The 54,025-nt window shown below is 35.2% G+C and overlaps 1 protein-coding gene and 3 non-coding genes across 5 annotated transcripts; 2 read left to right on the plus strand and 2 right to left on the minus strand.

Moving 5' to 3' along the window:
• The first annotated feature begins 16,184 nt into the window (after positions 1-16,184).
• On the plus strand, positions 16,185-16,257 carry TRNAK-CUU (transfer RNA lysine (anticodon CUU)). The gene has a single exon. It is a non-coding gene; the product is annotated as a tRNA-Lys (tRNA).
• Positions 16,258-17,815: 1,558 nt separating this feature from the next.
• On the minus strand, positions 17,816-17,888 carry TRNAK-CUU (transfer RNA lysine (anticodon CUU)). Its single transcript has one exon. It is a non-coding gene; the product is annotated as a tRNA-Lys (tRNA).
• Positions 17,889-21,791: 3,903 nt separating this feature from the next.
• TRNAK-CUU (transfer RNA lysine (anticodon CUU)) lies at positions 21,792-21,864 on the minus strand. The gene has a single exon. It is a non-coding gene; the product is annotated as a tRNA-Lys (tRNA).
• Positions 21,865-24,809: 2,945 nt separating this feature from the next.
• Positions 24,810-53,729, plus strand: LOC101896973 (tetraspanin-13). 2 transcript variants are annotated; one of them, XR_009343866.1, is made up of 5 exons: positions 24,810-25,247; positions 31,391-31,558; positions 40,975-41,316; positions 44,522-45,702; positions 49,477-53,729. XR_009343866.1 is itself a non-coding variant. In XM_005176617.4 (4 exons), exons 1-4 carry the CDS (start codon positions 25,188-25,190, stop codon positions 49,570-49,572), a joined length of 666 nt encoding a protein of 221 aa, XP_005176674.1. In that variant the 5' UTR covers positions 24,811-25,187; the 3' UTR covers positions 49,573-53,729. The 2 variants fall into 2 exon arrangements, 1 of the variants encoding a protein (XP_005176674.1); XM_005176617.4 differs by lacking the exon at positions 44,522-45,702 and having other exon boundaries at positions 24,811-25,247.
• The last annotated feature ends 296 nt before the right edge of the window (positions 53,730-54,025 follow it).

Here is a 54,025-nt window from a genome sequence, read left to right on the forward strand (position 1 = left end):
GCTAGAGACTTTCTACAGGTCTTTTGTATAGAGAAGACTTGCTACAGGTCCTTCTGTGTAGGGAAGGGTTTCTACAAACCTTTTTTAATTGAAGTCTTACTATAGGTCTTCTGTGGTTAGAAGACCCTCCAAAGGTTTTCTGTAGATAGAAGTCCTGTGGTAAGAATGCCTCCGAGATTTTCTCTGTGAATAGAAGACCTTCTTCCGGTCTTTTTCCGTGCTTACATGCCAAAGAGATCAGCTGAAAACGTGCACCTTCGGTTGGAAACGAGAACTCAAGCACCGGCCATGGTGATGGTGTGGCCGCCACAACAGCCGATGGTCGCCCTTCGCTCGTGTTAATCAATCGTGGCATCAGAATAAATGCCGATTATTATTGCGAAAATATTCTGGAGGGTGTATTAAAGCCTTGGGCACGCAAACTTTTTGTCCGCAGACCTTGGACATTCCAACAGGACTCAGCACCATCGCACGCAGCACGCGCCACCCAATAATGCTTACAAAATGAGGTTCCTCGCTTCCACCAACACCAAATCTCCGGATACCAATCCGTTGAACTATTGTGTCTGGAGTATTTTGAAAAGCAAGGTTGGGACTAAAAAATACTAAAGTGTCGAATACCTCAAGCAAGCGTTTCGCCGGGAATGGGCCAAAATATGGTAGAGCAACATTTGAGCAGCGCGGGACGGTTTTATTGGCCATTTGAAGGTCATAATTCGTGTCAAAGGTGACCAATTCGAACAAATCTAAACTTATTCTAAAATTTGATGCTATTTCCGACATTTTTTGCTTTCATTCAATGAAATTAAAAAACATGTAAAAATTATGGCGTTAGACTTTGTTGCAGTTTTTTTTATCTTACCCTGTAGAAGAACTTGCACTGGTAGATAGGATACCTTCCACAGGTCTTCTGTAAATTGAAGACCTTCTACAGTTCTTATTTGGATAGAAGACCTTCCACAGATTTTCTGTATAGGGAAGACCTTCTACAAGTTAAGGCACTTTAATGGATCTTTTATATAAATAATTATTTTTTTTTTTAAATTCAATTCTCCCCACTGTACCCAGCTTGGCTTAACTATATAACAAATTTATATATGTATCTACTATGTATAGATATATAGAATACTTACTTGCAAAAAAATACTTATCTGAAAACATTTGCACTGCTGATCTTAATCGATCGATCTGTCGGTCGGTCAGTCGATCGATCGAACGTCGTTTCTGTGTTCAATTAAAATTGTTTGCTGTTGTCATAGCTTTGTTTTAGTGGAAATTGTTTCATGTTTTTTGAAGAGGTTTTTTTTATAACTTAAATAAAAGTTGTATTTTGTTAAAAACCACTCGCGCACAATTTAAACATCCACATCTCTATATGTAATTGAGTGTGTGCGTGTACATGTGTTTGTTTGTACAGTGGCACCGAGAACGGGAGCATACATGGATATACAACAATAAAATAAACAAAACCGAAATAACCGGAAGTTCTGTTAAAAATAAAAAAACGGTGACGATGATGTCGATGGTGATGATGATGATGATGACAAATGCCGACGTTTTTAAGTTTGAACGGTGATAGGGGAGGCGGTGACGAACGATGATGATGATGAGATATTTGCCGGATCAATGAAGCGCAAAGTGTCTCAAAATAAAATAAAGATGTATTCAATTGTTTCTTTTGATGTGTGTTAATACACATTTACATACATGTGCGATCATGTGTGTAATGCAGCAACAACAAATGGAATGAATATTTTACACATCATTCCCCTTAATAATAGTCTGCCACAACCACTTTGATTGCCACATTAATTACGGCACGTCTTTAGAGATAATAAACTATAATTTTTAGTATTACATATTAAATTTAGTTATATTTCTCTTCATTTTTAAACAGTGATTAACTATTTTTAGATTTACTAAACAAATGTAAGAACCCGACTCGGTAATGAATAAACTGCTCATTTTGAATAGCTGTAGAGACATTTCGACCAACACTGATGTGCCAAAACGTGGAATAAGAAGTCAAAACGTGGAATAAGAAGTCGGTTTTGCCGACAAATGTATACCCTAATACAGATGGTATGGTACAGATAGAAGAAAATCGAACTCTTATATCCCATTTTATGCGAAATCATAAATTCCATATTCATCGCAGGTTTCTGGTTGAGAGAAATATATAGTTGTAAAGAATCGCTGCTTGGTTTCACAAGTTTTGATAGATAAAATTATTGAAAATTGTGAGCCTTTTTGGGTGAGATACCAGAAGTGGATATGCAGATATATATCATCTTCGCAACAGATCATATGTTAGGAAAAATTTTTGTATTTGTATTTTTTTTTTATTTCGATTCTTTTTCAAATCTTGAATACTATGTGGAGGAGATACCAGAAGAAATGGTCCGATCTTTATAACAGATCTGGTGTTGATCGAATTTTTGAGATGTACCAAGTCTGAATGGAATCGAATGTTAATTTGGCGGTTTATGAGCTTCGTGGATATTCAAAATGTTGACCCTTTGTGAGGTACCAGAAGGAGTGGATCGATATATCCCATTTGCACAGCAGATTTGGTGTTAGTATATATAAAGGAATGTGTGAAATATGAAGAGAACCGGATGTTTATTTCGGATTTTATAATTCTATTCTAATTCTAAACTTTGACCCTTAATAGGATAGGTACCAGAAGGAGTGGATCCATCTTCACACCAGACCTGGGGTTAATAAGAATATTGTGATGTGTGTAATTTGAAGACAATCTGAATCTCATATCGCATTTTTTTATAATTATTCAAAATCTTGACCACTTGTGGGGGAGGTACTAGATGAAGAGGACCGATATTGTCCATTTTCTCACCTGATGAAAATATTAGAATTTGCAAAGTTGGTGCAAAGTCGGATTATCCATTCTCTTTATGTGCAATAAAATATTTTTTTTTTTTGAAAATTTTGACTTTTTGTGGGAGAGGTGCCAGAAGGAGTGGACTGATATTGCCCATCTCCGAACTCCATCTAAGTTTGATAATGATATTACGATGTACCAAGTTTGGAACAAATTATATACTCCCCTCAAGAGTTATCGTGCACACTAAACAGCAGACAGACAGACGGACGGATATCGCTAAATCGACTCCAAATGTCCTGAAACGAAGTTGGTCCAAAAAGACCTAGGGTCTAAAACCGTTATTTCGATGAGGTACGTTTTGACCCTCTGTAGCCATTTGGCTGAGGGTATAAAAATTACCATATTTTCCAAGAAAGAAAGCTCATTGGATCCACATAAGCTATTCCGTATTCGGAGGGCATAGCTGATTGGAAACGAAAGCATTTAAAGATACAGAAAGATAGTAATTAAATAAAAAAATTATAAAACATCTATAAAAAGGTGTAAATACTCCACCCTGAAAATAACTCCTCTAAAGTCCACAGTATAAGGAAGAGTTGAAAGGTCTCTGGAAGTACTTTCCAAATATATGGGGCGAGCGAATAGGGCTTAGGATTTTAGTAGATTTTGTGCATATTAATCGCTCAATTTTGAGCAATAACTCGCTCAAATTAAGACAAATGAAGCGAGATTTGAGAATGTATTCAAATGAAAGGTTTTGGGGAGTACTATCCGAGTATATGGGAATTCACGTTTGATAGTGTGAATTCTTTATATTTGGCTATCATTAGAATACTCCAGCATTTAAATGTAAATAAATTTTCGCTCGTTACCGTGATACTGGGAGGGTCACAACGTCTAAGAAGTGGGCGAAAGAAAACAGCAACATCAGCTGAAATGGTTCGAAAAATAAAGAAGCGACTTGATCGAAACCCGCGTCGCAGTGGCCGAAAAATGGCTCAAGAGCTGAACATATTGCAATATTCCATTCACTAAATATTGAGAAGTGAGCTCGGGGTAAGGACATTGAAATTCCAAAAATTGCATGAACTTGCACCGCAACAGAAAGAAAATAGACTCAAATGAGCTGAAGAGTTTCTTCGCTTGGCCGAAAGTGGTGAACTGCCGAATTTGGTTTTCTCCGATGAGAAAACATTCGTTGTCCAGCAGTTTGTGAAGAAACAAAATGATGGTGTTTACTTGCCAAAGAGGTCAGCTGAAAATGTGCACCTTTGGTTGGCCACCAGAACTCAAGCGCCGGCCATGGTGATGGTGTAGGCCGCCATAACAGCCGATGGTCGCTCCCCGCTCGTATTAATCGACCGTGGCATCAGAATAAATGCCGAATATTATCGCGAAAATATTCTTGAGGGTGTATTAAAGCCTTGGGCACGCAAACATTTTAGCCCCAGACGTTGGACATGCCAAAAGGACTCAGCACGCGCCACCAAAGAATGGTTACACAATGAGGTTGCTCGCTTTCCAGCGAACAATGGCCACAAAAATCTCCGGATACCAATCCGTTGGACTATTGTGCCTGGAGTATTTTGGAAAGCGAGGTTGGCACTAAAAAATACCCAAGAGTCGATAACCTTAAGCAAGCGCTTCGCCGGGAATGGGCCAAAATAATTCAGAGCAACATTCGGCTAGCGTGTGACAGTTTCATTGGCCGTTTAAAGGCCATAATTCGCGACAAAGGTGATCAATTCGAACAAATCTAAACTTTTTCTAAAATTTGAAGCTATCTCCGAAATTTTTGTCTTTCATTAAATAAAAAAATTTAAAAAATATGGCGTTTAACTTTGTTGCAGTTTTTTTTATCTCACCCTCTATATATGGAAGCTATAGCTATATTTGAACCGATTTTCACCAAATTTGTTGTACTTGCTTCTGAATTCGGTCGGATGGGTCTATCTCACTTTCTTTCTCCATGTTATAAACAAATTCAGAAAGACATAATACCCTTATCACTATGTGGTATATCATATCTCGGCCATCAGCATCACTGCAATGGTCAGGAGTGGCCTTTTAATGTATTTGTAGTTTGGCCGGGATTAAATTTATTCGCGGTTTAGTGGAAATTGGCGTTTTTTTACAAAAAAAAGTTATGATTTATTTTACTCGCTAAATATTGTGCGATTGGTAGGCTTCAGCCCAGCCCTAAACTCTAACTCCATTCAAAATTTCCTTCTGATTGAAATAGAGATCAGGAAATATTTATATTTTTGGTCCATCATTTCAACTCCTAAATATGTTGCGATCATCTCCAAAAACAATAGGCTTCTATTGACCTTAACCCCACCTTTATTTTTGATTTCGTGAGGATCAGCCATAATTGCGACCTGTAGAGTGATTACAAATTAACATGAAAAGACGGACGGCCGGACATACATAGCTAGATCAATTCAGGTTGGGAAGATAGGAAAATCCTTATATAGTTTTATATGTCGGGGACCACAGTGTTACATTATTTTCAATTCATTCTCCCTTTCTGAAAGAAACTTGATTTGTTTTTGAAATTTTTATATTTTGTGCGAAATTCTGAGGAAAGAGTTCCCCATTTTAAGAGTTAATTCTAGATTCATAAAAAATGGTGCGATGCGCCAAGTTTGAAACAAATCGCTTACTAATTTTGAAAGTAATCATACGCACCAGCCAGGCTGACCTTCAAAGGTGAAACAATGTTATTTCTCTGCTTGAAGATTCCAGAAAATAGTTTTGGCATAATTTGCCAAATTTTGTATTGTATCGAACAATTAACAACATTTTATAAGAAAAAAACTTATTTATTTTAAAAAGATTCTTTATATGACACCATTATAACAAAGAGCTTTTATATTTGTTGTTTGCTTTTTTCGTTGTCATTTCTTTGTTAATTGTTTTGTTTACTTTATTTTGTTGGCTTTCAAATATTGTAATTCACGTTTTTTATGATTTATTTATATTTTGTTTTGTTTTCACTAATACTTTTTTATTTACTTTTTTTGCAATACAAATTTTTCACACCGTCATCAATTTTTGACATTTAAATATTTTTGGGGAGATATTCATTTTTTATTTTGGTTTTCTATTTTTTTTTTCGTTGCTTTTATTTCATTTTTTAGTTATTTTAGTTTTTTTTTTTTTTCTGTAAATAAAAATTACGTCTTTATTCGTTTAAACACCGGAACCTAATAACAGTTCATTATTTTGTAGTTAAGTTTGTACAAGTTTTATGTTTTTTTTTTATTTTTTTGTTTTGTTTTTCTTTTCAAACAAACAACTGCACAACACTGCGTTTTTTGCAACTTTTTTAGAAACCGAGAATAACTGCTGACCGTTTGGAAAAACTGTATTAATGCAGTAGAGCCGAGAACAGTAGGTCAATTCCGAAGTAGTTTCAATATATTATAAAAAATAATTAAAAAAATGATAATTGAATCAAAAAACAAGATATCAGTCGTTTTGCCGCTTTTATGAGCGTTTTGTTTTTTACAACTTGAGCGCTTTGTGGGAGAGGTACCAGAAGAAATGGTCAGATCCCTCCCATCTTTACAACATATCTTGTGTTGATGGAAATATTGAGATGTACCACGTCGCAATGGAATCGAATGTCGATTTCGCGTTTTATGAGCTTCACGGGTATTCAAAACTTTGACCCTTTGTGGGGGAGGACCAGAGAGAAAGGAACAATATATTCCATCTTCCCAGAAGATCTTGTGTAAGTAGAAATAATGGGATGTGCGAAATATAAAGAGAAGCAGATGCTTATTCCGGATTTAGGTAACATAAAGAGTGGACCGATACATTCCATACTCACACCAGACCTTGGGTTAATAAAAATATTGTGATATGTCTTATTTGAGAAGAGAACTGGATCCTTTTTTCGGATTTTATGATCGTTTTGTTTTTTAAAAACTTTCACTATTCGTGTGGGAGGTACCAGAAGGAGTATTCCGATCTCTACCGTTTTTATAACAGATCCTGTGTTGACAGAAATATAATATAATAATAATATTGTCACGTATATAATGTGTAGTCAATCGGAGTTATAATTACTCAAAATTTTGACACTTTGTGAGGAAGGTACTTGCACTGATGCAAATATTAGGATTTGCAAAGTTTAATCGGATTATGGCTTCTCTTTCTGAACAGTAATTATTTTTTATTTATTTATTTATTTATTTTTTTTTTTTGAAAATGTCGACCTTCTTTGGAGAAGGTGCCAGAAGGAGTGGACCGATATTGCCCATCTCCGAACTCGATCTAAGTTTGGTAATAATATTACGATGTACCAAGTTTGGAATCGGTGCTCTCTTGGACAGTTATCTTGCGCACCAACCTGGCAGACAGACGATCGGACGGGCATAGCAAGATCGACTTCAAATGAAACGCATTTGGTCCTAAGAGACCAAGTATCAAACGCCATCATTTTTACTTTTTTTAAATTTTATTGAATTAATGCAACAAACGTCGGAAATAGCATCAAATTTTAGATAAAGTTTAGATTTGTTCGAATTGGTCACCTTTGGCACGAATTATGGCCTCAAACGGCCAATGAAACCGTCACACACTGCACGAATATATCTGCGGTATTTTGACCCATTCCCGGCAAAGCGTTTGCCTGAAGTGATCGACACTTTTGCATTTTTAGTTTGCTTTCCAAAATACTCCAGACACAATAGTCCAACGAATTGGTATCCGGAGATTTTGGTGGAAATTGTGCGCTGGAAATTAAGCGAGAAACCTCATTTTGTAACCATTCTTGGGTGGCGCATGCTGAGTCCTGTTGGAATGTCCAAGGTCTGCGGCCAAAATGTTTGCGTGCCAAGGCTTTAGTACACCTTCCAGAATATTTTCGCGATAATATTCGGTATTTATTCTGATGCCACATTCGATTAATACGAGTGGAGGGCGACCATCGGCTCTTATAGTGGCCCACATCATCACCATGGCCGGCACTTGAGTTCTGGTGGCCAACCGAAGATGCACAATTTCAGCTGACCTCTTTGGCAAGTAAACACGACCATTTAGTGTGTTTACAAACTTCTGAACAACGAATGTTTTCTCATCGGAGAAAACCAAGTTCGGCAGTTCACTACTTTCGGCCAAGCGAAGCAACTCTTTAGCTCTTTCGAGTCTATTTTCTTTCTGTTGCGGTATAAGTTCTTGCACTTTTTGGAATTTCAATGGCTTTACCCCAAGCTCTTTTTTCAATATTTGCCGAATGGAATATTGCGATATGTTTAGCTTTATTTTTCGGTCACTGCGACACGGGTTTTGATCAAGTCGCTTCTTTACTTTTCGAACCATTCCTGCTGATGTTGCTGTTTTCTTAAGTCCACTTCCTTGACGTCGGACTACACAACCAGTATCACGGTAACGAGCGATGATACGAAACACAAAAGATTTATTCACATTTAAATGCTGAAGTGCTCTAACGATAGTTTAGGGTTTTCAGCCAAATATAAAGACATCACACTATCACGCTTGAATTACATCACGAATAACTTTTTTCTGGAAAATTCTCACCAAAATGCATTTATACGCTTGTAAACCATACAATAATCTGTCACTCGAATAATTTTAACAGCTGTCGGACGAGTGGCTTGGAAATGACAGCAGTCTGAAGTTGGTTGCAGTTTTTTCATCTCACCCTGTATACTTTAAAAATGTAAACAAGTAAATAGTTTGTGGAAAAATCAGTTTTGTAAAAATGTTCCCTATTTGTAACATTTAAATAATTTTTTCTACCTCCTGAACACACCCATTAAATAATTCGTCGCCCAAAAAGCACGCACAGATCCACATGCGCCAAAGCCAAACGTTTTGTAGAAGTCTTGCTAGCCATTACTAAGTGTAGATATCAGCGAGTGGTAGTGAGGAGGGAAATATTTAACAATGTGCAATTTAAAAGACCACAAACACAAATCAATAAATTTAAAAAAAAAATATATATATATTTTCTACAAATATGACAGACATTTATTCGTGCATTTTCAAAGAATTTTTTCTATTTGTTTAGTAATTCGTCAGACAAATTTAACTATTTTACAATTCGTACGTGAATTTTCGAATGATTTGTAAATTTGCAATGAAGGTATTCGAAACAAAATAAACATTATGGATTCTTAAAATGATGAATTACTTGTTGTGATATTTTAATAAATGAGTCTGACGTTAAACGCTAAAATTGATTGATTATTGCAATGGAGAAAAGTATTGATTCTCCTGTGGGACACACTATTCAATAATATTTCTAATATACCCCTCATATAAAGGCAAGATTTGTTGCAGCCAGAAGACGACTCATCGAAATTTCAGGCACCTTTTCTCTTTGGATGAAACCCGTTTCGGGACTGTTGGTTTTGGTCTGGCCATGTTCTTCTTTCCGGTCGACTGTCTCTCTGATGAACACAATAACTATGAACTATCCAATTTGACCCAAAATTGGTAGGTTCTTCAGAAATTTTTATCAAAATTATATTAAGATTGGTAATATACAGGGTGAGATGAAAAAACTGTTACCAACTGAAAAAATTAAGCAACTCGTCCCAAAACTTGTAAAATTATTCCAGTGACAGCTCATTATATTGTTTACAGGCGTACAAAAGCATTTTTGTGTGAATTTTCCGGAAAAAAAGTTCTTTGTGATGGAATTCAAGGGGGATTGCGTAATTTCACTGGAACAAAAAGAAAATGGACTCAAAAGAGCATCAGAATAAATGCCGAATATTAATGCGAAAATATTCTGGCAGACCTTGGACATCCCAACAAGACTCAACACCATCGCACTCAGCACGCGTCACCCAAGAATGGTTACAAAGGTTACGAAGGCCATAAATCGTTCAAAGGTAACCAATTCGAACAAATCTAAACTTATTTCAAAATTGGATGCTATTTCCGACCTTTTTTGCTTTCGTTCAATAAAATTAAAAAAAAACGTATAAAGTAGGGCGTATGACTTTGTTACATTTTTTTTATCTCACCCAAAACGTGTCTCATCAAAATAACGTTTTCGGACCCTAGGTCTCTTAGGACCAAATCCGTTTCAGGACATTTGGAGTCGATCTAGCGATGTCCGTCCGTCCGTCTGCCTGTTTGGCTGGTGCGCACGATAACTCTGGAAGGGAGTATCCTATTTAGTTCAAACTTAGTATGTCGTAATATTATTATTAAACTTAGATCGAAGATGGGCAATATCTGCCCACTCCTTCTGGTACCTCCCCACAAAAGGCCGACATTTTCAAAGAAAATATTTTGTTTCGCAGAAAGAGAAAGTATGATTTTGTTCCAACTTTCGAATCCTAATATTTGCATCAGTAAATGGACGATATCGGTCCACTCCATCAAGTACCTCCAACATAAAGGGTAACAATCTATATATATAAATGTAAGTTGTGTTAGTTACTACGCTTATAACTTAAGAACCGCTGGACTGATTTTAACGATTCACACAAATTCGGAATTGTCTCCTGTCCGAAAAGGATAATATCCAAAAAAAAGCGTAAAAATGTGATATATTAACATTTTCATTTTGACTTTTGAAATGTACAATAGTAATGTTTTATTTTGCATGATTTTTTTCCATTTTGACTTACTTTTTTCTAATGTACATTTGTAGTGTTTTTTTATATTTTATTTTTGAATTCGAATATTAATACCAATTTATTTAATTGACTTGATTTCTTGAGAACTGAAATTGATGGCGGGTTACATGGAAGTGTAGTACCGAAACGGAATAGATGACATCGAAATAATTTAACGCCATCACACCAAAGTTAAAAGATAATTACTTTTTCAAAATCGCTAAAAAATCACGAAAAAGAGATCTCATTGAAAAATTCTCAAATCGGGAAAATATCGAAAAAAAAATTCAATGGAATTGAATTTTAAAAAAAAGTACATTTTATTGACAAACTTTGTAAGGATCTTTAAATAGTTGCTGTAAAAAAATCAGCGAACAAGTGGAAGATTTTTTCAATTTGTTATTTTTCTTTTGCCAATTTTTTGTTTAATTTGTATTATCATATTGAATTCAGAGGATTTTTTGTGAACAAAATAAAGAACATTTTTTCACTATATACAATTTTTCACCAAAAAAATGAAATAAGTGCGAAACACGATGTTAACTGACATTTACCTTTCAACTCCAGGGCCTACATCGTGGTTCAGCTGGAAAATGCGAACACATTTAAACAAACAAAAATAACCGAAAAAGCCAAATGGGGGTCATTTCAAAGCGTGGACCTACTTCTTTCATGTGACAATAATCCGTCCAATGAGAGCTCAAAATGCAAAATTTTTTGGGAGTAAAATCAGTAAAATACCAAATATAGAGTGTGCAAAATAGTAGAGCGAATGGGACTTTTAGTAAGAAAAGGATTTCTATCCTTCCAGAAATTCTTCCCGAATATTCAAGATACCTTAAATCGGTTTTGAAGGTCATGATATCGATCATATATAACCATCGTATGATTTAAGCTATCTTTGGGGTCTTCGCCACTTTTTTCTATTTTTGGTCGTTATTTGGCATCTTTGTTTCTAAGGGCTTAGAGAACCTCTTCGCATAAAATTTTCAGAGTAGGGCTCACTAAAAAATTGGTCTTGACCACTTTCATCAATTGATTTGGCTAAAAATTTGTATTTATGCTACCCTAGGAATAGGAATTTATTTAAGTAAAGTCCCCACATTGGAGTATCCCCAAGTCCACTTTCACATCTAATGTGTGGTCAGAAAAGAAAATTTTGTATTCTATTGAATTTGTAACCCCCAAGAGAATATTGGTTGGGAACGTAGATTTGGGATGTACATCTATATGAAATAAATTGTGAAAACATGAACAAATTACAAAAGTATATAAAGTAGCACGGGACCGAATATTTGTTGAATCGTCATTGAACTACACTATGATGAAAAATATGGACTTTATGGGGTCTCCAACTTACAATTTAAATGGCAAATAAAATTAATTCCCATCTTACGGTAATGGGAGTAAAATTGTAATAATATTTGACTATTTTGAAATCATTCTACCCTCTCTTATGAGGTGGATAAAATTATTTTTACTTATTTAAATTACGCGATTTTTTTCAGCTTGACATGCTATGTTGTTCTGCTATATTTTTGATTTGGCCTCTATTTGTCATCTTGGATTATAGGGGGTGAAGAAAGTTTTCAATGTAGGTCGATGTTTCGCAGTAGTGCCCATATAAAGGTAAATCCTGATTTTACCATATTTCAAAGGATTTGGTTAAAAATATGTATTCGAGGGGTGAAAATCTTACACAAAAATATCAACATATCCCAAATTTTAGAATTTTCTCCATGTAATAGTACCCCCTCAAGTCCACCTTTTGGCGGGCAAACAGACCGACATGGTTAGGGGGACTTATGAGGACTCTAACGCACAATCTGAGGTGCTAATGGGTTTAAAAAAGTAATTAACTTTGGCTATTCTTAAATCATTCAGCCCTCAATTATGAGGTGTACAAAATACAGTAAATTCCAAATTACTGCTCATTTGACTAAATATTAAAAATTAATCGACCAGTACATGAACACTTATATCAGTCATATCTGTGAATAATTATGCTTTGACAAATATGCATAATAGACAAAAACTACGGGCCGGCAACGCGGACCGGGCCAGCTAGTTTTGAATAATTAAAACTCTTATAAAAATATGATGTACTATATATTTAGGTACTATTCAGGACGACTATCTTGGTAGTCAACCCCTGACTAGAGGTCGAAGCATGGACTACTCTCGTATCCATGTCCTCTTCCCCATCAGATAGGGGGTTTTCCAAAGGTCTAGATGAATGCTGTCCTGACTCATCCTTAACGGCCCATATCCGCAATAATTTTGCGGATTGCTGCGTATCTACAGTCTGCCTACACTATCATTTTTTAAGTCCAGTTTTAGAGCATTGTCTCCTGCCAGACTTCCAGTCCGTTTCGTCCTACTACGATCGCAGCCGATCCTGAGTCATTGTTCGAGGATTGACTGAGGTTTGTTTTTGTGTTTTTTTTTAATAAATTTTCTTCCATATGTCTTCGGGACTGTGGTCAATGATGGCGTAGCCTCCCTACCATGGCAAGGACTCGGTAACTAAACCCGATATTCGTTGAAGCACACAGGTATCGTCTAAGCTCCGTTAGAATATAGTCCGTGTCCTGACTACAAACGTGCAACATAAGCGTTGGACAGGATGTTAGGGGTCCTCTTTTTGGTGACTAGCACAAAGGGTATTTATGTCGAGACTCTGACCCCAGGCCCGCTGATTGTCCGCAGCTACCCAGTTAATCTACTGGGATTTCCACTTTCCGTCACCTATGCTGAAAGCTGTGCATGTTAAAAAATCCAGGCATGCATGTTAAAAAATCCAATGCTTATGGTCAGGAAACTCTTAAAATCTTGGTAAGGGCGTCCTTGAAATAAAATGATTTAAAAATCCAAGATTTTTGATGAGGAAGACCTTCAAAACATTATTTGTTTACAAGTCCACTCTTTTTTGGGTATGAGCTTTTAAAATTTGTTGTAAGAAATGGAAATGGAAAGGTTGGACAATTTTTTTTTAAAAAAGATCCAAGATATTCGGTCAAACAAATTAAAAAATCCAGAACTTTGTTCACAGCCTTTCAAAAAAAAATTGTTAAAAATTCACGCAAAAAGGAGGTCTTTTAAAAAATTGTATTGAAAAATTGACAGTTTGCAAAATCGGGAAGTCTTTACTTGTTTTTTAATCAGGGTCCTTCAAAAACTTTTTGTTAAAAAAATCCAAAATTTCTGGCAAGGGCTTCCTGGCCTGTGGTAAGGACGTTCTTGAAATAATATTAAAAATCCAGGAAATACTTTTTATTAAAAAATCCACTACTTTGGCCAACTCGTTCTTCACATTCATGGCCTATATAAGGTCGGCCAGGAAGCGAATTGGTAAAAAATACAGCTCTGTCTGTTAATTTTAATGTCAATTCGTTGTTTTTTTTAGGCGAAAAGACTTGTTTCGCCCTGACATCTAATAATCACGGCAAATTTGTTAATTGCCAACAAATGAAAACAACCAAAAGGAAAACATCATGTATCAGAATGTCGACTTTTGTGTGGGAGGTATGATTATTATGCATTTTATGATGGGGGAGGTACTTGAGAGAGAAGACTGATATCGTCCTAGCAGTAGTATGGAGAGTTTGAACAAAATTGGATGATCTGTTTTTATTGTATTAGGTAAATTATTTTCTTTGAAATTGTTGACCTTTTTAGAAATAGGTACCAGTAGGATTGGACCAATACTGGTCATCTACGAACTCGATTTAAGTTTTCTAAGCCAAATCGGGGGCTCCCTTCGGTAAGGCACCTCTAGATCGATTCCAAATGTCCTGAAACGGATTTGGTCCAAAGAGACCTTGGATCTCGAACCGTTGTTTCGATGCGACACGTTTTTGCCTTATCAAATTTTATACCCATCAATTATTGATAGAGGTTGAAATAAAAAAACTGCAACAAAGTCAAAAGCCTTACTTAACAACAACATTTACAACAATTTATTGAATGAAAGCAAAAGATGTCGGAAATAGCATCAAATTTTATAATATGTTTAGATTTGCTTGAATTGGTCATCTTTGGCAAGAGTTATGGCCTTCAAACGGCCAATGAAACTGCCTGAATGTTGCTCTGCGGTATCTTGGCCCATTTCCAGCGAAGCTCTTGCATGAGATGATCAACACTTTGGTATTTTTTAGTGCCAACCTTGCTTTCCAATATACTCCAGACACAATAGTCCAACGGATTGATATCCGGAGATTTTGTTGACCTTTGTGCGCTGGAAATGAAGCAAGGAACCTCAATTTGTAACCATTCTTGGGTGGCTCGTGCTGAGTGCAATGGTGCTGAGTCCTGTTGGAATGTCCAAGGTCTGCGGCCAAAATATTTGCGCGCCCAAAGCTTTCATAAACCCTCCAGAATATTATCGCGATAATATTCTCGTCCATATTTCACCACATCAGCAACGTCGAAGTGTTCAGAGCATACAGAAGACGTTGCTTTAAATTCTAACTGCCAAACTTTACTCCATTCTGCCTTAGACATTTCATCCTTTTGAACCGAAAAAAGTGTACCCCTTCCTGGAACCTCCTTCTTTCTGCATATTCGGCAATTATCATTTTTATTTATTTTGTTTATTTATAATTTATATAGATTTGTCTTCAAAATCCTTTAATAATTTAAATTATTTGGAAATTTGTTGACACAATTTTGTTTTCATAGGGCGAATTCAGAATATATTTTGACAGAAAACTTGGTCGTCAGATGGTCTTACTGGCCGACCTTATATAGGCCATGTTCACATTTATTCATTTATTTTTTTTCTTTGACGTCTTTAAAAAATATTATTGTTAAAAAAAGAAAAGAGAAAGAAAAGAATTTGTGCTAAAAATGTACATTTTTACAAGCAATTATGCCAAAAAAATGTTAAAAATTCACGAGTTTTGGTGAGGACGTAATGAAATTTTGGTACGTATTTTATGACGTGGTGGTAAATTGTACCCCTCTTAATATTACAATAAAATTGAGTTAAAAATATTTGTTTTGATATTTTTTGTTTAATAAGTATAAGCTTGTATATTTTAAACTACAATAATTAAAACAACAGGTTTTTTTTGTTGCACCCCCTGGTGAACATTACTATCGTTCTCCACTAATAAACAAACTTTTTTATAAAAACAACAATAATGGGATTAATCCTGACCATTTTGCAACAACAAAATACTATGGTATCCCGAGCAAACATGCCAAAACTGTTCGATTTTTTATTAAAAAAAAGTTACTTCTATTCATCGCAATAGAAGAGAGAATTTCAACAAAATGTGAGGAGACCACCTCCTTAATTAAAGGTTAAAACAATCTGTAAAAACTCAGTATTTTTAGTAAAAAGGTCGTTAAGTCAGAAAGTCATTTAAAAATTATCTAATATTTCTATATAGTCTAGAAGTTTTGGTCAGGTGATTTTTACAAACGGGGAGACCCAGATAATTATTTAAAAAACGCACGTCTCGAAGTCACTGTGGGTGTGTACCATAGATATCGACTTTTTCAAATAAGCTTATTTTGAATAGCCAACGGTAATATGTTTTAAATTTTCACCTGGCAACGCCGGTGCGTTAACAAGAACAATTTTATTATGGCAACATATTCGATGTTTTTATGCAACAAAACTATTAAGATAAGAATTAATAACAATGTTTATAAACATTTCATTTGTTGCTGACATAAATTCCGATACACTAACTTGTTTGCATCATTCAACCGAGCATGTAACTGCCCGGCTAGCTCAGTCGGTAGAGCATGAGACTCTTAATCTCAGGGTCGTGGGTTCGAGCCCCACGTTGGGCGCACACAATTTTTTGTTTGTTTTTAAATTTAAAATATAAACTTAAAAAAATTATAAAAATGTATCTATTCTACCTCACGATGTAATAAAAAATTAAAAATGTGCTTTATGCACAACGACTTTGAAGCTGTTGATCTTTGACAGTGCATGGGGTTAATACCTGATAGTTATAAAACTGCATTGTCTTTGCGGACTCAAACATATTGAATACAAATATATATTATATGTATATTATAATACAATATATCGGTATATGGAAACTAGAACAAAATTTAGTCATAAAATATATGTGAAATAAAATATGGGCATTGGAATATGGGGTTTTTCAAAGCATCTATATTCATTAAAAACAAATTAGAAAAGACAAGTCATATATAGGTTATTTTCGGGCAGGGCCAATTGTGATGTATGATCTAATCATCAGGGTGTACATATCGCTTATTTTTAGAACCTCAGTCCTATAGCTGGAAATAAATACAGTTTTAGGCCCTCGGGCTCTTTGGTTTAAGACATTTTTTCTCTTTTTCTGTCTGGTACTTTTCCCACAAACGATGAACATTTAAAATAATTTTGAGTCTCATAAAAGGCTTCCGGACATAATCCCCATTGCAATTATGGGGATTATGACCGGTTTTTTGTCCGCTTCCACAACGGACATAATCTCCATGGGGAGTATGACCGTTTGCTGTGGGGACTACTTAAACAAAAATATGCGAGACATACCCAGCGGAGAAAACCCTGAGCCCCGACCGAAGACCGTCTTCTTACAAAATGAAATAAATTTAGACAAAAAAGGATGGTTCGCATTAGCCGCTGTGCAGTGCAGAAAATATCAAGCCTAGATCGAAGGCTGCCTTTTTGCAAAATGTATTAAATTTAGAAAACTTTGGTTCGAGTTAGCAGCTTTTGGACATACTCAGAGGAGAAAATCTCAAGCCACGGCCGAAGGGTGGCTACTTACAAAAAGTTTACAATTTACAAAACTTGCGTTCGCGTTAGCCAGTGCCGGACAAACCAAAAGTTCAAAATTTAGAAAACTTTGGTTCGCGATAGCCGGACATAACCAGAGGAAAAAATCTCAATTTTTTTCACACTCCCGTTTTTGTCCGCATTAGTTTTGGACATACCCATTAGGATGAGGAATATGTCCGCTACTTTCTGGAAATTATGAAGGATTTTTTTCTTGGACATAAACCCCATTCCCATGATCGAAAAAAGGTCATAATCCCCATAAGTAAACTTTGCATACCCATATTTCCCACACCACAAAGGTTGAAAATTTTGAATAATTATAACACATAAAATGTGAAACAAGTCAAATTTCGTTTATCTCAATATTTAACATCCATAGTTTGATCCCCGCCTTCTGATACCACCAAAGGTCACAGAACCATTTTAGTGCAGCCCAATGGGAAAATGTATAACTATTACCTGTAAAATATACAAAAAAAAAATGGAAAAATACTCAATTCGGAAGGGCCGGAAACCCACTCTGCGAAATTATTTTGTAAGTCCGTACATTGAATGATCAACAAAGAATAATAAAAAAAAAGTTATTTGCGCCCAACGTGGGGCTCGAACCCACGACCCTGAGATTAAGAGTCTCATGCTCTACCGACTGAGCTAGCCGGGCATATATCTTACGGAAGATCAATACAACATTTCGGATAATTCCTAATTTTATTGAAAAACGATCTTAACGATCGCTCACAAAAATAAAACAAGTAAGCAAAGGCTACAGTCGAGCGGGGCCGACCGTTGAATACCCTACAACACTACAATAAACCATACAGTTTATATAGGCGAGATACTCGAAAGAATTCCACAAGATATTGTGACAAATAATAAAAGAAAACCATCAGGTTCCGTTCTCTAATTTTCGAATAATAGCAACTTCAACTAATTTGCTCATTTCCAATTTATTGGTAGATGTTGCACGTAAATGGTCTTCCTAGATCTGGAACCAATATTTCCCAAATACCCATAATCTCTCAAAAGTGGCAAAAGATTAACATTTATTATTGGTTTTTGACTGAAACGCATCTATATGAGATACAGCCATTTGACTATATTCTTCAACTAAATCAGCGTTAACGAAATAGTCAGAAGTGCGTCTTTTCTGTATTTGTGAATTCTCCAAGAAGTCACTGTAATGGACATTTATTTTGTATTTTGTCTACAAAAGTTGGCAAACTCCTTCACAAATTGAATATTTTTGGATGGCCATCCAAAACTGCTTGGCTTTTGCAATCTCCGGTAACCCCCATTCAAATGTGCGTGAGGATCGGGCGATAATTACGGCCTGCAGACAATTTTGCAGTTTTTTGGTCCATTTCAACCCCTAAATATATAGCGATCATCTCCAAAAAGAGTAGGCATCTATTCTGACCTTCATCTTATCCCCATGCAAAATTTCGTAAGGATCGGGCCATAAATGCGATCTGTATATGATATCCTGATATCCTAACTACTTAGTTTTGTTAGCTGTAGAAATATTACCAAATGTTTAATTCAAAATGAAAATATGCCAAAAATATGACAAAATTGAAAAAATATGAGAAAATTTTACAAAATCAATATTTTCATCTTTAGAGAGATATTTTTATGCGATTTTTTAGACGTTTTTTCTTTCCTGCCAAGAGGCCAGTCTGAATTAATGAGAACTGTCGAAATCAGTTCAGCCGTTCTCGACATATAAGAGATCTTTCAAGCATATCTTCTTTGATAGACATATATATCGCACATATTTTGCTATATATCCATTTTGTTGGATGTTAACATCAATGTAAAGGTCAGAAGTAACCTTGTCATGGCTTTGTGATTTCGCCGGGATTTAAAATATTCGCGGTTTAATGAAAAATTTTGAATTTTTTCAACACAAAAGATATGGTCTATTTTACCCGCTAAATATTATCCGATGACCACCCAAATAGGTAGGCTTCTTCCAAGCCCTAAACTCTAGCTACAAGCGAAGTTCCGCGTCGATTGGTCTATAATTGCGACCTGTATAGCTACTGCAAAATCCCACATTTTTTCAGTTTTTGGTCCATTTCGACCCCTAAATATTATGCGATCATCTCCAAAAGAAATAGGGTTCTGTTCTGACCCTAGCCCCACCTCCATTCTAAATTTCGTGAAGATCGGGCCATAATTGCGACCTGTAGAGTGATTACAAATTAACATGGACAGACGGACAGACGGACGGACGGACATACATAGCTAGATCGACTCAGCTCGGCGAGCTAGGAAGATCCATATATACTTTCCTATATGGGAAACCAATATTTCGAGGTGTTACATAAATTCTGGCCCAATCAAACTTATAATACCCCCAACACATAGTGTTGTAGGGTATAAAAACTCAAAATTACATGGAATATTTTAAAAATTTAAGTAAAATTTTTAAAAACAGTCCAATAAAATATAAATTATTTTAATTAAAAAAAATTTTTCTTTGTCAAAAAAAGAATGTGGTCCAATCATATTGGCTAGGCTGGCGATGGCACCTCACTCCGGTACGCTATCCCACTACTGCTTACCGCGGGGACTCTTGGCTGCTGGTTTTCACCCCTGGCCCGGTACACCCCTCCTTAGCCAACCTGAATGCCTCGGACTCCTCCATGGCACCCATATTGACGGCAAGCTTAGTGCGGACGTTCCGTCAACATGAGGAAATCCACCACACAGAACCCCCAGCCTCAGACCATTCCACAATCCGACCTCGCAGAAGCACGATTACAGAAGATGCCAACCTTCCAGTCGATAGGCGATGAACTAAAACGTAAACATAAGCTATGCTATGCATGTCACCAACAAAACAATGCACACACAAGCAGACGAATGTTTTCATTCACTGTGAATGGGGTGACGGACTGAATGGATGAGATGATGATATTCACAGTCATTGATACCCCATTTTAAAGAAATGTGTAGACACACGTAGAATACGCAAAAGTTGGGATGATAAACTAATGGAAGTTAAAGTAATGAAGTAATGTAATGAAAAGTTTTGAAATAAGTTTTTTATAAAAACAAAATTGGAAATATAAATGTATCTCTTTCTCAAAACACGTCAATGTGCCAAGAAATATTTGTTCATTAAATAAGAGTAGTCTTATTTTTTGCCAATTTGTAAATAGAATTGAATACAAATTAACTAAGACAACTACTCCAATTGGTGTACTTATGTTCCAGTGTTTGATATTTGATATAGATTTGAGAGAGAACAAGTAAAAAACCCTCCCCCCATTAAGTAACATCTTGAATACAAGCATGTTGAATTTTCCGTTGGTGAGATCGGTTGGAGAATGCACTTCAAGTTTGCAAAATACTATGAACCATTATATGAAGGCTATACCACAACGGAAACTTATATAGACAATTTTCTACTAAAGGGTTTGTTATCTATTGCAAGTCTTACATACCAAAATTTAAACTATTGCGTGGAAACATGTGTATTAATCATGGAAATACCGAACATTAAAAACTCTAAACATTAAATTCCAAAAAAACAAAAAATCATAAAAAATGTGGCAAAAATGATCAAAATACCGAATATCGGGAGATACAATAGGCGCTCTAGGAAAATTTGGGCCTGTATATACTGTTCTGCCACCGGAGCTAAAACCCATTACGAACTACAAATACAAAATGTTAGACAAATCCGTTAGAAAATGTGGCAAAAATCTTCAAAATACAGAATATCGGGAGGTACCAATATGTGGGGGCTATACGAAAGCGTGGACCTATACATACTATGTTTCCAAAATGTAGCTTTAACCCATTATGACCTACAAATACCAATTGTTAGACAAACCCGTGAAAAAATTGTGGCGAGAGTCATACAAATACAAATGTCGGAAGGCACCTTTATATGGGGGCTATATGAATATGATATAAACTTAGGCCGATATATCTTCTTTTCAATACCAACCTTCCTAGACACAATACCAACTATTGTGTCAAATTCCAAAACTCTACGGCACATAATGTGAAATAATGCATGATTTCAACAGACCGATATCGTTAAAACGATTTAGTATTTTATGATGATTGTGATTATAAATATTTTATGGGGTCTACGACAAATATTTAAAGGTTTTACAAACGGAATGACAAAATTTTGTATTCTTTTCAAGGTGGAAGGTATAAAAATTACGACCATAGTAGCACATACCCTATAAAACTCAAGTGTTTTCGGTATGGTGATTCTGCACAGATGCCGGATTTTTTTCCTCTAATTTGTTGGGAAATTAAATTAAAAATTAATTTTAAGCCATCCAAATACGTAATATTCATAATTATGGGAGCAATGTCGAATGTTGAAATTAATCTTACAATTCTTCGTTTTGATTTTATTATCTACGAAAATTCAATATTCTTGATGGAAAAAACTGTATACACATTTTGAAAATATTATAGAGAATTTCAATTTTGCGTTCTACTTTAATTATACTTAGTTTTGTTTATGAAATTTAATACCATTTTGGCTTATATAAGAGATTTTAAAATGTTTACCAATTAAAAAAATCAAATGCGCCCAACGTGGGGCTCGAACCCACGACCCTGAGATTAAGAGTCTCATGCTCTACCGACTGAGCTAGCCGGGCTGTGTGGTTCCCGTGCGCTCATTGGTGTTGTTCGGCTGTGGAATGTACATACACACACACTGTTGTTTAAAGACAAGACATTTCGTTCGCTTCTGATCTAAGATTAGAACAGATGAAAAAATTCGCAGAGTGGATAAAAAAATTATTTTTGGCGATTTATCTTTGGATTAAGTATATAGAGAAATATACAAGCAAATTATTGATTCGCTTCAAAAAGTTTCACATGACATCATCGTAAATTTAGGTATTCAGATATAAGGTCCTTTAGTTCAGTATAAATCCTTTATCCTTTAAATATATTTTTTTAGCCGTCAGTTTTATTTACATCTCAATATCTTCGTCTATATTCTTCATCAGCATAAAATTTTGAATAGAAAATGCTATTATTGTAGACTACATCGGCCCATGTTTAGGTTAGGTTAGGTCTTTTGGAGTGGACCCATTTAAGAAAAAAATAGAAGAGGAAAAAAAAAGAAATAAAGAAAAGAGTAAAATTATTTTTGATTCACAAAGAAATTAGTCTTTTTTAGTCTAATGGGAACTGAAAAATGACTGCAGGCACAGTATCGGAGAATGCAAATAGATCGTACAGAATTTGATTCCCCATAAGCCTCTGTCTTACAACGTAGAGATTTGGACAGTGGCAGAGTAGGTGCTATACCGTTTGAGTTTCCTCCTCATTTTGACAGAGCCTGCAGTAATCGGTGCGGTCGTCAACCCACTTAGAAGTCATGACCCTTAAGTTGCAGTTATTAGTGATTATTCCCACCACAAGTTTTAGGTTTGATTTCGCCTTGGAGATGAACGATTTTGGTTCGTAGCCGATAGCAAAAAAGATGGTCATGATCATAAATTATACTCTCGCACGGTGGAGGTTATATATTTGGCAAATTACCATTTGAGTTCATCTAAAGAAAACATTTTCCAAATTGTAGGCTATAACCATGGTAGAAGAATATAGGTAGACGCATCGACACAACTGCTGGGACAATGGACTGTCAAACCAATTTTGGAATTGAAAATGTTGAATGAAAAATTATTTAAATTTGTAAATATTATTGAAAAACCGCGAATTATAATAACCTCCGAATAACGTAGTATAAGAAAAATTTAAAAAATCCACTTATATTGGAAAAAAATTAAAATATTTTTGACATATCAATGCTCCCAAGCGTTGATGCATCTACCTGTATTTTTCTGCCATGGCTATAACTTAGGGTTTTAACTAAGATAGTCCTTTAAAGGGCGTTCAAAGGCTATTAAAATGTTATTTTTTTAATTATAGTTTTTTTTTTCATTTTGGACGTAGCCTAATTTGACACGGATATTGAAATGAACAAGATTAAAATTTGGAATCTTCGAAGTGCTGGTACCAGAATGAGTTAACCGATCTGGTCGATTTTTGTATCTGACCCAAGTCTGGCACAAATATTACCGTGGCCCATTGCAATATAATTTTCTATTAGTCCTTTTTTGTTGGTAGTTTTGGACTCTTTGTAAGATGTACTTGTGTAAAATTATTGTTATGATTGGCCTAGAATGGCTAAATCTAGTTCCCCCTTCGAGATTTATCATTCACGCTAAATAGGCTAAGGAACATGAGACTTTTTGGCAATACGATACTATAGAGTCTATAGTTATAAAGGCTGGAAACTCAAAAATTTGCAGTAACAAGACTTGTGGCAAGTTTTTGTTAAATGAATGACTTACCCATTGTATAAGATGTTGGCGTTCCTGCAAAAATAAGTCCATTATCAATATATATTGTAATATAATTATGAATTTTATACGTACTTGTATTTTATGTTGCAGATTCCAAATTATTCCAAAGCGGTCGTCCAAAAATTCTAGCATTGTATAAATTCATTGAAGCACTGCAGTCGTGATTTTATTTACAAGACTTCCCATTTATTTTTGATTCTACTTTCCACTAAGGTTCAGGTCCAAAAATTTAAGCTTTGCATAGATACATGGAAGCTCTGCGAAGCGGTCGTCCAAAAATTCTAGCATTGTATAAATACATTGAAGCTCAGCAGTCCTGATTTTAGACTTCCCATTTATTTTTGATTCGGCGTTCCACTAAGGTTCAGGTCCAAAAATTTAATCTTTGCATAGATACATGGAAACGCTGCAGTCCTGATTTTGTTTAAAAGACCCACTACCCATTTATTGTTGATTGTATATTCCACTAAGGTTTGGAACTCTTTCACACTTTCCGGACATTTATACAGACCATATTATTGACTAGCTTCAAGTGAAATTTTCTGATTGTTACATATTGATTTATTTTCGTAAGTAAATCCGTTTGGCGTTGTAACATCACGATCAGTTGTTAACCTTTGCATAATTTTCCTTTAAACTTTCCCTTCTTTTTGGCCATAATGACTTCAAATTAGAGAGCTTCACAACATAGTTAACTCCATTTTTCTTTTTTTCTGTTGTGCAACAAACACATGACCACACATATCGATAATTTGTCCACATTTTCTATCAGTTTTATTATTTATTTATAGCTTTAATCACTTTCATAAAATTTACTTCGAATTCTTGCAAAAATATCTTTCAACATAACGGCTTACTTTGATTTTTTAGTTTGTTTGCCATCTGCTTTTATTTCAATGTTGCCAGCACTGTTTGTAAAGCGATAGAGAAAACATGACATGTTCGCACGGTACATGATATTTACCGAAAAAGCAAATTCAATTAAACATAACTTAAATATCTTATGTTTTTAATTAAAAAGTAAAACGTAATGACAAGTTTCAATATTTTCAACAGCCATAACCCTCATATTTAACCCTCCAATAATTCTTCCAATGGCAGCAGCAAACCCATACCAAATTTGCCTGCGAATCATGTTCCGTCTGAACGCCACATAATCACTATCGATTATATTAAAAAACATGACAACTATCGAACGAACACAAAGTCGATTATTTCTCATCTCTATCACACAACCCCCATTGATGTGCTCCAATAAGAGAAAAATATAGCAGTAAAAAAACAAGAACGGTTGCTGTTGGAAACGTTTGGACGGAGAACGGAGAAGAACAACAACACAAAATTAGTAAAGCAAATATTAACATAAAGATTTTTGATAACAACAAAAGAAGTGTTGTTTTTTGAATTTGCAAGTTGAGGAAGACAACAATCGAAAGTGATTTGACTGGTGGTGCTAAAAACCACAATAACAACAAATTGTTATTAACAATAAAAACAAAGAAACCCCAAAAATCAGTGACGAAACGCAAAAACAGAGAGATAATATAGATAATAAAAAATAATAACAACAACAAGAGTGAAATAACAAAAGAAACGCAAAAATGTGCGGTGGATTTACGTGTTCAAAGAATGCATTAATTGCCTTAAATATTTTATATGTGGTAAGTTGTTGCTGTTGTTTGGTTGGTTGGAGGCAGACAAATGTCAAGTAATTTCAATTTGTGGAGCCCTTGAAGGGCAGCATGAACACAGACCATGAACAAAACGGAACGCTAATAGACAGAACTCATTACAATCGAAAAGAAAAATAAACTGTTATACATAATAAATTAAATGCATTTTGCCGAACAAATTCATAGCTATTTCGCCCCATTAAAGTTGTTAAGCTTCTTCCCTTACATTTTCTTTGTACTGATTATAAAGTACATCTACCTACCTACCTACTTGAAAATGAGGATGAGCGGAGAGGGAGTGCGAAAGGAACTCATATTTCATATCATGCTGATTTAAAAGCAATTTCTTTCCTGATTGTTTTCTTTTTCTCGTTATACATACATTAGGGACAACTGCCTTGTGCAGTCATATCCTCCTCTTACATCTTTCTTTTTGCTACAATCCCACCAATTCATGCTCTAATTTCCCTGCTAAACAAAGGAACAAAAAGGGTCGTCGTCGCTGTCTCGTTGGTGTTTCCTTAAGCTTCTTTTGCACTTTGTCTCTTGCCTGCCTGCCCGTCTCCCTTTATTGTTTTTCTTTCCAAAGAAATCCTTTAAAAAAATATCGATTTCGTTTTAGTTGCTTTATTTGTTTTACATTCTCATCAGCAGCATTGCTGTCGCTGCTGACATACTATCATCATCCCTTCTCGGTATTCCTTCTATAAATAGGAGTTTTAAATGTATCATTTTTTCCAATCACTTGCCCGGCTGCTTGCTTACTTTGTAATCATTCAGCCAGAAAGTCCGTTTCTCTGTCTGTCTGTCTGTCTATCAGAAAAGGCAACAACGTGTTGTTGCTTTTGTTTTATATATTGCCTGACATCTGGCTTGGGTTCTGCTGCTTGGGGCTGCGGTGACGGCGGCATTGTTGTTTTGTTTCCTGATACGAGGGTTGTTGTTACAGGAAAGTTCATGGCTTGTAAACAAAAGATTATAAACTTCGTTCATTTGATGTGTGAAAACTTTAAAAGAAATTAAATAACGTTTTCCTCTCTGACTGGAGTAACAGATGTTTCTCTATTCTCTGTATGACTCTCTCATTCTTATCCGTCGCCTCCCCACGGTAGTTAGTCATCTCTGTTATTGTTTTCTAAACACACTGAGGACTAATGAGGCGAGTGAGTTTGCCATAACTTGTCATCAACAATTTGGAGTTTGACCTTAAATGGCGGGATTTATTGTTTACGTACGTTGATTGACTTCCAATACAGTAAAATACCAGACAAAATGTAGTGAGGTAAATGATCTGGACAAAATAGTGACAAGTGTGAGTCTTTCGTTTACCCTTCAGTTTTTGTTCTTTTGTGGGTAATAGGCATTTTAATGATATAATATTAACACACTACCAGCGGAACTTAATCGATTTATACCGTCGTAAATACCAAAGGAAAAAGATGAATTTTACGAATTAATTCTTTCGAGCACGGAATTTTAATTCAAATGTACATTACACATTCTATTTATCTTCAATACTTTATATCAGCATATAGTATGAAATATATAAATATGTGTGCTCCTGTACGAAAGAGTTTGGAAAACTTTTTGAATTTATTAAGCAAACAATGGTAAATATTATAAACACGCAGTTTGTTTTGGGATATCAATTTTTCTACCTCGAAACTGACAAATTATATTTGGAATATTGGTCTTCGAATAATTTAATTAAATGTTTTTGCATTAAAAATTTTGGTGTCCAATCTGAACCGCCGATCTAATACATCCACTTGCGCATATTTCCAACGAGGAATCCAATGATTTGCTAAACATGTTAAAAAGTATCTCTCGGTTCAGCCGACAGATGTATACCCTCAGCCAATGTTCGATTACTAAAATATAATTTGACTTGTGTTATGATTATTTAAATTGTTTACCTTCTATGCAGTAGGTTCTGAAGTAATGGACCAATATTGTTCATTTTGTATCAGACCTAAACACATATGATGTTAATATTTCGACGTGCCATGTTTGGACAATATCGACTACTTCCTTCACTTTATATGAGATATGTGATAATTTTTAGAAAATTTTAAAATGTGCGTGAGTTACCAGGTATAGTCGATCGAAGAATTCCATTTTCATACTTCATGTAATACAGATAAATATATCGGAGTGAAAAAAGCACAAGTAAATCGAATCTTTCGAATTTTATATAGACCGATATATACCGTCTTCACACCAGACCTTGGACTAATAAAAATATTGTGATATGTCTAATTTGAGAAGAGAACTGGATGCATTTTTTCGGATTTTATGATTGTTTTGTTTATTAAAAACTTTACCCTTTCCTTCCATCAACACAAGATGTGTCAGATGTGCCAAGTCTAAATGGAATCGGATGATAATTTCGCGCTTTATAGCCTTAATAGATATTCAAAATTTCGACCTTTTGTGGGGGAGGTACCAGAAGGAGTGGACCGATAAATTCCATCTTAACACCTGAGCTTGGGTTAATAAAAATATTGGGATGTGTGACATTTTATATCACATTTTATGAGGGTTATAATTATTCAAAATTTTAACCCTTTGTGGGGGTCGCACTTGATAGAGGGGATATTATCCATATTTGCACCTGAACTAGAATTGACGAAAATATTAGGATTTGTAAAGTTGGAGGAAAATCGGACTATTGCTTCTCTTTCTGTGCAGAAAATATTTTCCGTTTGTTTTTCTTTTTTTAATTTCGACCTTTTGTGGGGAGAGTGGACCGATGTATTCCATCTTGGTACCCAACCTTGGGTTAATAAAATTATTGGAATGTGTGAAATTTGAAGACAATCGGACTCTTACATCAAATTTTATAAGCGTTGTAATTATTTAAAATTTTGACCCTTTCTCCCCCACAAAGGGGAATATACCGATGGTGCCCATTTTCGCACCTGACCTAGCATTGATGCAAATATTAGGATATGCAAAGTTGGAGCAAAATCGGATTATCCTTTCTCTTTTTGTGCAATAAATTATTTTCTTTGAAAATATTGACATTTTGTGGGGGGAGTTTCCAGAAGGAGCGGACCGATATATTCCATTTAAATACCATTTTACTTTTTATAAGAGTTGTAATTATTAAAAGTTTTGACCGTTTGTGGGGGATGAACTTGATGGAGCGGACCGATATTGTCCATTTTCGCACCTGATCTAGCATTGATGCAAATATTAGGATATGCTAAGTTAGAGGGGAGGTACCAGAAGGAATGGACCGATATTGCCCATCTCCGAACTCGATCTAAGTTTGACAATAATATGACGATGCTTGGATCAAATCGGATACTCCCTACGAGAGTTATCGTGCGCACCAGCCAGACAGACGGACGGAAGGACATTGCTAGATCGACTCCAAATGTCCTGAAACGAATTTGGTCCAAAGAGACCTAGGGTCTAAAACCGTTATTTCGATGAGGCACGTTTTGGCCGTATCAAATGATATATACCCTCTGTAGCCATATGGCTGGAGGTATAAAAAAGCAATGGGAAAGGATTCACAATTATATGGATTTTTTGTCCGTCACGCTCTTAAAAATAAGTGCAAGTGTTAAAAAATTATTTCCCTGATGATTTAATAACAATGATGGATATTGTGCAAAAAAAGAAATATTGAAAATTATATGAGCCGAATAATAATATAAACAAATTACCTCTTTCAACTCAGCAGTAGGATATAAATTACGGAATAACAGGATATTCCTTTATAAAAAAAAATTCCTAAGTCGGGTTTTTTTTGCTCAGTATAAAATTCTATGTCGATTTATTCATGCCCGTGGCAGTTTGTGTTTCCAGTGCAAAGAACTGTCATAATGGGTCCAAGTTTTGTTATAGTTCCATATAACGGTACCTCTCGAAATAAAATATATGCATCGTTGTAGTTCATTGTTTAACAGAATTATTTCAAAGTTAGTATTTGGTGTTCACAATAGGTTCTACTTTCGATGGCTGAAAATTGTCTGTACATGTCCACCCTTTTCGCATAGTCCTAAATAAATGTGTATCTTTTTCAACAGGATTGTTTTGAATTTGGTAAATGCGGTTCTTAATGCGGGCTATCTCCTATGACATAAAATTGTTTCTAAGGGTCCACGTCGTCTTATATCCTCCATATAACGTAAGTTGCAGATATTCGGAGTTTTAATGATTTTAGCCACATTTTTTTAACGGACTGATTTCAAAGCTAGAATTTAGAGTTCCCAATAGGCATCAGCTTTCTATATAGACCCATATAACTGTATCAACCGGTATCCTTATTTTGAACAAATTTAGCCACATTTTTCAACGAAATATCCTGAAATTTGGTATTCAAGTTCCCAATAACACAAAAAAAAAAAATGTAACACTGGAAGACTAGATCTGGACAATTATGGACATATTTTCAAGAATGTCAAATGTTCGGCCAAACTGTTTATTTATATATTATGTGTCGTTTCGATGAAACTAGTGGTAATTGTATTATGTCTTTGTGCATTTGTTTGTAACATGGAGAACAAAGCGAAATAGACCCATAGTTACTTTTGAGGACTTTCATAAAATAACTTCTGGGTCGATTTATGCATGTCAGTCCATACGTCCAAAATCAGTCCAAATGGCTTGAATTTTAGCACAACCGACCGAATTCAGTCTAGAAGCAAGTACATTAAATTTGATGAATATTGGTTCAGATATAGCTATATGTCCCGATTTTGGGTTATAAGTCCCTCACATGCGTAATATGCACTCCACAACAATGATATTTGATATCGGACATTAGATACAGCTCGAAAATACCTCTGCCAACTTTTATCGAGATCGGTTCAGATTTTTATATACCATCTATATACATCTTCATTCGATTTTACGATTATTGTCCACCATATATGTGATATCACCCCAAATTAGATACATTTTTTCTTATTCGACCGAATTTTTCGATTTGGTGAAACTCGGTTCGGTATATCTATTGCTCCAATAAATATTTTTAATATAATCCTTATCGAAGTCATATCATGCACTAACAGCTATATTATTTGGTACTAGAGGTGCAAAAGCCTTCGTCATATTTGTTGAAATCAATTCAGAGTTGGATATAGACCCAAATTGTGACTACTCTAAAGCCATGATACGCATTCATATAAATTCACGAAATAAACTTTTTTGTTACGGGAGCTGTACTAACAACACATAGTGGTGTAGGGTATTATATAGACGGCCCCGCCCGAATTTGACCTTTCCTTACTGGTTTCTTGTGCTGTTTTCTTTATTTCGGTTCCCAAAAAAGTTTAGAATTCCAAAGCTGTTTTTTGATCCTGTACATAATTTTGGCCTTTTTTGTAGCTTCTTTCGAGATTATGGACCAGGGTTGAAAATGTTTTTCAAACCTATGAAGAAATTTGGATTCTCTAAGATGTTGGTGGGTCATACTAACTCATGCGAGCTTGAATAGAATAGAAAATCCAAATTTGGTGCAAATTTGTTTAAAGCTGTTACACTTTATTACGATTCAAAACTTGGGCCTACATTTAGCGTGAAAATCCAAAATGCCTTAGCATGGCTAAATCAGTTGAAAATGTGGCTGACGTCATAAAGAATTAGGACCTCATATTTTGATACCATTTACAAAATGCAATGTAATCTGTATATATTTTTCAATGATTTATTGGCGGAAACGTTTATTGAGATTGTGGTTTGGGGGTTTACTACCCACCCATAGATATTTATTAGCCAAAATGAATCAAAAAATCTCCCATGGTGAAAAGACAATTTGTATTCGTTTGCTTTTAGGCAATTCAAGGTGAGTGTGTGTGTGCTGTAGAATTGTTTACAGTTCGTGCATTCAATGATGGAACTAATAAGCACAAAAAAAAAAAAAAAAAAAATACAAAATACACCTGAGTCTTAGACTATCAGACATACAACCACCCACCCAACCTGATATCGGAACAAACGAACCAAATGAATGAACGAACGAACCATGGATGTGTGGTGCATGCAACACATCTTAGATAAACTTTTATTTCTTTTTGTTTTGCTCTCCTCGTTTAAACAGTGTTTGTTTTTTTCTTCTCAACCTTATATTGATTATAATGCTTTTGTTTTGTTTCTCTGTTTTTTTTTCTTTCTAGATGGTGGGCTTCCTACTGATTGGTGTCGGTGTCTATGCTCGTGCTGCTTCAATTGTTACAAATCTTCCCATTGTTGGCGGTATACTGGCATGCGGCATTATCTTGATACTCATATCGATATTGGGTCTAGCTGGTGCTGTTAAACATCATCAAGTTATGCTGTTTTTCGTATCCTTTTTAAAGAAAAAAAAAACAATGACAACAAAAGCAAAAAACATTGAAACCCAATTAAAGACTAAAATCAATATTATCATCGAGACAATGGATGGATAGATAGATGCACTTATGTCCCATGTGTACTGCTGAGTCGACAAATGTGATGCAGTAGACTGCAATGGAGATTTATTTTGTTACATTTTCTAGATAAGAATTCTGTCCATTTGCTGGAAATTTATGTATGCTTAGATCTAATCATACTTGAAACCTAATTCAGAGTCAATGGTATAGAAGAGAGAGATTGAATAGAAGGAAATTTTAAAGGAGTACTGAGAATGCATCTATGTCAAAAGGATATAAAATGAATGGTCAGCATTAAGTCGGTAATGACAATAATGAATGGTGCAAGGCATCATATGTCTGGAAGACTTTTACTATTTCGTTGTAGTTATTCAACTGGTAAATGGAGAATTTACAAAGTAGAAATATTTTTGATTAGATCTAATAGTTGAAGTAATTCCAAGGCGGCTACCACTTCAGTATATACATTCCCCTCTGGTTATTTTATGGTTCTTTTTAATCGAAAAGTGTTAGTTTAAACAACGAGCAGTTGTCTTTTATCACCACTAGACAGTTTACCAAACAACGCTTCAGAGAACTGTCCAGGCCTTCTGATTTTTTGAAAACAGAAAGCATTTTTTACAGTTAAAGCTGCTGTTTTTATATCAGCTAGTCGGATGTCCAAAATAATTCAAAAAATATTAGAAGTAGCCAACAACCATCTCCATTTTTCGCGTTATATCAATCAGAAAATGAAACACAGGAACAAGATCCTCAACCTATTTGCTGGATTCTCCTGGAGCAAAGATACAGAAGCATTGGTAGCCTGAAATATGCTGCTCCAATTTGGGCTTCATTTCTTAATGACATGCAGTAGAAAAATTTTCAAACGTATCAGAACAGAATTTTGATGCACTGGTGTGGATCTCCACCATGAAAAAGCCAGCAAGGAAACAAAATATGTTGTTAACCTTACAGATTCTGCTGGCGAGCGATCTGTCGTGCTGAGATCCCCTCCTCGGCCTCATCCATCATGACTTCAGATGCTGTCGTAAGTAGTGATAGTAAAAGCTTTGAAAATAGTTACGGATGTAATAATGTTCTAATGTAATGACATGATTGAATAATATGTAGATCAATTCCCGAACTTGCCGCCTTCAAAGTTAGGAATATGAACCGATAATATGATTGCCACTAAATTAACGGCTACATTTTAAAATATAGACTTTGGAGATAAGAGTATATCTGAATCTGCAGTTTGAGAACAGATAATTTTCATCTTTAATTTTCTAAAAATCTGATGGATAATCTTTAACATGTACAAGCCACACAACTATATGCGATAAATTGAAAAGTAGGAACAACCTGTTTAAATCGCTAGCCGTTAGCACTTCTGATACACTTATTGCCTATACAGGGTGAGATAAAAAAAAACTGCAACAAAGTCAAACGTCACAATTTTTATTTTTATTTTTTTAAATTTTATTGAATAAAAACAAAAAATGTCGGATATAGCATCAAATTTTAGAATAAGTTTAGATTTGTTCGAATTGGTCACCTTTGGCACGAATTATGGCCTTCAAACCGCCAATGAAATTGTCACACGCTGCCCGAATGTTGCTCTGCGGTATTTTGGGACATTCCTGGCGAAGCGCTTGCTTAAGGTGATCAACACTTTAGCATTTTTTAGTGTCAACCTTCCAAAATACTCCAGACACAATAGTCCAACGGATGTGTATCCGGAGATATTGGGGGAAATGAAGCGAGGAACCTCATTTCGTAACCATTCTTGGGTGGCGCGTGCGGCCAAAATGTTTTAGTGCCCAAGGCTTTAATACACCCTCCAGAATAGTTTCGCGATAATATTCGGCATGTATTCTGATGCCACGGTCGATTAATACGAGCGGAGAGGTTTGTTATGGCAAACCCACAATCACCATGGCCGGCGCTTGAGTTCTTGTGGCCAACCGAAGGTGCTCATTTTCAGCTAACCTCCTTGGCAAGTAAACACGACCATTTTGTTTGTTTACAATCTGCTGGACAACGAATTTTTTTCTAATCGGAGACGGAGAAAACCAAATTCACCACTTCCCGCCAAGCGAAGCAACTCTTTAGCTCTTTTGAGACTATTTTCTTTCTATTGCGGTGTAAGTTCTTGCACTCGAGCTCAGGTTTCAATATTTGCCGAATGGAATATTGCGATATGTTCAGCTCACGAGCCATTTTTCGGCCACAGCGGCGCGAGTTTTGCTTCTTTACTTTTCGAAACATTTCTGCTGATGTTTGTGTTTTCTTACGTCGGGCTACGCTATCAGTATCACGGTAACGAGCGATGGTACGAGACACAAAAGATTTATTCACATTTAAATGATGGAGTGCCTAGCCAAATATAAAGAAATCACACTATCACGCTTGAATTCCATCACGAATAACTTTTTTCTGGAAAATTCTCACCAAAAAGCTTTTGTACGGAATATAATGAGCTGTTACTGGAATAATTTGAATAGCTATCGGACGAGTGGTTTAGAAATGACAGCAGTCTGAGGCTCGTTGCAGTTTTTTTCATCTCATCCTGTATAAGACCTGGTAGTCTTTTATTGTATATAGAAAACCTCCCGGCCTACTGTAAAGCATGGAAGATTTTCAGGTCTACTATAGAGCATAGAAAACCTCCAGAAGACTTAACACCTTAAAATGGTCTTTGGTGCCACTCTATGTAAAAGAATCCAGATCTGTCTAAAAGTCGCCTACAACAAAGTATCTCTTCACGAAGACTTCATTCGGACGTAACGGGCTTATGTTCCTTTTCCTGCTTAAATGTTTGCATTATAGTTATCCATGTCACCTTGTGGTGAGAAGGACTCCTCATCCCAGTAATTAAGGATGGAATATATGACCGAGGACGGGAGGTCTAAAAAGTACACTTACCGATATCGTTGCTCATTTTATTAGCTATACAATTCATCCTTAGAACCCCAGCTCATTCTGTAGCAGCTGAAGACCCTCAGTAGCCTAGAAAACGGAGTAGTTTTTGCCCAACCAGGTTGAGTATGGTTTATGGTCATCATTTGTGCATGTGATGAAAATGTATAGAATCTTTATTCCGCATACGAGACAGACCTTTGTATTGCGCTGAAACTTTTCAATAGTCCTGACAAAGCCTAGGCCAACAGCCTTTCATTTTTTCGGCATGGATTTAGAATTATAGCCAGATTTAATGAAAAAATACCTCGACATAAACTGCTTAAATAACCACAACAGATTTGTTGTCTCCCTTACCATAGTATTATAACGGAGAATGAAATGGTTCATGAATTACCTTAGGATGGTTCCTAGTCAACTGATCTAGCGATTGATGTGACTGTCAACTACCCATAACCTATTAAATTAAAAGTTTCAAAAATGTCCTAAAAATAACTTCCTCAAACTTAGCTGGCAGGTGGTGCCTAAAATTAACCTCCTCAATCTTTTCTTTACTTCTATATCTTCTTTTAAATCCATTTACCTTAGGTGGACACAATGGACCAAAGGTCTTCGTGTAAATTAAACCTCTGCCTCTGTTCTTCACTGCTGACAACAATTTTAGCAAACTAGTCATCAAAAGATATTAAGGGCTTGATTTCGACTACACCTTAACATTACATCGAGAAAATCCGCACAGATGAAGTTGTAATCTCCATTATTTCTTGAAAAGACTGAACCTCCCTATCATATTTTATTCCAAGCCTATTTTATACGGACTTCCTAATTATAAGTCACTTTTAAGAATTTTTTTTGATGGATTATAAAATTATGAAATATTCCCAACATACCAAATTGACTTGAGAATAATATTTTAATAAGCTTACAAACATAAGCCTAAAGCTTGAGAAAATCTTGAGAATGTATTGAGAAATGTTTGTTTAACAATTATAGAATAATCGAAAAGGAACCCTTATTCATAAGCTTATTCTTGTAATTGCAGAATAGGCTTACGAAAGTAATATTTTATAAAGCTTATTTTTTCAATGGTAAAAAATATTTATTTATTTATTTTTTAATTATTTTACACATTTCATTCATTGATTGCCATCCCAGCTGTCACTGCATCCTGTTGCCTTGATACCTAGATGCTTTCTTTCCCCTTATTTGAGCTTCTGTATCTCCTCCACTTATTCTTCACTTCTGTTGAATTCCTGCAACTTTTTGACGCCTCCATTCTGAAATGAGATTGAAATAATTTATACTACAGATTCCCAGATTTATTATTCATCATTACCTTAGAGTTTCGTCCGGAAATGGGTCCTAAATTCGCGTGATTTTGATTTTAACCAAAGAAAATAATTTTTTGTTGACAATTTTCACAAAAAAAAATCAAAACAAATTTGTCAACAAAGGACAGATTTGAGAAAAGTTTGTGCAAAAAAGTGTTTCTCAAGCATTGTTGAAAAGTTCTTATGATAAACTATTTTCATAATATTATTCTCAAGCTGTATTGTATTTTTGGTATGTTGGGTTTCGTTAGAATATTTTTAATTTTTTTAGAAAATGTAAAGGACCTTAGGGTCCATTATTCCTTTTCTTTATAACCGCCGAAATGCAGTTCAAGCGACCCCCCACCAAAAATGGCCTTGTTGAAATATGTTGTTTGGCAAGAGGTCGGCCTACATGCGGTATGAGTGGAAAGAACTGTTCATCTTGTGTTAAGTGGTGTTCAAAGTTTTTTGTTTTTTTTTTTTTTTTTCTAAAACCAAATGTTAACAACAATTTAAACCCAACTGTTGTTGTTTTTTTGCAGTGAAATAATTCTCTCTACATTGGCTTATTCCATAGCCAACATATACAAGTACAAGTACCCCTACTTCCCATCCAATCTAGTACAAGTACCTAATGTAACAAATTCTTATGCCTCGATGCTTTTTCGTTTTTTTTTTATAAACTATTAAACATTCCAAAGAAACTTTTCGCATATGGCATGTTGAAGTGGTGGAAATGGTGGATGGGGAAGAAGCTAGTTTGTTATATTTTCTAATGCTGCCGCCGCTGCTGTTGCCTTTGAAGACCGTAGGCATTTGTAGGGAAATTGTAATTCTAAAACTATGAAATATTCAGGATTAATGAGGCGAAAGCTAAAGTGAAATGATACTCATGCTGTGTTCAAACAGAAATGCAAAGAGAGGACAATAAACGTTTAGAGTGCTTTGTCTTTGCCTTTTTCGTTTTCAAACGGTGGCTGCCTGGTTATTTTAAGGATTTTCCATTCCTTTTGTCTTTTTGACATAAATTTTAATTGCAAAGCGTTTCTTGTTAAATTTTAATGCTGTATTTAGTTTTCTATTTCCATAATCTAAATAGAATACGGAAGCTTTCTAAAAATACCCGGATAACAACAAAAACAACCTTTTCCCAGATTACTTTTAATTATCTCTGCCAGCAAACACATCCAGTGCTTTCAAAATAAAAAGTAACATTTGGGGAATTGGGTTCAGCTGCCGATAATTATTATGTCAACACAATTATCTAGACGCCGCTACCAGCCAGGCAAACAAACAACCATCCAGCCAGCCAACCAGCCATCCAAGCGGCAACAGCAGTAGCACATATTGTCAATTTTGTGATGTTTTACAAATTATGAAATATATTCTCCAACCCCCATGGCTCTAGCAGTCAGCACCTCAGCCTTTGCCACCAAACATTCCAAATTCAAAAAATAGAATGTTACTTGGATTTGTAAGAAGTATGTATGGGGATTTGTGTTAAATAAAGCCGTGTGCGCCAAGTGTATTCATCATGAATGAGATGGAGTACAACAACAATAACAACGGCTGCTGCTGCTTTCTGCACTAGGACGCGCGTAATCAAGTGAAGAACAGAAGGTTATCACAATTACTTTGTGTTTGACCCCCTTCTGTGACGACGATGTGTTGTCTGCTTCCATGGATGATGATGTTTTTTTCTCTATTTTGCTGGAACATAATGAAAATAACAAATACGACAATAAGAAAAAAACAACATCATCACCATCAACGTCAACTACTTACCTCGAAAACACACATATCACCCCCACTCACTGTTGTCACATAGTCGACCTCATAAAATTCCAACTATTAAAGGAGACACCAACAAAAAAAGACATGAGCCATCGAATGGTAACAACAACAACAAGAAGAAGATGTGGAAACATAATGACAAAAAATTAAAATGCAAAATGGTTCCAACTTATAATAAAGCCATCACATACATATGTCCATAGAGAAATTCCCATTGATAATTGACAACGAGTGCGAGCGTGAATGAGGATGGGAAACAGGAGTCAATGGTTAATCCGAATATGTGTTACCCTAAGTCACGGCTCAAATACTGCGAAAGTAATTTGTTTTGGAATGGGCCGTTAAATTTATTCAATGTATTTTTACAAATATTCAAATTGGTCGAAAATATGGAGCAATATGGATATGAATTGGGGAATATAGATGGCAAAATATGTTTTCTCATGTGTAGATTGTAATTTCCCCCAAAAAATAACCCAGTATACGCAACGGGACTGGCAATACTTTAACCGAGTAAGCTCTGGGTAACGGTTAAATTGAGCTCTAGGAGCGAAAGATCCGAACAGGTACACTGGTTATTTTAAAAGTCAATTTGTCGTGAATTCTGAGAGTGATGGGTAAAGCGAATAGTACTTTATCGTATTAGATCTCTTCCAGCCGAGAAAATGTCACACCAGCTTACGATGGGTGATGTCGTAATTGTCATCCGAAAGGCAAAGTCCTTCAAATCGTTTGGCCCGGACGGAATCTTAAAGATAACGTTAAAACAGCCAGGAGTGAAGTACCTGACAAAAGTTTTTAACTTGTCGCTAGCCGCCCACATCGTTCCCAGAAATGGATGCCAGTAAATGCGAGTCATTCATGCCGCAGCGAAAACTTGTGAAACTCTTCTTATTCCTAGCATTAGAGTAAGCTCAGTCGTCGAAGCTCCCAATATCGAGAATTTAAGAAGATAACCCGTGTCATAGAACAGTGTTGGTAGCCCTTGACTTATCATAGATTATATTAAGAGAATTACTCTACGGTCGATATTGAAACGTTGGTTGTATAATCAATAATATGTGTACACGCCAGTCGTATGTGGAATTTCAGAACAAGAAATCCCAACCCTGTTGAGTCAAACAGAGTCAATCAACCAAAACAAGTCGTGGCGTAGGATACAGGCGTTTGACCTATCAAAGGCGTTTGACACTGTTTAATGATATTGAGAACTACTTCCGGCCAAGTTTGAAACGTTAATTGCATAATAAATTTTAGTGTGGATGCCAGTTGTACGTGGAATTTCAGAACAAAAAAATCCAAACCCTGTAGTGTGATACAGGATGTTCCCCAAGGTGGGGTGATATCTCCCAAACTATTTAACCACTTTCTTTCTGGAATTCCTCTCTCTTCAGTCAACATTGAGAACATAACTTATGCGGATGATAATGACGACGAGTCTCATCGTTGATGACATAGCTTGCAGCCTACTTCCAATCAAGGATTATTAAAATATCCACATGGTCTGCGGAAATGACAATGCACATTTGAATGTGCAGGTCGAGAGACAATTAATTCGAACCACAAACTAGATAGAGGATCTTAGAGCATCTTCACGTCGCCTATGCAAGCCACAGCTTTCTGCGATAAATTGGAAAGTAGGAGGAAGGTAATCACAAAGACCAAAATAGCTGCAACAAACTGCCTCCTCATGACACCACTGCAGGAACTGAAGATGTAGCTACACTTTTTGTTTCGAAATTAGAGTAGATTTCCGAAGGCAATTAAATCGAAGTGGATTAGTATGTCGGCCTATACATGTTCAACAGATATCCATTACCGTCCAAACACATTGATACGACTGTAACTTCCTGCATATATCGTTGTATCCATATAAATGGTATCCAAACCATTCTGAGGTGCTTGTGAATATATAAACTCTCACTTCTATATCTCTTAAACACACTCGCCAAGTTCTTCTGACACCCCGGTGGGATCTCTACTACTATTCCAGTTCTCAGGCCTAAGGTCTAAATTCAATTTTACAGACATATCCTCAAAGATTGGCACCGATAACCTCATCTACATAAGCAAAAACTCTATGACGTCTTGAGTGTGTGGGAGAAGTCAAGCACCATTGTTATAATGTGCCGGTCTGCTCTTGTTCAGTCCGCCTGAATTCATTTTTGGCAATACTGTTGTTAGTTTGTTAACAGACCGCATTATAAGTGATCGGCAAATGGATAACTTTTTCTAGTGTTGACTAGGAGCAAAACCTCAAGAGTATTTGCTACAGGGGACAAAATTGAAATCGCATGTCATATATCATGCCTTTTGTGGCATCCTTTTCTGGATTCAGTTCCAGCACCCGAATTATTTTTAAGCCTTCGGGAACGACGTGAATAGATAACAAAACATTTGAGACCCTGGATAAAATAAATGTCTCCCGTGTTTCAATAATACCGTTGAGATTCCGTTCATGTTCAAAAAAGACCAAGTTCTTCGTGTGAACTGTAGAGTTACCTTCTCTGTGTGGAGAGATCTGATACGATGCATCATTATTCGCCTCACCCTGTCCTCCACAAGGTGTTCAAACAAGTAATGTTTAAAAATTGCCTAAACTTTCAATTTATCCGGCGTAAAGTGTTTAAAAGTGATTAGAGTTTCATCATCGCCGACAAGATAACTTTACTCGTATCAATTGCAATGGACCACAAAAGGTCATCGCACTACCGCTGGATCTCTTGAGGAGTAAGGTAGAACCTTAAGTATTCGACAGCTGATACATAACGAGGAGTTGCAGCTGTAATAATGTTTGCTACCCGAACCTCAGATGGGCTAGACAGTCCTCCAAAGCACCAATTGCTAAATTCTGAATACAGACTTATGGGCTTCCCCGAGCGAACTGCTGGTGGAATAAAACTTATTATACTATTTATGCCTAGGTAAAATACAAAAGAAATTAAAACTAATAAAAAAATGGATCTCCAATTATATTTTTTCCTTGCCCTATAAAAACAAGGATGACCTCAGACCAATTCAGAATAAAATAACCTGACGCCAGAATCCACTAATATCTATCTATTGTCTTGATTTGTTTATCTATTCCCTATTCTTCCACATAAAGTTAATAGTGAAAGCTATAAAGCTTAAAATAAATTATGCATGCAAAGAAAATGAAGAGAAAAAAATACGAAAACGAACCAAAGAACGAATGAAAACATTTTTATTATTTAACACATTTTTTGAACTAAATGACTTTGAAATTTGTTATGCAAATTTGGTTTTCCTTAATTCATTTATATTCAATTCTATTTCAACGCCATCGTTTACGTTCCTGCTCTGCCAACCAACCAACAGTATATGATCATTTTGTTTTTGCTCTTCCTCATACAATTCTCCATTGCCAGCTCGTGTTTGGCTGTCAACTCGGAGCAGCAACAAGAATTTGCTGAGGAGGGATGGAATCGAGTGCCAGCATCGATGCACAAACAAGTGCAGGATACATTCCTTTGCTGTGGTTTCAATTCCACAAACACCACGGCCGATGAGTCCTGCGAGTTGGTGAACAAACAGTGCTGTCTCGGCAATTCGTACGACACCAATTGCCAGTGTCCACCGTGTTTGCCCAAATTGGAAGATAAAATCAATTATGCCTTTAAATTGTGCGGTGGTTTGGGTATATTCTTCAGTTTTACAGAGGTAAGTAAAACTATGGAAATTTTAGTATTTAGTTTTTAATTTATTTTATTGAAAATAAGTCTCATGTATACATTTATACCCTCAGCAGAGCAATTGATTCATTTGATAAGGAGAAAGTATGACACATCAAAATAACGATTTCAAAACGCCAAAAAAATTCTTTTCAGGACATTTGAAATCGATTTAGGTTCGATAAGGTTAAATTCAAAAGTCCAAAGTTAAAGACACAATTTACATTGAGTTTGAGAGTGATCCATGTCAGTCCACTTCTTAGGATTTCTCTTCCACAAACTGTTAACATTTTAGAAAACTTTTTAGTTTCATATGTAACTCAAGGGTCTCCGACTCCCCTTAGTTATAAATTTATGTAACGATGGAACAGTCGGATTTGGTTCAAACTTTCATCATAACATATTTACCAAACAGAGGGACTAAAACTCTTTACAAATAATAATTACAGGAATAATCCAGTGGATTATGAAAGGAGATCAAACGGTTGGTACAGGAGCATAAGAGAAAAAAATGGCCTAGACCTCAGTACCGAGAAGAATAAGGTTTTGGTAACGGTTAAATCGCCTTGGGAAAAAGTTTGATGGGACCTCAGTCACCATTAACGATCCGAAGATTTGCGCTAGTTATTTTAACCCCCAATTTATCGAGCACCCCGAGAGTGGAAGATCGAAGTATAGTTCGTCGTATTAGATCTCTTTCCGCCGAGGAGGTACCATAGTTTAGTATGGATGACGTTGCCAATTCCATGGCAGTGTGCTCTACTATACCGGATTGATCCAAATTAACAACTTCTCAGTGTATACATGTTCACCTCAGCGTATAATACCTACCCGGGACCGAAGAAAACCCGGATCTCAATTCTTTGCCAGAACGTCATCCACCACAATCTGTTTGCAGATGCAGCGAATGGGAGCATTTTAGAAGAAAAAAGAAAAAAATATGATGTTTCAAATACCATCCACAAAACTAAGTCAGCGTTTGGCTCGGATGCAATCTTGATGGCAATATTAAAACCGACAAAAGTCATCGACCTCTCGCTATCCGCCCATATCATTTCCGAAGCCTGGAAAATCGAACGGGTGGCCGCGCTACCCTAACAAGGCAAGGATGCCAGTAAAGTTAAGTCATACAGGATGATTGACTTTAGGTTTGAGCTAATTGGCAGATCAATGGCCTTAGAAAGCAGTCGATTTTTATACCATACACAGCATAGTGGTGAGGATATAATGTTTTTCGGAAGCGAGATAGACCCATAGTTACTTTTGAGGATCTTCATAAAATCACTTTCTGAATAGATTTATGCATGCCAGTCCGTCTGTCCATGTATTTTTGTGAACAAAATGCAGGTCGCATTTACTATCCGATTGAGATGATATTTTGCAAACAATATTTGTTTGGCCCAAGGGCAAACCCCATTGAAATTGGTGAGAATCGGTTAAAATTTAGATATAGCTCCCATTCATCCGATTTGGGGTTTAAGTCCCTCGCATGCGTAATATGCACTCCACAAGAATGATCTTTGGTATAAGATATTCGATACAGATTTGAAATACGTACCTAAAATGTTGTCAAGATCGGTTCAGATTTGGATATAGCTCCCACATATAACTTTATCCGATTTCAGGTTTATTGTGCACCAAATGGTTAAAATCGGCACAAGTGGACTGAATTTTGGCAATTCCGACTGAATTCATCCTAGAAACAAGTGCTTCAAATTTGGTGAAAATCGGTTCAGATATAGCTATACCTCCCATACATATATTTTATCCGATTTGGGGTTTTAAGTCCCTCACATGCGTAATATGCACTCCACAAGAATGTTCTTTGGTACCAGATATCAAATACAGCTCAAAAATAAGTAGCTAAAATTTTGTCAAGATCGGTTCAGATTTGGATACAGCTCCCATATATATCTTTATCTGCTTTCAAGTTTATTGTGCACCAAATGGCTAATATCAGCCCAAATGCACGGAATTTTGGCAATTCCGACTGAATTCATCCTAGAAACAAGCCCTTCAAATTTGGTGAAAATCGATTCGGATACAGCTATAGCTCCCATATATATGTTTCATCCGATTTGGTGTTATTGTCCCTCACATGAGCAATATGCACTCCACAACAATGACATTTGACACCGGACATCAGATACAACTCGAAAATACCTCTGCCAAATTTTAGCGAGATCGGTTTACATTTTACATAGTTTCGATATACATATTCATCTGATTTTACGGTTATTGCTCACCATATATGTAATATCAGCCCAAATTGGATAGATTTTTTTTTTCATATTTAACTGCATTTTTCCATTTGGTGAGACTCGGTCCGAGGTATCCAATAAATGTTTTTAATATAATTCTTATCGAAGTCATAGGGGTACAAAAGCCTTCGTCAAATTTTTTGAAAATCGATTCAGAGTTGGATATAGTTCCCAAATTGTGACTACTCTAAAGCCATGATACTCATTCAAATAAGGTTCATAGTAAGTATGATATACTTCACATAAATTTCCAATATAAACTTTTTTGTTACGGGAGCCCTACAAAATACGTATAATGTTGTAGGGTCTCATATACCTTTTGACCTTTCCTTACTGGTTTTAAACTTATTGTAGTGAGCATCAAATTGGCAGAGTAAAAACACATGCAAAATTTATTGCTCTAATTTCGATGATAGACTCCAATTTGTCTGATACTTCCCAAAAAAATAAAGATTTTGAAAATTATAATTCTCAAACAAAATGTTGGGGGTCCTCGATTTGGTTAAAATTTGCAAAGATTGCAGAGTTAAAATGTTGCTTATCATATAAACCCGTAACAACTTTAATGTTGTAATATTTTTAACAGAATCGGAATATATTGGCACACTCCTTCGGGTATTATCTGCACATGGAATACAAATTTGAAAAATAATAGATATTAATAAAAAAAAATGGAATCTGGCTGATTTGATGCAAACTTTGCAATAATGTTTGCCCTCTCCTTCAGTTCAAAAAAGAATGTTCCTGTGTATGTGATACCTACCTCCCCAAAAGATGTAAAACAATGCTCATATGCTGAGGGTATATTTAACTGTCGGTTAAACCGATTGAGTCTTGTGTATTTATTAACATTCTAATATTAATCAACTAATAATTGTTCTCTACATTTTCTCCCACTATTGCTACTAACCAATGCATGACATATGCCGGCAGTTTATTGGTGTCTGGTTAACCGTTCGCTATCGCAATCAAAAAGATCCACGTGGTTTGCCCAGTGCATTTCTTTAAATACACCAACTAAGAGCAAACATAATTCAATAATGAAATGCAAAATTTATACGAATATTATTTACACAAACATACATATATGCATACATAATAATATTAATTCGCCATTTAAGTTAGCCCCGACCGCACACTTTCCCGATTCCCACATTATAACATCCCAAAGTACCCCTTTCCTCAATAATTCCACGATCTAGTCATTACAAAATTACAAAAAACTGAGAATAAACAACTCACAAAATTGAATGGTGTTAACATGAATTATAATACAATCTCACACTCATATATAGACATACATACATTTATTGTATTTGTAAACAAAAACAATAACAACAAAGAAATTGCAAAATATTTAAGGTATTTTACACAGTACACATTAATTTAATTTAATGTTGATGAAATGCAATTAAACAGCAGGAGTATTTGTAATACCCCTCCTCCCCCTCAATATAACAATATCATCATTCAAATACCCACTCTTGCATACATACCAGCTGCATATATACAATAACAATAAACATTAAAGTCACATTCAAATAAAACAATACAATTATTTACTCTTCATTTCAAATAATTAAAATACATACACAAACAAACATTTATGCATTAATCATTTAACATAATTACATGGCTAACATACCTACATACCTATATATGAAGCATTATATATACATATTATTATAATTATTATTATATACAAAGCAAATATATACATTTATATAAGTACATACATACATGCATATAGTATATATTTAGAGACTTTTTAGTTATGTAAGTTAGTCACCACAACAAAAAAACCTATAGCTACTGCAACAGCTATTTACATACAAACAGGAATCAATCAATCATCATCAATTTTTACCAGCCTTCGTTGTACGGACGTCATCCGAAAACATACCAAAATCTAATGTTATTTTCCAAAAATCTATTTTAATTTGCTTTCCGTTTTTAACATATCCACACAAAAAAGGGTTTCATTAAATAATTACCTTATCAAAATTACATTAACCGTTCCAAAACCTAAAATGCCACCTTCATTTTATGGACTATTAATAGAAACTAACCAAATTAAAATACATTCGCATAACTGGAGTGTCACAAAACAATGGGTGAGATAAATTACCACGTTTTCCTATTGTCTTCTGTTTGATTTTTTATTTAATTTTTGAAGTTTCTTTTCAATTTTATGTTTTTTTGCAATATAATTTTTGAAATATTCACAAAAAATCTCTATATACCAACTCGAAAAAGATCGAAATCGAAATTTCTTTTCTTTGGTCTAGTCAGGGACACTGTTGACCCATCTCATCAGTATGTTTAGCACGATTCTTAGATGGGACCTGTTAAGTGATAGAAGGGAGTTTGCTCTTCTACTCGAGATTACCGGCCAGATTGCCTTAAATACCATGCAACCGACTTCCAAGTGCTATCTTCTTACAACATCTCCGTTGAGAGATGTTTTGAAGCAGTTGACATAATAGCTTAGTGATGATTTAACCATTTCATCGATCGATAGATCTATCAATTAGAATCGGCCTCAAGCCAAATTATCAACCACTTTATTCATATAGAGCATAGTTTTATGGATCGATTCCAGCATCGCATTGTTAGAAACATCATATATATTAACAAAAGCCGCCCCAGTAAACTTGGAGTTTTCTATTTATACCCTATACACCACGTAGTGATAAGGGTATTATGTCTTTATGCATTTGTTTGAAACGGGGAAAAGGAAGCGAGGTAGACCAATAGTTTCTTTTGAGGATCTTTATAGAATCATATTCTGAGTCGAATAATTCATATCAGTCAGTCCGTCCATGTATTTTTGTGAACAAAATGCAGGTCACATTTATTATCCGGTAGAGATGAAATTTTTCCAAACAATATTTGTTTGGCCCAATGACGAGCCCTATTGAAATTGATGAGAATCGATTCAAATTTAGATAAAGCTCTCATATATATCTTTAACTGATTTCGGGTTAATTGTGCACCAAATGGCCAATATCAGCCCAAATGACCTGAATTTTGGCACATCCGACCGAATTCATTTTAGAAGCAAATACATCAAATTTGGGAAAAATCGATTCAGATATATCTATAGTTCTCATATATATGTTTCATCCGACTTGGGGTTTTAAGTTCCTCACATACGTAATATGCACTCCACAGCAATGATCTTTGGCACCAGATATCAGATACAGCTCAAAATGAGTGTTTAAGTTTTTTTTCGAGATCGTTTTAAATTTGGATACATATCTCATATATATCCGATTTCATATTTTTTTGCACCAAATGGTCAATATCAGTCCAAATGACCTAAATTTTGGGTACTTCCGATGGAATTCAGCCTAAAAGCAAGTGCTTCAAATTTTGGTGGAAATCGGTACAGATATAGCTTTAGCTCTCATTTGTATGTTTCATCCGATTTGATGTTCAAGTCCCTCACATGCGTAATATGCTCTCCACAAGAATGATTTTTGATACCGGGCATCAGATACTGCTCTAAAATACCTTTGCCAAATTTTATCGAGATTGGTTCAGATATGTATGTAGCTTCGATATACATCTTAATCCGATTTTACGGTTATTGCTCACCATATATGTAATATCAGCCCAAACTGAATGGGTTTTCCATATTCAACCATATTTTACCATTTGGTGAAATTCGGTCCGGTATATCTATTGCTCCAATAAATATTTTTTTAATATAAACCTTATCTATTTCATATAAATGTCCAATATAGTCTTTTTTGTTACGTGAGATCTACTAAATACTCATAATTGGGTAGCGTATCATATAGTCGGCGTCGACCGGCTTTTTACCTTTCCTTTGCTCGTTATAAATTATGGGAGAGAAGTAAGGAAAAAACGCAGGGTAGCTTCTTGTGCAAATACCGAAATATACATTGCCCATTGGTTGTACAACGATTTGAAAATTAACATGAAACCAAAACAGCCAAGTTTTTTTTTTTAAATTTTAGATTTTTTACCCTTCACCATACTATATCTCCTCGAAACACTCACAATAGACCCTACAAAGCATATACATTCTTGGTCAGCGTAAAATATCAAAATCAAGTGAAAATATTCAAGAAAATTATTTGTCATAAAATTCTACAATTGGTGCTAGGAGACGTCAAGAGTCTACATCTTACATAACCGCCAGAAATTCATACATAATACAATTATTCTTCATCATATATAACGATAAGTTACCAACATAAACGAAATCTAATTTTCTGTTGTATATAAACAAAAAAATATTTGGGTCAATATTTCCAAAAAAAAGAAAAAAAATCTCAAGTTTTTAAATCTTTAGTCATATGGCTTCAGAGGGTCTGACTGGCAGATGCACACGATAAATCTTGAAAAGAAAGTTGGCACGTCCTAATATTTTTGTCAAACTTAGATCAAGTCCGAAGATGGGTAATATCGGTCCCATCCTTCCACTTTTGGTACCTCTATAAAGAGTAAAAATAAAAAGCCTCTCAAAAACGGAAGGAAAAGTTCAATTTCGTTCGAATATCGCAATATTTTTATCAGATCTAAGTTGGGTGAGAAATTGGTCAATATTGGCCCACTCCCCCAAAAAGGATAAGAATTTCGAATTACCAGAACATTTATAAAATGTGAAATAAGAGTCCGATTGTGTTCCAATTTCGCAAATACTTGTGTTCCTACCAACGTTTAATCTGATATGAAGATAGATAATAACAATAACTCTAATAAAATGATAAATAAGCATCCAATGCTTTTCGAACTTAACATACCTCAATATTCTTAGGTCAGGGTTGAAAATCGACAAAAGTCAAAAAACCGGAAAAAATCATACATGTAACTCATATAAAACCAAATGAAAACATAAATTTGCTATGTGGTAATATTTCTATCAGACTTAGGAAGGATATATTATTTATATATTTGACCCTAATTTCTCGTACCTCTCCCCAAAAAGTCATAATTATTCTAGTACACCCTACCCACAAAGGATACAAGTTTTTAATTGTCATAAGTTTCTCAAATTGTAAAATTATTCCCCAGAAATGCATTTCGAATCCATTTCAGAGGTGGACCCGAGTATTATTTTTTCGTGTAAAATGTTAGAAAAATGGCATTTCGGAGGGCGTCTGGCCTCACACCCTGTGTATGTCCATGATGAATTATTTCTAAAAACATTAGATCTTGCAAGAAGATGTAATATATAGGCCTCATATATCCCCCAAACGTTTTTCCAATCTCTATATTAAATGGTCAGTATACTCAAGGCTATATAAAAGCTTTAAAAAAATAATTCGAGATTTTTTGAGGTTTTGGATTTACAAACCTCCACTTTTTCACAACTCCAACTAGCTATTGGACAGAAAATTGTCAGCGAATTCCGAAAATTGCTAAATTTGACGAAAATAAATAATGTTTTAAAAAACAAAATTTATAATATAAGAATAATAAACATATCTGTTGTTCATAGACCCACAATGAAATTTGTGGTCTTTTGAGGAAATATTAATAAAGTATTAAAAAAATAGGAAATGTTTTAGGCTTAAAGTCAATGAAGAATATTTTTGTTTTTTGACTTCACCCCTCTCAAATTATGCTTTGTAGGAGAACTCAACATAAGTACGGCTTTAACTCTAAAATTTTCTTTAACCTAACCTAACCTAACCTAAGACGGTTAATGTTGGGCTGAAGTGAATTTTTATTTGTGTTCTAATTATTATTTTTTTTTATTAATTTATTTTAATATTTTTTGTTAATTTGATTTATTTAAATTTTGTATATTTTGTTAATTTTAATAGTTTTACTTCTTTTTTATTATTTTTTTTTTATAAAATATAGCTACTTCTATTAAATTTCAAAACTAATTCTCCCTCTCTCTCTTGTAGGTACTTGCTGTATTTTTAGCCCGTCGTTATCGCAATCAAAATGATCCTGACTATTTGCCAGCACGTGCAGTTTTCCCCCATAACTATATTTACTAAGAAGATGCTTAGAACAAGCGATCCTTCACTAGTGGAATCTCCGTTTTTTTACTTTCAACGAACAAATTTTTAGTTAAGAATCCAAACATTTTGCCCCCCAAAAAAATATAGAAACAAAAATTGAACAAATTAACAAAAAAAGAGAAAATTAGGCAACTATATAAATAATATGAATCATGTTAATAGTCATAGTTATTTTCTTTTAGTTTAATTGTATATTATTTTCTTTTTATTATTTGTTAAGTACATATATTTAATTATTTTAAATTTTTTGATGTATTTCATTAGTCAAAATGGGACGAAGGCTGATTATGATTTTTTTTGTTCAATATCTCTCCGACATGATTATTTTAAGAAATACAATTTTGTACACATTTTTCGTTCATACATATAGTTAATAATTTTTTGTTTTCAATGAAGTCATAGTCATCGTATACATTAGATTATACAGTCAGTCAACTGTCAGTGTACAATGTTGTTTATGTCGACCAAGAAATGAAAAACCAAAAATTTATTTTAAAATCCATTTATTTTGAGATTATTTTAAAGTAGTGCTATTTTATTTTTCTGTAATTTATTTTTGGATTACTTAATAGATTTTAAAATCAAATGCTGTTTTAATTAATTAATTTTTGTTTTAATTAATTTCTTTAGATTTTTAATTATTTTCTTGTGTACACATAACTTGCAAATTGTATAAAAACAATCATATTTTGAATTACTTTAGGGCTGTGTGTATGAAAATATAACTTAAAAAAACAACATTTAATGTATTTTTTGGTATTTTAAAAATTGAAATATAAGTGAACCGATATAAGGACAGGTCAGTGGTCCCATCTTTATTTATACCCTCCACCATACATAGTATGGCGGGTGGTTATATTAAGCTCGTCATTCCGTTTGTAACTCATCGAAATAATAATTTTAGACCCAACAAAGTACATATATTCTTAATCAGAGTAAAATTCTAAGACGATTTAGCTCTGTCCGTCTGTTGCAATCACGCTAGAGTCAAAACGAATTAAGATATAAAGCTAAAATATTGTACAGATCAGTCTTTTATATCGTCCACGATATCGTATGGTCCCCATACAACGGTACCTCCGATATTCGGTATTTTGATGATTATAGCCACAATTTTCAATGGAATTGTCTGAAAATCCTCACAAGTAGTTCCTTCTGAGTACTTTACCCTCTGGAAGAGAATTGCCTATAAAGGTCCACGATATGGTATAGCCTCCATACCACGGTACAACCGATATTCGGTATTCGGTATATTTTAAAGACATTATTCACCGGAATTGTTTCAAATTTCGTATTTGAAACTCGTAATGGGTACTAAAGCCTACCACAAAAAATTGCGTATGCAGGTCCACGTCTTCGTATAGGCCCCGTTTAACGATACCTCCCAGCCATTATTCACCGGAATTGCTTCAAATTTCTTATTTGAAGCTCGTAATGGGTACTACAGCCTATTACAAAAAATTGCGTATGCAGGTCCACATCTTCGAATAGCCCCCATATAACGATACCTCCGATATTCGGTATTTTAATGATTTTAGCGACATTATTCATCGGAATTGCTTCAAATTTCGTATTTGAAGCTCGTAATGGGTACTACAGCCTATGACAAAAAATTGCGTATGAAAGTCCACGCCTTCGAATAACGATAACTCCCGATATTCGGTATTTTGATAATTATAGGGACATTATTTATCGGAATTGTTTCAAATTTCTTATTTGAAGCGCGAAATGGGTACTTCAGCCTATGACAAAAAAAGTTGTGTATGCAGGTCCACGTCTTCGTATGGTGGTCCCCATATAATGATACCCCCTGATATTTGGTATTTTGATGATTATAGGGACATTATTCACCGAAATTGTTTCAAATTCTGAATACCTCCGATATTAGGTATTTTGATTTTAACGACATTATTCACCGGAATTGTTTCGTATTTGAAGGTCCACGTCTTCATTTAGCCCACACGTAACGGCACCTCCCTTTATTCGGTATTTTAACAATATTAAATTTTTTGCCGGAATTGTTTCAAATTTCTTATTTAAAATTCTTAACGGGTACTACAGCCTATGACATGCTTATATGACGGATTTCCTTTGAACCACATTTTCGACAGATTTTTTTTGGAAATTTTTCAAGTTCCTCCAAAGTGGCGGGAAGGTATTACAAGTTCGGTCGAAAAATAGCTTCAATCGGAAAATATCTTCAATCAATTACCTGTTAAAGTTATATGTTTCAGACCTGTCAGAATTCCCCACTGAGAACCTTCTCATAATTCCGGTGGACCATTAAATGGTTTCCTCCTTACGCCAGCATATTCATATGCTATCGCCATAATCACGCCATACCTGCTTGAATGTTACCGTTTGGGTCATCCTAGCCAATATATGGTGGACAGAACTCCCCGACCCAGGCGTGTCAGGAAGGACCTAAACAATCTAGAGAGGGAGGTATAACGCTTTAAAAGAGAGCTTATAGTACCATTCATGCTGATGCAGTCTCAGATGTCATCAAAAACTACTGCATGCTTTCGTTGCAGTACCTGATTGGGTGTTACCGTGAAAGTCATCCCAACCATCGTATGATGGATACAATTCCCCCACCCAAGCGTGTCAGGAAGGACATACACGATCTAGAGAGGGAGGTCCAACGCTATAAGAGAGAACCTGTAGATTAAGAAGCCTAGCCGTCCTTGGAGTCCACCCCTCATCTATTGCAGTTGAAGAACGCCAGCTGGCTAGACAAACCAGGGTAGTTTGTGGCGTAATTACGTTCAGGATGGTGTAGTCGTGTCAATTCGTACTGGGCACGAATTGACGAAGATGTGCGCGACGTCTGCCAGGCCCGCACAATACGCTGCACCTCTTTAATTGCCCAGCCAAACATACCCAGCTCACTCCAGAAGATCTCTGGCTACAACCCGTTAGAGTAGCCGAATTTTTAAAACTAGGTCTTGAGCCAGATTAGCAGAATGCAAACACTCACATGTACTACTGCTACAACAACAGCTACAGCATGAATTTCAACCTTTGAGTCCACCCCCATACAGAGCGAAGGACATCAGCTGCGAAGCTTCAACCAAACCATCCACCTCTTTTTTAATTGTTTTTTTTTTTTTTGTTTTGAGAGAAGACGTTAATGAATCATCAAAACGAATGGCATGTCCTGTCAGTATCAACAGCCTTAAAGCTTCAACCAAACCATCCACCTCATTTTTAATGTTTTTTGGAGAGAAGACGTTAATATATCAATAAAAAGAGTGGCTAGCCAAGGCCATGGCTAATACCAGGGGCCTCAATATTCTGATTTTCTTTTTCACTGCAAATTTCAGACCATTGAGCTCGACTCTAAAGATAAATAAACAAAGAAATTAAATTAAGGGGTCTTCAGAAAAAGGAGAGCAGTATTGTTTTTAGTATTTTTAATGGCGGTTTTTCCATTGTCAATTTTGTAATGTAATCATGTTCGGACTGACCTTTTTTCCTTAAAACATTTTTTGATTTCGTAATTAGGGTACAGTACAAACCCTGTATGACTTCTGTTCAATTTAGCAGATATCTCGGTATTTAGGACACTGAGTTTTCAGTTGGGTCCACTTATTAATGAAGGTCCATTTATTCACTTATATTCAAAACAAAACACACAGCTCTAAATCGTTTAAAAAATCAATTAAATTATGAATCTCTACCTTCAACATTTTCGATACCAAAAAAGCCAACCACAATCATTACCAACTCACCTATCCAACAAACTACAGAAACTAATATAAAATTACAACAATATTTGGAAACACAAGAAATAAAAAAAAATTAAAAATAAATTAAATGTTGCATGAAATTTTGAGATTATGTGTACAATAAAATACAAAAAAAAACTAAAGCAACAATTTCAATACTAAATGTCCATAAAAAGAAAGAATCACAGAAATCTATCTATGTCTACAAAAATGTGTATACATTCACGTTCATACATACCCCTACCTATATACAAAACACTCCTGCATAATAACAACAACAACAACTATTTATATCAGACTATACTGTCGTCTAAATGTCTACTTCAACAAAATGAAATTTAGCAAAATGCGAAATGAAAACTATAACCAAATTAAAAGAAGAAAACCAAAAAAAAAAAATAATTGTCCTATAGAAATCCTAGCAAATCCAAAATGAAAAAAAAAAAAAAAAAACAAACAACTGTAGTTCAAGTTATTGATAATGTTGAAAAGTATACCAAAAACCAATAATTTTTGTATTTGAAAAACAAAGTGTAGCTTGTTAGTATAGTTTCTCAAATGAATAATCGAATCATTTCCGTTTCCACTCTTTATATTGAACCCTTTCTGTCCCACATCTCGAAACTGCTATCATTATTTCTTTCAATATATGTCTCGGTATACACACACACACCTTTTTGTACTTTCTTACCTTTAAT

Source organism: Musca domestica, unplaced genomic scaffold, assembly GCF_030504385.1.
Source record: "Musca domestica strain aabys unplaced genomic scaffold, Musca_domestica.polishedcontigs.V.1.1 63, whole genome shotgun sequence".
Lineage (NCBI taxonomy): Eukaryota > Metazoa > Arthropoda > Insecta > Diptera > Muscidae > Musca > Musca domestica.

Excerpts from the sequence above, each read along its gene's own strand:
- LOC101896973 (XM_005176617.4), top strand. The coding sequence starts at position 25,188 with ATGTGCGGTGGATTTACGTGTTCAAAGAATGCATTAATTGCCTTAAAT. Across the intron at positions 25,248-31,390 it reads CCTTAAATATTTTATATGTG|ATGGTGGGCTTCCTACTGAT; the intron begins GTAAGTTGTTGC and ends TTTTCTTTCTAG. Across the intron at positions 41,317-49,476 it reads TATTCTTCAGTTTTACAGAG|GTACTTGCTGTATTTTTAGC; the intron begins GTAAGTAAAACT and ends TCTCTCTTGTAG.